General features: G+C 37.0%; 1 protein-coding gene and 1 long non-coding RNA gene across 2 annotated transcripts; both read left to right on the forward strand.

Moving 5' to 3' along the window:
- Positions 1-11,681: 11,681 nt before the first annotated feature.
- LOC140229794 (limbic system-associated membrane protein-like) lies at positions 11,682-44,556 on the forward strand. Its single transcript, XM_072310029.1, has 6 exons — positions 11,682-11,769; positions 29,584-29,784; positions 32,018-32,134; positions 32,858-33,020; positions 43,404-43,501; positions 44,492-44,556. The coding sequence occupies exons 1-6, from the start codon at positions 11,682-11,684 to the stop codon at positions 44,554-44,556; spliced, it is 732 nt and encodes a 243-aa protein (XP_072166130.1).
- A 4,069-nt stretch (positions 44,557-48,625) lies between these two features.
- Positions 48,626-60,590, forward strand: LOC140229970 (uncharacterized). Its single transcript, XR_011901346.1, has 3 exons — positions 48,626-48,668; positions 49,253-49,303; positions 60,535-60,590. It is a non-coding gene; the product is annotated as an uncharacterized lncRNA (long non-coding RNA).
- The last annotated feature ends 5,569 nt before the right edge of the window (positions 60,591-66,159 follow it).

Raw genomic sequence — 66,159 nt, forward strand, 5'->3', positions numbered from 1 at the left:
CCCTGGTCCGGGCGAGTTTTTTTTTTTTTTCCTTCTTCTTCTTCTTTTTCTTCTTCTTCGTGTTTTCTTTTTTTTTTTTTTTTTTTGGGGGGGGGGGGGTTCGTTTTTAGCGCCCCCAAGGAGTGGCGCTTGGGGCACGTGCCCCCCTTGCCCCCCCCCCCCCCCCCCTAGATACGCCACTGGCTGCATAGTTCTTGTTCTGTATACAGAGTCATATATGACTCTGTATGACGTGCACACGAGAAAACTACATACTCACTGGGCGGCTTGATCGGCGCTGACATTTTCGCGATGTCTTATTTCTATCTGTGAGCATGAACTTCAGAATTCTCGGTTTTTTTTTAATACTCTTGTCTGATTTATATTATGACACTTATACTGTACTATAGTTGACGGTCTGTCTTTTTTTCTTGCCATTTCAGTCAAATCGGCTTTAATAATTAGGACATTTCGATTAATGTGTTAAGGACTCTGAAGGGAGACAAATAAAATAAGTTGCAGGTGAATTTTAGAGGTAAAGTTTACCATTGGTAACAGTGATATCAAAAATGTTCGAGATATCACATTTGATGTATGATTATTATGTAGGTCAATTTTATCACAAAATATGATACCATCTTGAGAATTTCGCATTGAAGCTTGAAGATAAGGAGATATCACTATTTTTCTAAATAGCCCATAATGCATAGACGGTTTAGTCTAGAAACATTTTCATTTTACCTATTGTTCACATTTTGCATTTTTAACAATACTTAACACGGATTACTAGTATACTGATTCATTTTTTTTTACATTGGTTGTTTCTATCCCTGACTCAGATTTAAGAACTATTTTCAAGTACTTTAGTTCGTTTTTTTTTTGTTTCGTCTGCAAATGGTAAATAATGCCTGTAAAGACAGATGGCTGCTAAAAGCATGTTTAACTATTATATCAATTAGATGGTAGCGTTATGTCTTGCAAACTGTGTACGACTTGATTTCTTTCAAGCATGTGCTTACTATGCGCTTTATAAATGTATTATTATTATTATTTTCTCCACCCCCACCCCGAGACCTAGAATGGTTTGATGTGTCAATCACAATGACGACTCTGTGACGAAACATACAATATGTGTGACAATCTTACAGGTGTGAAATGTAATTGACGCAGATTGCCAGTAACAAGACAAGGTCGAAGGACGTATTACCAAAATAACGTCTTTAGTCCTGAAGGTATACGATGCTCCAAGCAGCATGCCCATCTGATCCGTTCCGTTGTGTAGGATCTAGGTTTAACAAAGTACTCCGAGTACACAATACACGTATCTCCAACGTGCCATGAAAATTCTCCTGAATCAAATAATAGATATGACATCAGATGAAGTGGTATACTGTGTGTATATAATGGAGCATATAATATAATACGGTATAATATAATATGATATAATATAATATAATATAATATAATATGATATGATATGATATGATATAATATAATATATCATAATATAATATAATATAATATAATGTAATATAATATAATATAATATAATATAATATAATTTGATATTATATAATATAATGTAATATATTATATTTTGATACAATTATGGTATGATAAGATAAGATAAGATATGATATGATATAATATGAAATAACAATGGTGATCGCTTGTACTATTCTGTCCACTTCTTTTAATGTTACAGGCACTAATTCCATTTGCAGGTGAAAAAAAAAGACAGCTCTTGCCCTTAAAAATAGTTCTAAAATGTGAGTCAGGGATAGAAACAACCAATAGTAACATGTTGATCAGTATATTAATGAATCTTAAGTATTTCTAAACATGCAAAATGTATACGACAGTTTTATAAAAATCGTTTCTAGAATAAACCGTGTGCAGTTATGGTTTATTGAGAACATCAGTGATATCTTCTTATATTTGTTGCTTTATTGTGATTTTTTTTTTTAATATAGTCGAATGAATTGTGATACAATTGAACTATACATATGCATCGAATATGAACATTTTTAACCACTACTTCCAGTGGTAAACAGTGGCTTTAATATTGATATCAATATCAACATCAATATCAATATCAATAATAATAATAGTAGTAGTAGTAATGATAATAACAATACGTCGTGAGATTAATAAGGCGCCATTAACCACTATTAGGTGAAAATGCTGAAGGCGTTTCTTGATATAATAAAAAGAAAAAAAAAAGAGAAACAAAAATACCAAGAGAATTAAAATTGGTATTTTAAGATACACACAAGTCATACGAAGTAAAGTAGGTAAGTCATTTGCTAGTCCTTGTATGAAGTTGAAGTGTTTTGGTTCTTCAGACACGGAGATGGTAGTGCATGACTGAAAAAAAAAACAAAAAAAAAAAACACCGTTCCACCTATGTATTATACAGTAACAGTCGTGAAACACTCGGGAAACCGGCAAATTTCATTAAAGGGATAGTATAGTTTCAGTTGAGATGGGGCTTCAGGTTTTCAACGTGTTTTTTATGATAATTTTGTGAGATGATGAGAAACCTCTTATGAAATATGTAAGAGCATAATCATATATAATTCTAAGAGGAACTCAAAGTTTATTTGAGAAAAAAATTGGCTTTGAAATGGCTGACACATCCAAAACAAAGCCATCCTAATAAAAGGTGGGACCAACCTTTTATTAGGGTCGCTTTGATTTACTGAGTACTTTGTTCATAGATATTCCACCATTTCAAAGCCGCTTTTCATCAAATAAACTTTAAATTCCACCTACTCTTAGAATTGTATGCTCTTTAACATTTCATCTAGTGGTTTCTAAATATCTTGCAAAAAGTTAAAAGCTGAATCCTCATCTCAACCAATACTATTCATCCTTTTAAGGACACGTGCAATTCGGAGAATAACAGTTTTCTTGATAATCACATCTTTGCATATACGCAGCGACTTTATCGTTGGTCTTCTGGGGTTTTTTTTCTTCGCAGTTCACAGAATACAAAATATTCACTGTACTGAACGCACTCTGGTATTATTCTATTGTTCGATCCTGTTGATCAGTCTGCCATTTATTCATATTCTCAAAAGGGAATACGTGACAATATGGTCAATCGTCACGTGAAGTCGTCCAATAGTTACGTATTACGTCAGAACAGCATGGTAATATGCTTCAAAAAACACGTCTTGATTCTAAAAACAGTTTCAAAGTTCGAAATAGGGAGAGAAGGCAATCCAGATATCAAGCTTTCATTCTCAGCAAACACAAAATAAATTTCTGATATTTGCTGCCGCATCACCTAATTCTGCAACTTTCGCGGTTTAGCGCGCGACTTTCTCCGGTTCACAAGACGAACAGGCACAAAGACTGACTAGTCTAGAAAGGCGTGGGTGAAATAAGTGTCTACAAATCGTTGACCCATACTGTATCTTAGTAGCGTCTTTCGTCAAGTGAGCTGAAATCTATCGAAAGCGATCCATGATGAACAATGCCAGCCACATGCATTTTTTAACATCATCCACTGAATTAGGCATGTAGCTTGTTCAATGTCTTCCCCCAGTGGATGCCTGCTGTAATAATTGATGGAACGAGGTGAGAGACGGTAGAAGAGGAAGATGGCCTTTATATTCTCATATATTTAAAGACTTTTATAAACCTATGATTACAAAGACTTTATGTCTAGGCTCTCGTAACAGCGATGAGTAAACGCGTATTTCTTGTGACCTAACGGAATAAGCCAAGGTTCTTGACCTAGGTTTCACTACGTCACAATCGCTATATGGCATTTGAAATTGACATGCATTTTCCAAATAGATGAAAAGTTAACACAAACGAGGCGATTTTGATGAACTGGAGAAAGGAGGAAAATTGAAAAGGGGGGAGGGGTAGAAGATAGCACAGCAGACATGCAACACATAACAATCATGAAGCTATGAGTTAAAAGTGGAAACGCTTTGACCTTAGAAACCCGTAAAAGCAGCACAAATAGTATTACGACAGGAATTGCACACACGCTCATATTGACGTAGGTTTCCGTTTTTTGTTAACTTTCAATAATAACGTTATTTAGATTATAAGATCAAAGCAGGGTTTACGGTGTGTTGTGCTTGAAAGTCGATTGTCAAATTCGATGAGGTCACCAACGCGAGGTGAGTGATGAGTTATGCAACATGAAGTGTTACGTAACATTAATTTTGGCGTCTGAGACACCGTTGAAGGGAACATAAATTAGCAACTAAGGAAGGACAAAGTGCATGAACCTTGTACATTACAAATCCTCAATTCCCAGGTCTCAATAAAAGGAATTCACTCCTTATATTATGTATGTGAACTTAGTAAATGCAGAAAAATTGGTTAAACATATCAGTTAAGTCTTAGGAAAATCGAACAATCCTTTCAAGTGTGAATTCTGTTGAATTTCATGTATCATCATCGATGGATAAGAAAGTTGCAACAGTTCAAGGCGTTATTTCACTGGAAAAATTATAGAAAATGTTAAGAGAATTCCATATAATTATTTTCACTTATCTATAGGTGTTACTTTACTGGAACAATTATAGTAAATTTCGAGAGAATTTCATATAATCATTTTCACTTATCTATAGGTGTTACTTTACTGGAACAATTATAGAAAATTTCAAGAGAATTCCATATATTTTTTTTTCACTTATCTACAGATGAGTGAAAATAATTATGTGGAATTCTCTCGACATTTTCTATAATTGTCAGCTCGATGAAAGCGCACTTGACTCTCCTCTTTTTAATGATTACACAAGGAATGATATCACGTTATATAACATATGTCATGTCAGTAACAAGTCGGGTTAATGTGTACATTAATTCCATGCAAAAGTAAGTGAGCTCCCTCGTGGAGACTTAATGAGCTCCTTTGTGAAGATAATATTATGAGCTCCCTCGTGGAGACAATATGAGCTCCCTCGTGGAGACTTGGTATATATTTAATATTCTTGTTTATATCTCTATAAGATTTATAATGTTTGTTTTATGTTAAGTGCTGTCTGGGGCAAATTATTTGTATAGGGCCCCATTTTCTCTCTCTCTCCTTTCGTTCTTTAAAACAACAACAACAAAAGTAAGTCTTGTGAATTTCTTTTAGTGTAAAATGAGAAACGGGTTTACGTATTATACGCACATCAGGATGGCGTCTCTTTTACTTCGCATTGTAATCGTTAGCACAATTCATCTATTCAATTCCCAAAGTGGATTAGATTGAAATGATACATTTGCATGGAGCTTACAATAATCATCATTTTGTCGGCCCTTTGTCTGATGTGGCAGGCTTCTCTACAGTGTTTTGTGTATGTGTTTTTTTTTTTATATCTTATCACTTAAAGGCATTATTTACCATTTGTAGATGGAACACAAGCCCATCTTTAGTGCTTCACAATAGTTCTAAAGTGATTTAGGGATAGAAACATCCAATGTAAACATGATAATCAGTGTAATCAATGTTAAGTATTGTTAAATATAGAATATGTGAACAATAGTTGAAACAAAATTGTTTAAAGAATAAACAGTCTACAGTTATAATTTATTGAGAAAAATAGTGATATCTCTTTATATTCTAGGATTCTATTGTGACATTTTTATATGGTAGGATGTTTTGTGATACAAATGACCTACATTATATGCATCAAATGTGATAACTCGAACATTTTTAAAATCACTGCTCCCAATGGTAAACAATAGGCCTACCTTTAACAGTGACTACAGTATTTGCTGAGTGCATCTCTGATATAAAATTTTACTTCTTTTGTTAAATTCCAGTGTAATAAAGCGTATTGTTCATGTAATTTCTCCATTGCTGGCTACAGGAGTCTATGGTACCCCCACAATAAATAAATAAAATAAATAAACAATACAATTGCACAAACGTTTTGACGGAAACTTGTAAAATTCTTTCTAGAATCTGGGTTACCTTCAGAAATCCCCTTGAAAGTAGAGCGGCAAACGATAAGGTTCACTGTCATCAAATACAAATTGATGAATTTCTAAATATTATCATTGAAAATGACTCGTCCTATGAGGCGTAGAAGCATTTCATGTCATACCAATTAGTACATTTCTGCACAAGTATTTTATTTTAGTAATATAATTGTGTGTTACCCGATGCTATACTTACATATTAAGTTATATGAGTTGAAATTAACATTGGATTAACATTCATTTCATCTTTACAGGGAAACAAAAAAAATACTTTATTGATTATACGCCCATGTTTCTAGACATTGAAGGACATTTCATATACAATTCATCTCTTGTTTCTCAGAGACCTTGGTATTATACTATTGTGCATTAAAAAAATACATTTATGCACCCTTTTGATTATTTCATTTTCAAAAGTTATATCATATGGCAATTAAGCAAGAGTATACTGGATAAAATCACATTTGAGGTGTGAATTTTCTTCAATTTGTCTCCCTCTAACAAATGAAATTTGTAAGATCGCAATTGGTGATCTGCAAATTAACAAACATGTCGGAAAAAGGAACCAGTGGGACTCGAAACTGCCATCTACTGCTTTCCGGGCAGCGACACTATAACCAGGCTATCCCTAGTTGCCGGTTGTTCCAAGTTCATCATATCACTACCAGGAATCTCTATAACACTTAACGTTAACTGTTGGCGACTTTCGTGCCGTGTTTGATAATCAACTTAATAGACAGTCTGTGAAACTTTGTTTGCAACATTGTTTTCTGTTGGCCATCGTATTAATAAAATATATAAAGACTAAAATATTGTTCTTACAAATGCCTTTTCTATGTTTAAGCGCCCCAAAGTTATTGTATCTTGTTTAAAGACAGTTTAATGTCAGTTTCTCTGACTGAGAAGGATAACCCTTGTAGATAAGACATGCGAGGTCAGATTGTCCATGTCCCAACGATAGTCGAATAACGACCCCTCGGGCAAGACAATAGCCACTGTAGTTGACCTACTTTGGGTTACGTTCGTGACGTCGGTCATAGATTATGGATGGGGTAGCCCCAATATCAAAGCGCAGTACTTTGTAGTGTGCATCGCGTTTTATCAGCTGCCGTCTCGGAGTGGGGTATGTTAAACACACCTACCGACATCATCTGTTATACCCTCCTTACTCCAAAGCTGATGAACTTTGAGTCATTCCCCGTGCCTTGGCCTCTCCCCTAGGTCTGTGAACACAGGTATCGTTCTTCTTCTTCTTCTTCTTCTTCTTCTTTCTTTCTTTCTTTCTTTTTCTTCTTCTTCTTCTTCTTCTTCTGGTTAAGTCTGCCTCCTTCAATAGGCTGAAGATTCTTGCAGACTGTGTTATTCACATTATAATACAGTTTATTTACAGATATTTACAAGCACATAACAAATTTGAAGAAAATGACTAGCCACTGTGATCAACCGTTGGTCGGTTACGGAATGTTCCCAGAGATGGCGCTGAAACAAACAGCTCCTTACAGTTCTTCGAAAGAACGAATGGCGATGCGATTCAGTTCTCGAGTATGATACCTGATAAGAATGTGGTTGCGTGGCTCTCGCCAACTGAGTAACCTGTTTGATACTATAGTCCTGTGCTGAAAGAGGAGAAAGATTATTGTGTATTTTGTACATCATGATTAGCCTGTCATTTTCTCTGCGCTGTTCCAGAGTGGTCCAATCAAGTTCTTGCAGCATTTTGGATACACTTGAGGTGTTATGGTAGCGATTCAAAGTGAACCTCGCAGCTCTTCTCTGGACCATTTCCACTTTGTGGATGAGGTTTTTGGAAGATCACAGAGGGTCGACTTTATCTAGTGAGATTTATCAGGCAGGACACTTAGAGTGAGGTGGTAAAGACGAAGAAACAGAAAAGGGGAGTGGAGGCAGATTGGTAGGAGGGAAGATCAAAGAAACAACGAGATGAGAAGAATAACGAAAAAAGGAGGCGAGGAAGTGAAGGATGAATAGAAAGATAAAAAGAAGAAGGGAAAGTGAAGACAGAGAGGAGAGGAGAAAGAGGAGCGAAGGAGAAAAAGAAAAAGGGAGGAAGAAAGAGGAGGAAAGGGGAGACAAAAAGAAGGACGAAATTGGAGGTGGTGGAGGAGGAGGAGGAGGAGGAGGAGGAGGCTGCCGGAGACTACTGAGGCTTAAAAAAAGAAAGAGGAACGGACATGTGCAAGAGGATGGGAGGACTATAAAAGGTTTAAAAATACAAGGCCGGGTAAACAAAATCAAAACAATTTAAAAGGGATTTTACCTGATTAGGGATCGACGCACCTGTACAAGCGTTCTCTTGCATTAATTATGGATGTTTTGCGGACATTTCAGGATTGTATCTTTGAAGTTATTTAACCAGTGAAGACATGTTATATACACACACATTGACACAAAGACACACACAGACGCACACACACCCATATCATTCAAATACACAGTGATCCTTTCAAAAACTTAATCTAAATATACACTGAATACCACTTGTTTCAGAGAGTATTCAGAGAAATTGTAACTACTTTTTACGAAGTATTGAGAAACCAATGACAAAAAAAAAAATATTACCCATGAATGACCGTTTTAATATCTTCCATGCGAATATACAAAGGGCAGGCAATCTTTCGTAGATATGAAGTAAGTATTTGTGATGTACATACATTCTTAAACTCCTTTCTATAACTGCAGTATCATTAGTTCCTCTCCGATTTGATGAAGTGAAATAGATGCCTGTGAGTATCCACGAACTTTTATCGATGGTCATTTGTAAATAATGCATACAAAATATGACAAATACGCGAGAAGTCTATAACGTTAGTTACTGTTTGTAAAGTGAAAACGATAGACAGGATAAACGTGAACAGCCTTGATCTTCTTAAGTCTGTGTTTTATCTCTATTTGTATGAGTTTTTACCTTTGCCTTTATGTCTGAAAACCTCTCTCTGTTCGTCTGTGTTTCTCTGTTTTTCGAAATTTAACTGTGGTTTCTCTGTCTATTTGTCTCTCTCGGTGCCTTTGTCTACAAAATTGTCTTTCTTTCTGTTTGTCTGTCTGTCCGTGTCTTTGTTTGTCGCAACTTCCTTCTGTTTGAAGTGTTAACACTACGGTCCCTGGCCTTTTTTACATTTCCCGACAGGTTTAAGGTTACGCTTCGCATTGATGTCATTCGGTGTTGCTCTTATCAATTCGCAATGAGCGAACACAATCCTTGTGAAGGATGAAAGAACTGACGAGGGACAGTGTTCTTCTCGTAAACAGCTACACCTTATTGCTTTGTAGATGAAGGATCAATCCTTTTGACATGCAAGAAAGGGAAGTAACAATACAAAGTGAAAATTGATACTTTGTAGCTCTCGCAGTTTCAAGGAAAGTTATGTCCTATGAGCGAAGTGATAGAATTAAATATTGATGTAGATTTTACTTATCCTATCATGTCTGCATCTTTCGTCTTCAAGTAATCCTTCCCTTTAGAATATCAAGTTAGTTTGTGTTTCTTGGTAATTTATCCCTCCCGGTCCCCGGATTGTCAAACTAAGATGGCGTTCGAATGATCTGATTAATTGCTTCCTTACAATTCAGAAGTAATGATTAAGATGAATGCAGTATTTCAACCTGTTGTAAAACAATTGTCCCACATTATACATTGTCAAGACGTAATATTGTAGATGTAATGGGAGAATCATGGATTATGGAGGAGGCATACCAGTGGCCATAGCGATATTTCTGATTCTGTATTTTGTTTTTCAACTAATCTTACATCAATAGTCACTCTTTCCAATCAGAATCGAGTTGTTTTTATTACCAATTGATTGCTATTCATCGACGTAAATAGGCACTGATTATTCAGTATTTTTAGAAATAGCAAGGATACACACACGGACTGATTTCGAAGCCAGAATTCATTAATATGAATAAATACGCTATACCCGCTGCTATAAGGGTTTAGAACCAACACCGCCTGTCGGGCGGCGAAGCTCGGTACTCGGTAGTCTTGTGGATACGGTCAGCAGATTGCTGCTTTGCGTCCAATATGAGCATGCATGTCCATAATTCTTATTCTTATGTCATTTTACTATGTATACACAATTATCGCAATTCAGATACTATACTCAACTGCGAAGAATGGATGACTGAATAAACAATGAATTGAATTGAATTGAATAATGACTATTATACAAAAAACGCTGATTAATCGCTGCTTCTTAAGGTAAAAGGGCAATTTGTCAATTACTTGCAATCACTCACTTTAGTTTCTTTTGAGTCATGTGGCAATATGATGTATTTTCCACTTTCACCTGACTGACATAGATAAAATAAAAATGCATAAGAGCACTGTCACGACGTAACTAGGCCATGCATCTCTTTTGTAGAATGATATCTTGGTAGAGAAGAGTCAAGATTCAAATAAACAAAGAAATTATATACAATGCATAATGTACAGGATATTTGTAATACACATGTAATTGCAGAATGTGATTTAACAAAGTACATATGAAAATGAGTAGCAGATGAAAAAAACCCGCAATTATATCTTTGTTAATATATAAATAAAGCGTATAATACAAGTCAACTAAGGATGGAGATGGAAATGGAGGGTCCCACTAAGAGGCAAAGCTTGTACGATATGGGACCCTCAGAAAATACACAAGACAGCAATACAAAACAAAATAAAACGAACCGATATCAACTTACATGAAATCAAAATAATTGGGAAGGGAAAAAAGAAAAAAAAATCGATAGAGAACGTCACCATACCAGGATGTGTATTTTGAATTTCGCAGCAAAATAAAAATGTAAGAGGGTTCAAACGAGGTATAGACTGCATGACCGTATATGGTCCGCCCAGGTGCATTTATATACTTCAATCTTTTTTTAACGCATCAGTGAAATATGATTGTATAAGAGTTGACAACGCGCATGTAGTGCATAGTCAACCAGTTCTTGAGAAGAAATCTGTTGTTGCAGTAAAAAAAAGAAAAAAAGAAAAGAAACTGACAGTTTTTAACACCTAGTATTTGCAAACGTCACCAAGTCGATACAACTGGAAGATCGGGAGCGGCGGATAAATCGAGCAGTCAACCTCATTTGCATACGGGCCTGCGGACTGACTGTTATAATCCACTTTGTCTTAATTCACGATTGTGCAAGCAACGAAAGCTTTACTAACTGTCACGTGGTCCCACTGAGAAATCATGTTACACTGTTGTCTACTATGAACTTGTTTGTAGAGAAATACACAGTAGGGCCTAACTCCCAATACACGTATACCGTCAAAATACATCATTAAAAATCCAAACTTAAAAAGTTTGTGTTCCTCTCACACTGAGGACTGTAATTGCTGTCATTAATGTTCGGAACAATATTGTATTCTCCATTTGGTGTATGTTTGTTTTTGATTGCCATTTTCTTCTTTGTTGGCATGTTTGATCATGTATATAGATGTATATATCTATCTTCAGTTTTGAAATGTCATGAGCAGTGAAAGGTAGACCTGTGCGCTTTACAAGTAGCCACTATTATTATTATTGTTATTGTTATTATCATTATTATTATTGTTATTATCATTATTGTTATCATTGTTATTATCTTGATTTTTTTCTGGTATTAAATAATGGGGTTTTCCTTCACGTATAATACGTTTCCTGGTCACACTTCAAACGATGCACTAGATTTAGTCGTTCAGAATTATACCTCACATTTTAATATGTGATATCTGGCATAACCTGTCATTAAATTGAATATTCACAGAAATGGCGCCACCAATCGTCCAGTGTTCTCTCGCCTGGTGTCTCCTTCTAGTGTGTTTGCTCTACCAGTGGTCCACGGCGGATGGAAATTGTAAGTACTGGTGTCACACTGCATAGTTTATTATATACTAGGCAATCTACTGGGAAAGGAAACAGAACGACTGGGTGTAAGCAAAACGGCCCACGGCGGGCTTTCCGACGATGCGTCTATAAAGTTTTCATGTTTCATTTCATTTCATTTCATTTCATTTCATTTCATTTCATTTCATTTCATTTCATTTCATTTCATTTCATTTCATTTCATTTCATTTCATTTCATGTCATTTCATTTATTTTCACTTAAAAAACATGCATACATAAAAGTGTAACATAAGTATATTGAAAGTATAACATGATAATGTGACAAAACAAACGAGCAAAACAACCAAAGATATCGCTAGTGAAAGGGTTAATGAGAAGGCAATGGGCCTTATTTAAAACTACCTCAGGGAAAGTAAATAAAATACTGTTGACTGATGTAAATTCTTCTCATTCGCCCAATCGAAGTACAGGATCATCAGTTGAATAAAAAATGGAAAACAAGCTCACTGTTGCGACGTTTCGAAATACAGTGTCTTTTCTCACCTTTCTATAAAGTATAACTGACAAAAAAAGGCCGGCACACGCACGTACACTCACACTCATAACAAAACCATATACAAACACATTAACAATACAAACAAACACACCCTTATCATGCTAATCTGTTAGTCAGAATGATATTGATTACTTCCAGTATACCTTTCAAGTAAAATCTGCTTGAAAGCTTTCTTAAAACTTTTACTGTCTCCTTACATTTCATATCAGAGTGTATAGAATTCGAGACTTGAATTCCATGTGAATTGTATTTGAAGAAACATTGGAATACATTTGGAAAACTACCAACTATGACAAAAATAGTAATAGTATACACTGAAGTAGTTATATTGATTACTTTCGTAATGGTGAAAAGCGCTTAGTCATCACTTCCAAGAAACCAAATTTATGTGACTTGGTTTTTCTATCTTTTTGTGGTAATATTTGTCGTTTATCATGATTATTTCATGATGTAAAATAGGATTTTTTTTTCTCTCTCCAACTCTTTATATCTGTCGTATGCGATAGGTAAAGCCACAATGCCACAATTCAGAAGCGTATCTGAAAACAAGACAGCCACTGAAGGGCGTTCGGTAACTTTTCCTTGCATTCTCGCCGGCAACACAGACAACTGTAACGTATTTTGGCACCATAAGAAATCAAGTGATCCAGGTGAGAGCACGCGTGCTTCTTAACGCCACCTTCCTAATTATTTAGTAGTCTTCATTCAGACTCATTCTGGGCCCTTTAACCGTCTTACTTGGGAGGTAGAGAAGAATATCATGGCATAAAAACATATTGATTTAGAATGTTATAGTTTATACATGATAAGACGTTTATCGTTGGCACTAACCAGAAAACGATGTGGGATTTTCTTTAACTCTTCATGTGCCATGGTGGAAACCCCCTGTGTGTCACATTATTTTGAGACGCTAACGTAGTAATGCTTTGAGATGTCGCTCTGTTTTTCAAGTCTATGTTATTTCTATAGATTTCTGTTGAGCTGGACAAATAGTGAGTAAAGTTTTGGAGAAAATGTCAAGCTTTGCTTTGATGTATTGTTGTATGACAAATCTATGACTGTTTTTCTTTCACATGACCAGTAATTACATTAGTGTAAAGGCATGGCGTTTTCACACAAAACATTGACAGAAACTTACAATTTACGTGCATATCCAGAAGAGAACACCGCTGTTAGACAATCACTGATGTAAAATGCAAGTTATTAAAGTGAGAGGAGCGGGAGAGCGATAAACGCTTTCATTGTATCGCGGCATTTGGCGATTTATCGATCGGATTGGGCGGGTTTGTGTGTTTGAGCAGCATATGCGAAGTTGGCACACCGTCGACCGAGTCGGGCGTGCGAACGTAGCACATAAAGAGTTAAGGTACCAGTAAAAATTAGGACGAAAACATCAAGTTCAAGTTTGCGTATAGCTGCCGTACAAGGTTTTTTTTTTCAGGAAGGTATTGTGCTAATGAGATTTTTTAAGAACATAATTTATGATAAATGTAAATACTTTTTTGTGACGTACATAAATCATCAGTAAATAAATTATTTGATGAATTGTTCATTTAATACTATTTTTACCATTAGTATGTCTTATTGATAACTATCTAACAGTTACATCTTACTAAACCGACGAGTCATGGTAGTACTATCTCTTACATGTTCTTGCTTCGTTCGTTCTTTATAGGAGCCAACACTTTAATACTCCTGGGGAATGAAGTCAGGGGTGGCGACGCCCGCTATACGGCGGAAGTCAACCTAGCCATGAATCCTCCGAGTTCGAACATTACGATTGAATCTCTCAGACGGGGAGACACAGGCACGTTTGTATGCGAAGTGAAAAGAACAGAGGATGCGTGCACTGTTTCTATGCAGTTTCAACTCGTCGTAGAGTGTGAGTACTAGTATTCTCAACCCATTCATGACGTAACAATCACCCATCCTGCCTGTAGCGTCACCTGCCTTATTGTGAAGCGGGCATACATATAGATGAATCCGACTTCAGAGCACTGTACAGTAGGTCTAACTTCTGGCGGTCATGACTTGGTGGCTTCCAAAGAAGAACAAAAGTACTTTTAATGGGTTATGCAATGAGCAGGACCCTTGTGTTGCTATGTCAGTGCATAAATTATCTTTTGTTAGGCATTCCTTAACCCCCACAGTTAGAAATTACCATAAAAAAGCAGTACCCAGTACCCAAACCCAATTGGTCTATACCTGACTGCGAGCGACCTGTCGCATACCAATCTCATACTATCACGTCTGTAGGTCTAGATGGGACAGTGACATTTTATTGCCCAAACAAAAAAAAAATGAATGCGAATGTGGCGGAAATTTTTTACAATAACATTGTCGTTTTAGCCCAGTGAAATGACTTATTACTTTTATCAACCTTTTGCACCGATGTGTTCAATGCAAAAGAAATGAGATATTTAAAATTCTGTTCAGTTTTAGCTCACCTGAGCCAAACATACAATGTAAGGTATCGATAAAGAAAAATAAGGAAGTTATGACATATCTCTTTAACATGTCCATGGACTAGTTTTAACACTATACAATGTTTGTCACAGCTCTGTGACTTTTCATCTTGTTTTGCCTCCCCTCTCTCTCTCTCTCTCTCTCTCTCTCATGTCTATTTTCCTAATTTCTGTTAGTTTCTTCCTTCAATGTGCAAAGAGACATTAATCTATTTTTGTGATATGCGCTATACATATACGGTTTATTATTATTATCATTTTGAAGTTTTGCTAATTTCTGCAAAACATTTCTTGTACAGTGGATATGAATATGCAAATGAGTGAGCTAACCCTTTCATACTCTCACAATTTTCGTGTACCCAAAAAAAAATGACGAAAATTCAATATTTCTGTCATTGAAGTTTGAAATATGATGTTATTCCTGGTTGAATAACTTCAGAATAGTGAGCAGTCGGATATATGAGGATTTGAGCATCAGGCATAATTGCTTTTGAATGAAAAACTGGAAATTTCAAAATTTTATGTACAAACTATAATGGTAAGTTGCGAGGGGATGACATGCTCACTTTGCCATTTTCATATTCATATTGACTGTTCAAGAAATGTTTCCCCAAAATAGCGAAACTTCCAAATGTCATAATTCCTTATTTGTCGTCTGATTTAGAACAAAATTATACCGTTGAACTCGTAACATTTTACTCTTTCTTATCAGACTAACTTATGTTTGGACTGGATTTCCCCTTTAAGGCATACTCTGCAAGCGTGACATCGCGTGGAATGTGCACTTGCTAGGATAAAGTGAGCGCAAGACCCTTGGTCTTTTTTTTTTTCATGATATATGATAGCGACTATTTTTTGCACTCTGTTTTGTCAGAATAATGCATGCCCTTGTGATCGGCATAATTATCAGTCTATACAGCAGCAGCACAACCACCACGAGCACAGCATGATGGAAAGAACGTGCTCCAATTTTGAATGGGGAGGGGTGGGAGGGGGTAATTATTAACTTCATTATATTACCAACTTTCTATTTCAATTGAGCATCAAATATAGATGAAGACACACAAGGAGATTATCCATTTGTCTGAGCGGCATGCTTTCCACGCCATAGATTCGAGGAAGGAGGCAAGTCTTCTCGCTCGGGCCGCTACCGATGACATGAATTAATTTTGCCACAGTTTGAATAATAGATTTTCCATCTTCCAGTCTGTACGCTCCAGCAAACAGTTTGTACATTAATTTGCCGATTAGTCCCGCAGACGATAACAGGGTGCGCGAGAAAAAGAGAAAGGAGAGGTTTACAAAATTTGTGGCCTTTTGCAAAGGCAGCTCGCTCTAATTTCAGCACACGCACATAGAGAGCAATGGACTCTCTCACACAGCGCGCAACCGGCGAGCTCTGTGTGCGCGCGAGTCCACCGCCCGCCGTATGCGAGTCCATTGCGAGCCGCCTTCGCAAAAGGCTACTTTGGGCTAACTTGACTGTATACGAGATGCGTGTTACGGTCTTACAGTGTAACTCGGTCTTAAAGGGATTGTACAGTACTGGTTGAGGTGGTGATTCATGTTTTGAACATTCCTAAGTGAGATAATGAAAAGCCTCTTATGAAATATGAAAGAGCATGTAATTTTAAGAAGGATTCAACGTTTATTTGATGAAAATTGGTTTTCAAATGACTGAGATATCCAAAAAAGTGCTAATGATAAAAGGCGACATGCCACAACTTTATTAGGATCTCTTAGTTTTACCTTGTTTTTTGATATCTCAGCCATTTCAAAACCGATTTTCATCGAATAAACTTTTGATACCCCTTAGAACTGCATGCTCTTTGACATCTCATAGATTGGTTTCTGAATATCTCGCAAAATGTTAAAAGCTAAATCCTCACCTCGACAAGAACTGTACACACCCTTTAAAGTATAACTCGATGCCTAGGCTCCTGAAAATGTGTCAGAGCGATGCGGATGCGGTCGCGTGCATCGCGTCGCGCACACATTTCATAGTCCAATGTGTTGGCATACGTACCGCGACGGTAAATAATCTCACCGAAAAAAAAAAATAATAAAAAAGAAGTAAAGGGGAAAATCGATATGTCAATAATGATTACAAACACACACACACACACACACACACACACACACACACACACACCACACACAGGAAGATACAGTTAGAAAGAAAGGAAATGAATAAGGCAAGAAAAAGAGAGAAAAATTATGCAGGGCGTGGGCCTATCTGAAAACGTTTAAAAAGAGTAGTTTTCATTATCAGGTGCATTCAATTGTTTCAATTCAATTTAGTTTGAAAAGGTGAAACATATAAACATGTGTATTTCAATGTGACTTTTTGTTTCATTCACGGCGGTGAGTTGGCTCAGTCGGTAGCGCGTCTGCCTCACGATCACGCGGCCCGGGTTCGAACCCGAGTCTGGACTGAGCAATGTTGTGTGTAAGGTCCCGTGTATGAGAGAGTAACAAGTCATGCACGTAAAAGAACCCGCTTCATTCATTCATCGCAAAGAGCAGGGTGTTTAACCCGGTGAAGTGGTCCCACCTCACATTCAACTGGACCCCATGGAAGACCAGCTTAACATAGCTGAATATGGGCTATCCAGCCATCTTCACAGATGGAAAATGAACAAACAAACAAACAAACAAACAAACATTGTAAAAGTATCATATTTTTTACCCTATACAACTCGAGTTTGTTGTTCTTTAACACCCCTTTTCTGTCATGGTGATCATTAGAGGCCTACATGTACCAGTACCTGCAGACTCACTTCACCTTCCTGGATACAGTCATGACAGCACAAATTAGATATAGACGTATATCTCAAGAAGACAGAGGAAAAAAATATAAAATCATCTGAGGATCATAACCTTGACTACCAATAGAATTTGCCAACACACTAAGAATAAGGCGTCAACGGTCAGATAAGTTGTGGCCAAATTCTCTATCTTCGGACTGGGAGACTCAATTTAGCACATTGAAAAAAAAAAATTGTTGTCTAAATCTCTAACATAAATACGAAAATATCAAATGTTATGATGCTTACAAAACAATAACTGTGATGAAAGAAAATAAAGAAAGAACTAAAGCATAAACATGTCTGTTAAAGTGATTCCAGAACATGTTAAATTGGATGCCCAAAATGAATTGGAATGAACAGGCGAAGCATAACGAGATTGTATCATTGTAAATTGAGTGAAAGAATAGCGAAAAGGTGCTTGAGTTGAAAAAAAAAAGTGTTGATTAAAATGAGGGCGGTAATTCGAATGCTCCAAAATGAATTTGAATAAAGATCACAAAATTGAAATACCGAATATGTCATCTAGGCTTAATTTTGCTAAATTGAATGCAGCAATAAGGAATTAAACTGAAAGAGGCACGAAATTGACTGGGAAAACCTAGATATAAAGCGTTTGAGGAGTTTTTGTGGGATAAAAGACTGAGATGTGGTGAAATGAAAACTAGTTCAGAACATGATGTCACTTTATGAAGGGGCCTGAAATAAATAAGAAATCAAGTACAGAAGAAAGTCAAATGTTTAAGTTTCCAACATTGGGTCTGGTCTTATTCATTCTTAAAATTATCAAAAACTGTTGATAACAGGTAGGCGTGCTGAGAATGTTATGATGATTTTTTTTTTCTCTTAAGTCGAAACTTTAAGTGTTCAGCAAGAACGTGTATAGTTCTGCGTATATAGAAACAGGGAGGTGAGAGAAAATAAAGTATAAACTTAGAAATACAAATTTCTAATCGCTTATGGACACTTTTTTATATCAAGCGATTGATTAAACTTAGAAATACAAATTTCTAATCGCTTATGGGCACTTTTTTTATATCAAGCGATTGATATAATTTTGCGGGGTCTTATTGTGAGAAGGACCCCGTGTGGAGCCGGGAAATTTATAAACATTCAATTTTTGACGGGAAATGTACAAACGCTGCCAGGGAATGTTGTTTTGTTCAAATCATCGGTATTACCGATGGTACAATAACGATGAACTGGATGTCTATGAAAACTGCCCATGAATCTTTACCATTTTCATTTTCTTCAAAACCCCCAAACAGATTTTCACCAAACTTGGCAGATAACATCTTTAATTTGATGAGATCTTACACTTATATTCATTTGAATGAGCTACCCCTCCCCCAACCTTCTTGGGCGGAGGGGGGAGGGGTTGTTGAAGCCTCAGAGTTCTTAAGCTCTGGATTTTCTCTTTATCTTCTTGATTAGAACTGAAAAATATGATAGAGCTAAGTGCTATGAAGACATTAATGACTGAAGTTTCATGTTTGATTATGGCGGTATCTAGGCGTGCCCTGATAGGGGGAGGGGGACGGGGAGGGGGAGGAATTTTCGCATTTTCAGCCGCTTTTTGAAAATCATCATCTCTCTCTGCATGCCTGGACGTGGTTGATATTGATACTCAAATAGCGATGAAAACAGGAACAAACACCACAATAACAATACTCTGCAATTCATTCTCGAATCTTTCAAAGTGCAATTTTTATAGCGAGCGAGTAAACGACAAAAGAACTGGCTGATAACGTACTCAAAACCACGGGTGGTGAGTGAGCAGACGACAGAAACAACGGGCTCATAATGTATCCACAACCACAGGTGGAGCTCGATATGCGACTGACACATTTTCAGAAGCCTAGGCATCGAGTTACACTTTAAGACCAAGTTACACTTTCAGACCGTAACAGACGCGTCTTCCATTACGACTTACCTTTATTTTCCACATCGAAGAGATCACAAAGTAATCACAACTACATTTTGATTCATATTCCCTGCTGTAACATGTTGTTGACGGTCATGTTTTCTTGTGTCTATTTATACAAGGGGTGAATAGATTCCACATATTACTGACATAATTATGTCGAGGTTAATATCATTTTGATACCCGTCCCCGTCTTCTGACATAAAATAGTCAGTGCTCTTTCGTTATAATACTTATGCTACTAATGCTCGAAAATGAAAATGGAAATGAGTCGAAATGTTATTTCAAATTTCTTTATGTCGCTGCAGTACTCACTTGAATTGCTGTAATATTCTTTATAATATAGAGTAATGACATCACATTGATTTAGCAAAATTTTACACATTCATAACCATTGAACGGATTGTTTGGTTTACGAGAAACTTCACTGATAATAGCCATGTGAAGTCGGAAGGAACGGTAGGCGTAGCTATAGATTTCAACAGGTTTTAATGGCCGCCAAGCTTTCGGTCCTTCATTTGGACCTTCATCGGGGCTACGTTAACTGACAAGAAAAATCAAGTGACTCCTTGCAGCATTACTCTGATTAAAACATCACGTGTGAGATCTACAGCTACAATGTGTGTGGAATACACTTGAAATCATGCACTTGAGGTGACTTTGGAAAAAACAACAACAAATTGGTTATATCTAAATATCACACAGTAACAACGTATCAACATAACATATCACTTACGTCGCCTGTTATAGAAAACACATAGACATACAGCACTTGTATTATCATTCAGAACAGCCTAGCTATGCAATATCTTGATACAACTTGGTCTGTCATCGGCAAACAAAGAAAAAAAAATACACGATATATACATATTTCATTATTTGCCTTCAGTTGATGTAGATGCTTGGCTTGGGTGTTCGGGGTGCTGGGTGGTGGGTTGTGTATAATTATGCAGACGTACAGAAGGATACAGATAGGTAGATAGAGAGATAAAGAGAGAGACATATGGAATATATACGTATTTATATAGCATAACTAGAGAGAGAGAGAGAGAGAGAGAGAGAGCGAAGGCAGAAGAAAGAGAGAGAGAGAGAGGGTGAAAGATATTGACAGCAGGCTGACAATCATTATTTCTGTCACACCGATTAACGATCTTAACAAACTAGGGAGGAATGTAATTTACAGCGGAGACAGATCTACGTAATTAGACAATGGGGAGATCAAAATGAACGGATAATCGCAGTGATTACTGAGAAAAGACTATTATTCTGAGAAGTTAAAACTGATGCACCTTACCAAATTTTGCTCGGCGTCAGCCGTCATCACGTGGCCATTTTTCCGCGCTTTACCAATGATGCAGATGAGACTGTGATGATGTGTATTCTACTGTCGCTATTACACCAAGCTCCTGGAATCAAACGTCCCATGAACATTAACCGCTAAAAAGGACACTGCTATTTCCAGTGAAGTTTCTCTGCTTAGAATGCAGATCATTTTTTTTTTCGTCGAGCAAAGGATAGGTCGTGTCCCCTCACGACACTTGTCTGTTCATGACTTGTTTTTGCCGGCTTGGTGTCACGATACCTGTCAATATCTCTAAAAGGTCCTCTTTACCTTTGGGAGCAGTGATTAAAATAATGTTCAGGACATCACTTTTGATGCATATGTGTAGGTCAGCTGTATAACAAAACATCCTACCATATACATTTTTTTTTGGGAATAAAGCCTAAAATATAAGGAGATATCACTATTTTTCTTATTAAACCATAACTGTAGACTGTTAAGTCTGGAAACATTTTTATCATAACTATTGTTCACATTTTGTATATTTAACAATACTTCTGAAATAATACTTATTAAAAATACAATATGAAACACTAATGCTGGGGTTTTGTTTCATCTACAAATGGTAAATTATGCCTTTAATTGAAACATGTTATGCTAAATCCATCTGAGCAATGATGTCAACTAGAAGCTTCTTCGTCTATTTCCACACCTTATACATCCCAATAAACCCCCCCCCCCCCCTCAAGATAGCATCGTAGAATCAGGAAAAAAAAAAAGCATTGACTCTGTAAGATGTGATCTACACATTTAAGCACATTCATTGTGCTCAGTACGAAAATTTACGGAATGTACGGTTGCACTGACAGAGAGGGAATTAAGTTTTAATTGACTGGCAGCAAAAATTAGGCCACCACTGCTCTGAAACTATAGAAACCATTCTGCGAAATCCATCAATCTGACTTGAAGATGTTCGTCGCCCTGGGATGAGTTGGTGTTTGATCTTCAAGCCATACACCATCTGTGAATGCATTATCAAGTAGTGTAAGATTGAATATGAATATGAATATATATATATATATATATATATATATATATATATATATATATATATATATATATTTATATATATATATATATATATTTATATATATATTAAATATCAAGGACTGTCACATCTGTCTTCCTTGTTTTTAACAACCGTTTCCTACACACTATTTTCAACGTCAGTGAGCAACAAGTAGTTTTTAGAGTTTTATCGCCCCTTAACGTGAGCTTTGCTACATTGGCTTTGTTTTATCAGGATATGTTTATGAGGTGTATTTTGGTTTTCTAGGTACGAATACTGCTGAGAAGCAAATAGTACAGCTATCGTGTTTTGTCTTTGATGAGAATTCATTTTCTGCATGTTAATGCGGTTCAGCTGCTATAAAAATGAATTCACGTGTATGTAAAATGAATCTAAGAAGAAGGAGAAGAATATATTGCCAACTGTGCATAGAGAATATATTTATAAACTGTTGACATAAATGAGAACAACAATTGGAGTGATGCAACTCAAGACGTACTGCATGTACTGTGCTTATTGATTGTTTCATACATTGTGCTATTTATTGTATAAACCTAATGTGATGTACGTTTATGCCTATATCAATCTATTACAATTCGGCGTGTACGCACAAGTGTACGCACGCAGCGCAAAGGTGGTGCGCGCACGAAATGCGACATGATTTTTGTATGATTATCTCTCTCTCCCTCTCTCTTTCTCTCTCCTCATAATTAAGCGCGTGACGTGATCATTATGGCGTTTGACAAATATTAACATGGGTGACGTGGCGCCTCGACGTCGGTATTTCAGTATTCACGCATGTATGCACACACTGCCATCTACACACACGCACACCAACCCTTTCCCCCCCCCCCCAAAAAAAAGGCCAAACAAACAAACAAAACAAAACACATGCACTTTAATACCGAAAATAAGAGTGTCGTTTCTATCGCAGGTTTACGCTAGAATACTTCTGTTGACAAAGAATGTCACGTGTTGAATGTACTCGGATCACACTGAGCTTTCTCGTATATTATGTGTATGTGTGGTAATATTCAGCTTACATTAAAAGGTGGCTGTCTCCTCTTTTGCAGTTCTAGCCACGTACATAAATGTATTTTCAAACCATGCGGGCCAAGCGAAGTGTGAACTAATGTAGTTGGGTATTCAGGGGCCGCCACAAGCGTCGAAGTGACGCAATGCGCTGCTGTCCGTGTTGAATTTGAAGTATAATATATTCCAGTGCATTCAACTGCATTCTTTTTCTCAGAGGGAGTATTCTCGCTGAGGTAAACCTTGATAAACGGGTCATAAGATATGGATAAGGGAACACTCTACCCTTAAATAAGAAATATTGATGAAAAAATATAAATTTCACAGTTTGTTAAAAATCAGATTGCAATCAGAAAGTTGTGGTATTTCGCGGTTTTTCCGCCAAAGATTTTTTATTTCTTTGTACAGCTTGCTTCGTTGTTATGTATGTTAGCAATTGATGAGGTGACTAAAAAAAAAAAAAAAAGAGAGAGAGAGAGAGAGAGAGAGAGAGAGAGTTTTGAAATTATTTCAGTGACCGGTAGTTGCAAGAGCAACATATGATGAATCATTTGTAGCGATAGACATGATAATGTGCGGAAACAGCCTTTCATTAAAACATGCGTTCACAGTGTTCTATGACAGTAATGATCATAAAGTCTTGCCGAAGACTAACCCTCTCTGAGTAGCTACTATTTGTCGAACTTGTTTTGTCGACTTGGCTATGATGGTCACAATCGCTTAGGCCAATTTGACCCTGCATCTCAAAACCAACCAAAAGTCACCAGACTGGAATTCTTACTTAAGGGGATATTTTGAAAGAGCAGACCTTAAAGGACAAGTTCACCTTCATTAACATAAGGATTGAGAGAATGTAGCAATATTAGTAGAACACATCATTGAAAGTTTGAGGAAAATCGGACAATCCGTTCAAAAGTTATGAATTTATGAAGTTTTTGTGCAGTAACCGCTGGATGAGAAGACTACTGCAGTGTGTGAATAACTTAGATGTCACATGCGTACAACAATATAAGGAAAATATAAAGAGAATTTCACAAAATTTCATCTTTTGAAAAAAAGTACACATTCCCCCGACTCGTTACCGACAAATGTTATGGGTAATATTATTCCCCACTTGCCTGTAGAAAGAGGCAAGTCAAGTGCTCTTTTATTATGCGAAAAAAGTGAAAATATGTTGAATTTTCTTTTCATTTTCTTTATACGGTTGTACGCATATGGCTCATAAGCTGTAGTAGTCTCCTCATCCAGCGGTTCCAACACAAAAATTTTAAAAATTCATAACTTTTGCATCAATTGTCCAATTTTCCTCAAATTTTCACTGATGTGTTCTACTAACATTGTTGCATTCTCTCAATCCTTATGTTTATGAAGGTGAACTTGTCCTTTAATCTTTAAAATTATGTATTACTCAACACAAATTGACTTTCTTAAAAGAAAGGACTTACTCACTTAAAAGCAAAGGACTTCCTTGAAAGAAGGAACACACTTTGGAAAGTGTTTAAGGAGATATAAAGAGGCTTTGAAGTTAAGGGCTTATTCAAGCGCTTAACCGTGCCAAGCCGTTCTCTGTGCAATGAATAGGACAAAAGCAGGATGTAAAACGTCACAATAACATCAATGAACGGATCATCAGATGAAGCTGATATTGAATATGCTCTATTAATTCCGTAAATACACTCATTTCTATCCATGAATATTACCAAAGCTATAGTAGCATTCTCACAAAAGTTGAGTTGAAAGTAAAGAATGTGTATTCTTTTTAAAGAAATGACAAGGGGACTCTTACTTAATGACACTATCTACAAACAGGTGTTCTAGAAAAATTGCTAAAAACAACATTTCCCTTTCGTTTTTATATCCCAAACTTAAGAATAATGTAGAAGAAGAATTGCCCTTTTCTAGAATATGGAAATCTTAAGATTGACTAGGTTAACTGGTCCCACCTATTTTGAGTCAACACAATATAAAGTCAGGGTGTGCGACTTTGGCTTTGTGATGCAAGGTGACAAATTTAACCACGTGCTGGATTACACATCATGCACCCGAATGCTATCAACGTCTTTTTCGGAATTAAGAAATTATATGCCCCCTCCTCTTAATAGCAAAGTTATCATCGGTAATTCATCGAGACATTAGAACAGTTTTTCGTAGATTATTCATTCTGCGTTACGTTTTATTGTAAGAAAAATGAGAATGGAAACAAAGGATTTGAATTGAATTGAATTGAATATTCCTCATTTCCTAAATTCGTGTTAGAAAAGATAACTGTTAGCAAGCAAATAGAGGCTTGTGACGCCTTCCCATCATAACCACATCTACTTTGCTTTTGCTTTTTGCTGTACACAAGATATGAATGTTTACAACTCCTTCTGCCCGTAACAATCTTGATATTTTCAGACATAAAGAAAAGTTATCATTACTAACGTTATGAAATTTGGCGTAACAGTAATTCAACGTGATTCAATTTAATTCATTTTCCATAAATTTGATTGAATACAATAACATAATTATATCTATCAAATCTTTACTTGAGAAATATAAGTTACAATAATAATACCAGTAGAAGTATTAGTACTAGTAGGAGTGGTAGTAGTAGTAGTAGTAGTAGTAGTAGTAGTAGTAATAGTAATAATAATACGGTGTTTTTGTAGCGCATGGTCGTGCTGGTCTTCCAAGGGGTCCAACTTCACGTGAATAATCACAATTATTGAAACTTCATACAATAGAATTAATTTACATACCTGCACACATGCACAAATATCACACACAAACCTGTGAGCAGAGAATTAACGTGGCACGCATAGGATAGGGGAAAGGAATGAACAAAAACATTCTGCTTACAGTTCTGATGATTGTTAAGAATCCATCATAAAGTTATCCCTCTGATACCGTAGTGCCCTAATTTGTCTAAAAGAATGCAGTGACTAATGCAGTCAGCGTAGTATTATCATGCTATACATCAAAAGCTGCTAACAAACAACTTTGTCAAACAGTCTAGAGGGGAAAAAAGAGGTCTAGACATAGACTTATAGTTAGATGGGATTGAAGTTTCACCATTTTTAAAGAACAAAAATCTGACAATCTTTAATGAGCATGTGAAAACATCTTGTTCAAATAAATTGTTAAAAACATTACACAGAGGAATAACATGATAATAACATTTTTTTTTTATTTCAGTCAGCGTGACGAAGACTTTTGTTTCTTTGAAACTCGATAAAAATCGTTGGAGTTTCATTTTAAACAAAACAAAAAAAACAAAAAAAAAAACAAAAAAAAAACCCCATCTGAACAGGTTCTCTTGTATAGAAAATCACGGCAAAAAATTTGAGGTGGCAGGAAAATTATCTATCGCATGTTATTACTGATTTTATTCAGAATGTCATCTATAACACACCATGAGCCTTTTCTATTGTTACGCATTAAAAAAGAAACGATTACGATGATGATGTTGCCTCTTACGACGTATGTGTTTGCGCTAAATACTGTATTTCAATACTGCGTATGAATAAACTTTTTATATATTCACTGAGATTCTTCTATGTCCTTTCGATACAAATTACTCTTGATCCGAATAATTCCTTTTTTATATATCTTTCAGGTTATCTTAATAGAAGTTTTGAAGAAGGGAAGATTAATCCGATATTCTTTAATGATAAGGATCATCTGCATTTAGGGAAAAGATATTTTTGTGTGAAGATTGTTTGATGTATTTAAAAAATACGAATATTTAATGGAGCTAATGGCGAAGGAACATATTTACTTAAGACAAGGCAAATATTTTAGGCAAGTGTTTTAGGCAAATGCCCGCACATGCCTACGAAATGTTTCCTATACACACAACTACACACCTCTGCCTCAAAGTTAATACGTACTTATGAAAGTACATACTTTCTAATATGCATGCAGATCTCTCTCACACTCAAACACAAACATACTCACATTTTCTTTCACTGGATACATACAAATATGAAGGCTTTGATCCCTCTAACAAAATGAGCATCTCTCTCTCTCTCCCTTTCTCTCTCTTTCTCTCTTTCGTTTTTCTCCTTTCTCTGTCTATTCCTCATTCAAAATCCATTCGTTCTTCCCTCCCCGTTTCTTTCTCTGCTGTGTGTTCATGGAACCATTCAAACGGCTACCATTGTGACGTCGCCGCCATGACACATACAAGCAAATTATATGTGACCTAGAACATGGTCCGCTGAGAATTCTCGATTGCACTTTCCTGATACAAAATGCCCCGTGTCATGTACGTGATAACCTATATTGGAAGGCGACGACTAGTTTACAGTCAAGTCAACTTCTTTTTAATGTATAGATAATTTATATGTACAAGTAGAAGTGTAGATCCATAAAACTCGTTGGTAATTATATAAAAGCAAACAGGCGGAATTCGCTTCATTAGAAATGAAGTACGTTTGAATGTTATGGAATTATAACCAACATTACTTTCAGGGAGAAGGAATTGTAGTCAATGAATATTGACCAATAACATGATTTCTATGATAACGTTAATCCCCAAACCCGTGGAATAGTGAGAAGATTACAGATAAATGAGATCAACGTTTTGGTTCTGTGATTGTACACCGCACATGTAGGTAGACCTATACTTGTGAAAACATGCGAAACATTCTAAAGCATCTAATCTTATTTAGATGCTGATTTGCTTAATGACTTTGCCTCATTAACAAGAGACAACTTTAACGAGGAGAAGACATCCACTTACGTATATATATTTGTCTAATTAGCTGAAAGTATATAATTGCCTTGATGCAGAGACAGGAATGCTCGAGAGAGCAATAAGGAACATTAAGGTGACGATTACAAAGTGAGTGCGTATTGATCAACGGCTAGCAGCGGTCCTTTGTCGTGGTGGTCGCACGTTCCCGCCAAGTTTTGATATCTTGCCTGACTTAAGCACCACACATGCACTGAATACAAATGTGAGTGACGAGCAACTGTCCCAAATACATCTTGAAGTCTGCAGAATTGACGTGTACTTCCGCTCTCGTGACAACGGCTAAAACGTCGGTTAAAGTTAATACTGTTATAATGCACGAGTATGGTCTTCTACGACAGTTTTCACTTCCGGGATGTGTTGCATGATTATGATATAGTTGGGTGGTATTCTTTACTTTATCTATCTAAACCTCATTCTCTGTAAAGAGATTACTGTGATTGGAACGCATCATGCAGGTCAGACAAAAGAAAACTTTTGGCTGTTGGCAGCAGGGTGGTTACAGAGGAGTTAACTCCTAAAACATGCCTTTCCCAATGTATTGGAGAAGGGGAAACACAATAGAATATAATCATATATATATATATATATATATATATATATATATATATATATATATATGTATATATATATATAAATATATATATATATATATATATATATATATATATATATATATATATATATATATATATATATTGTATACATAGAAAGGGGGAGGGTACCGTCACTAACAGAACGTAAATATCATTATTACCAAATTTCAGATTAGGGAATTTAAAGAGAACAATGCAGGTCACTGAGGCTTATAGGATATACGTTAATCCTTTCCTTGTAGAACGTACCTTACCTATTACGTATATAGCCTTGTGTTTAGCTTCAAATAAAATCAGTATGTGAATGCGTATTCAGCTTTGCCATCAGTTATAAATGGTGAGTTTTATCGCAAAATGAGCTAGCTCCATTCTTGTTAAGTTGGGATATTTGTGATTGAAGCTACTAAAAAAAAGAGAAAATGACAAGAATATATAGGATATTTTTAATCAAAACTTCTAGAACATTCCTTGTTATGTTACAAATGAGGTATTACTGGAAAGGTTTAATTTTTGCTCTATCTGATGTTGACTTTAAAATGTAAAAAAATGGTACTTAGCTCATTTTGTGGGTGCTGTTTGTTATTCCGAAGGTTCGATATTCCGAAGGTTCGTTATTCCGAAGGTTCGTTAATCCGAAACACACAAATTCCCTATACCTATAGGTTCGTTAATCCGAAAATGAAAAAGGGTTCGTTAATCCGAACATTTGTGGCGTTATTCCGAAGGTTCGTTATTCCGAAAATTTGTTCATCCGAAAATGAAATTCGGAAATACGAACCTTCGGAATAACGAATCTTCGGACTGAAGAGCCTTCGGAATAACGAACCTTCGGAATAACGAGCTGTAACCCATTTTGTAATGAAACTCTTCAAATGATGAACTGAGAAAGATGTTATACATTTCAATGTACAAACATTTGTGTTACTAACTCGCTGTGTGCCACGTTTATCTGTCTATGTGCAGATTGTGTGGGAAATTTTTACACATTTAACTCATTGGCATAGAAATGGTTAAACAATTATTATGTGATTTTCATTTTTAAATTAGTGTCCTGTACAATCATCTGTGGCTAGTAGCTAAGGATGGAGCATTGAGAATCTGATCATGAAACTGCTTTCTGCCCAGCCCCGTAGTATTCTTGAATCTATCATAATCCGTCATTCATAAAGCGATGGATTGTTCAAATACATTCAAATAGTTGTATGGTTATGAACAGGAATTTTGAACTTTGGCCAGTTAGCACGTGAATGAATACTTCGTAGTATCTGAAGTTTGTCATTTCAGATTGATTCTACCAAGAGTCCATTGTATCTAAGTGGTTTTTTTTTATTTTTTTTCTTTGTTTCGATTTTCAGACAGGGCGACCATAAATTACATCGGTCCCAGGAATGCCCCCTACTGGAGCGTCAATTCTCCCGGCAAGCTGTCTTACAATGAGAGTGACACGGCCTACTTAACCTGCAACGCCACTGGGGAGCCTAAACCCACCATTGCCTGGTTTCGAGAAACATCAACTGGGGACATGGAGAAAATTATTATCAGAGAAAATTCTGATGGTATAGATTTCAGTCAATATTTTGTTTTTCAGTCATGACAATCCTCTTACTAGGAATCCTCAAAGCCTCAAATGCCTCAAAGTTTTGGCATATTATAAAGTTTTGGTTATCTTTGCTTCCGGTATTTCTGATGATATATGAAAGGAAAAATATTTGATTAATGAAATTAAAAACAACAGCTGAATGCTTCTAAGAGGTGAATATTTGCTCGCATCTCCATTTTGATTTCCAGTTTTCTCACAGATATATACATAAAGACTGTTAGAATGGTGATATTTGTTTATTGGTGTTTTGGGGGTGATGCCGTAGTATTCAGAACTTTGTAGGACTCCGGGTTTTTTCACCCACTGCTTTGAAAAGCAATGTACAGATGATTTTGGCGAATTTCGATAATTTCATGCAGACATTTGCTATGTTATATATTAAGCCCACGATCTGTGTTTAGGGATGAACAACGGATTCATGAAAAATACTAATATGTATCAATTCCTATCTTGGCGGCTGCTTTTTAACTCGATTTACCTTTACTTGATCTTTCACAAACGTTCATGGAAATATGACAGAAGAGATCAAACTTCGAAATCTATGTAGGCCTATTATACAAGACTACCCTTCTTTCTACAAATTTAATCGTTATTGCAAAAATCGCAACGGTTTCGAATAATCTTATAGAAAGAAAGGAAAAGCACAAGCACATTTTACGTCATAATTTAGAGCTTATTCTAAATTTGTTTGTGTAATCTTAAAGGGGATGGCTAGTAACTGATCAGCGGGAATCAGTGGGAATGCTTGGGGACGATTGTTCCAACTTTTGTGGGATTCATTTAAGAGTTTGTTATATTATCTATTGTTGTGTGAAAATTATTTGCTTCAGAATGTTCTCATATTCAAGTAATGTGCCGTTTAATGCCCCGTCACTGTACAGGCATGCTAACCTGGAAACATTAAACTGCATAAAAAATACTTGAATATGAGACCATTCTGAAGCAAACAATTTTCACACAACAATACATATATAACATACTCTTAAATGAATCCCACAAGGATTGGAACAATCATCCCCCAGCATTCCCACTGAGTCCCACTGATCACTTACTTGGCAACCCCTTTTAATATTTTTATTTATTTATTTCCGTTTTATTTCAACAGGGTAGCCCTTTCAGTTAACAAACTGCTCTACCAAGGGGCCCTGCACAATAAAAAGATACAAAAACATATATTCAAATGCACAACGTTATGATCAAAACAAACGTAAACATATCAACCAGATAGCAAAGAGAGAAAAAAAAATATGTGTAACAAAAAGTATACTATGATAAGAATACAGCATGAATAAGAAAGAAAGAAACCGAGAGAATATAAAACGCGAGTTAAAAAACAACTATAACAACAACAACAACAACAACAACAGAACAAATGATATGTCAGTTCCCGGTGTCACAGAAATAATCATATCATGTATTGCACTCTGTTTTTCGTGTAAAAAATCACAATAGGGTTAAAACTTGAGAGATAAAATTCTACTCTGTTTTTTAAATACAGGAAAAGATGACAAAACTTGCATAAAACGAGGTAATTCGTTCCAAAGATTTGACCCTTGATAATGCAGAGATCTCTTATAATATTCCGTGCGGGATGTATTGATTTTAGTGGGCAAGAGAGTGCATGTCGAGTTCGCAAATTGACATTACGAAAAACAACTATTTCTTTTAAATACACTGGCACCATATCGTTGATCAATTTATACATAAAACGATACGTTTGGTATTGCCTCCTTTGTATAATCGTTTGCCAGTTTAATTGTCTTAAAAGAGTAGTACTGGATATTGAAAAATCAGCATATAAAACCAAACGAGCATATCTATTTTGCAATTTTTGTATTTTCTTGATATTGCACTTTGTACTTCTGCCCCAGATTACAAGACCATCGATATGCGGCAAGATTAATGCATTATATAACATAATTAGAATATTTCGTGGAATGTTCTTTCTTAACTGTCGGATACACCCAATAATTTTAGAAACCTTCACATATACCTTTTCATATCGATGTTATACCAAGGAAAAACTGACAGAAGTAGAGAGAGAGAAAAAAAAAAAGAGGGAGGAAGAGTAGAGAGACAATGATGTTAAGACAATTTGTATTTCCACCTCTCTGGGTTCGTTTTTCTTTTGATGTCGCGAAATTCAGCTAGTGTGCGTTATATCTATCTTCTTTCGTTACTGCCAAAAGGTGTATTGACGGCCAACTTGACCAACATCACGAGGGAACAGAGCGGCAAGTACAGATGCGAAGCACTGAATCCAAGCGGAGCATTGGTATTCGAAGTTGTAGAGCTGGAAGTACAGTGTAAGTACATAAGGACAAAGTATATCATGTTAAGATAATCTTATAGTTTTGGTTAAGACCTAACTTCACTTTTCTAACATTTTTGCGTGAGAAAATGAGAAACCTCTTATGAATAAACATGAAAGAGCATGTGATTTCAAGAGGAATTTACCATTTATTTGATGAAAATTGGCTTTGAAATGGCTGAGATATCCAAAACAGAGTAATCATGATAAAAGTTGGGACCAAACTTTCATTATGATCACTTTGTTTTACTTTGTTCTACTTTACTTTTATATGTCTTAGCCATTCCAAAAGAGATTTTCAAAGTCGTAATACCTCAGAGATGTCAAAAAAGTGTGTTTACAGACACATCATTACAAAGAGCATAAGTCAAAATTTATGTTGAACATTTTTTTTTTCTTCAAATCATACACCCCATTCCTGGCAATAAACCTTGATTTGGGGATTCTTTTTTATTAACACTCTTGAACGCGCTATCCATGTATTTTCATTTTTTTTCTTGGTATGTATGTGTTTATATGTGTGTATTTACCTGCTTCCCTTTGGCAGCATGGAAAATTCTAAAATGAAATTAAAAGAATTTGATTGTAATGTGAATAAATCTATTGTAAATCGTTATACTTCATGATATCGAACTTATTAGACATCTGAACATGTACGTGTATAGGCCAACATTGACGTATATTTATATAGAGCTGATATGCGTCCATAATTCCACAGACGCTCCATCCGTGGTGCTGAATGGGTCGAACGAAGTCAGGAGGGCTCCAGGACAGGACGCCTATCTGAAGTGTGATGTCACAGCCTTCCCGCCACCCACCATGTACTGGATGAAAAATTTCACCAGATTGCCCCCCGCATCGAATGACCCTGACACCAGGAAGTAAGCACTAATAGTCCGGTCGGCTTAATGCGTAGTTTGTGGTCCGGTTGGCCGGTCATAATTTCAGTCTATTCAGAGAAGGCATGAGGCTTTATCTTGAGTTACCCTTCGTCCTTTTTTTAATGTTATATTCTACTCTAAGGGATACAACAAAACTTCCCCACCAGCAGTAAAAAAAAAAAAAAAAAAAAAAAAAAAAAAAATCCCACATGCCAAATGCCACATAATTATTTTAATTTCCTCGTATCAGATTCTCTCTATTTCTTTTCTTTTTTTTTTTTTGGGGGGGGGGATCTCGCAAATTTGGCAAATTATATAGCCATTTAAAGTTCCGAGGTATTAAGTCCCTATAGTTACGCCGTCTTGTTCTCTAAAGATAGCGCGCTAGAAGTACATTTTGTATTCATCTAGGGGCATCATCAAAGTCGTTATCATGATAATCGTGTAACACTTGAGTGCGTGTGAAAGCATGCAGTGCTTGTCACAATTCTTTGTGTTTTCACCTTGTTTTCCTCTTGTCCTATTGCAGCTTTGCACGTTCTTCTATTCACTCTTGTTTTAATTCCTGTATGAAAATTGAATAGTTTAATATATTCATGAAATTCAGTCGACGTAAGGATATGAACAGCACCAATATCGATATCCTTCTAATAACAATAATAATAATAATACATTACATTTGTAATGCGCTTAATACAATGTTTCTAAGCGCAAAAGATCTCTCAGACCATTTTTCCTCAAAGCCCACATTCATATAACTTAGATGAATAAAATCTTCACAAGGTAGAAAAGGCTGCATTATTTTGATCATGAAAGTCATTTGTTTATTTAAGTCTAGCATAAAATCGTTAAATTGATTAATAATTCATCTTGCTATGTACAGAGCAAGATTATATCTCAACGGGAAAGGTCGTATATCCCGTATCAGTGTATTGTTTAGATTATGAAAAATTAAATACGAAAATGAAACAGTGTATGATTTCATTATCTAACAGGCACAACAATCTTTGGATTTTGGTCTCATTTCCTCTTTTTCTCAATTCTGTACATATTTTGCCTTTCCATGCATTAAAGCCCACCAAAAAAAATTTGATTTCCTTTTCAAAAATATATACCTTCAATTTCATTCCTGTATCCCTAGTAATCCGAAAATAGGCACGTTGCATGGAATCAACGACTTTTCACAAAATTGAAAATTATATTTTTTGATCGAAAATCTGAAGATTGAAGTCGTTTTTCCGTCACTTCTGCATGGATCCGTTATAATTTTTATTTCAATTGAAATCACGTAAATAATACATTTATTGTATTGGTGTTTCTATTGAAAATTACTATTAGAGCAATTTCCGCTACTCCTACGCTTTGGATGCTTATCACTATTTTCTACGCTGCAATTTCCCATTCGTCTAGCCAGCAAGACTTTACCTGCTTTTCAGTGCATGAACACATCAAAATCCTATCAACGTGATGTACTTAGTATGCAACATAGCATCAATTTCTTAGCCTGTGTGTTGTGTACTCTTGTCGATGGGTGTGAATCGATACCCTTTAAACCGTAATTCATCTTGTCATCACCCTAACACATTTTGTTACTGTTCTTGTTTTTGCTACCTACTAATATCAACAGGATTCCGCTAACGTGTTTCCATAACTTTGCAGGGCAAGTTCATCTCAAATCTCCGCCTTGTACCATTTAGCCTTGCTCGAAAAAAAATCCATTTAACCACTTAATATGTGTCTTTCCTCTATCCTCGTTTTTTACCTTATGTCATTGTCAGTATTTTTCATAAATACGTATATTATATCATTTTACAAATACTGTATGCATCTTATCACGAGAATACATGAACAAGTGTTTAGAATTATTTTTTAAGGTGCCAATTTCTTGTTTTGTTTTTATTCTAATCTACACTGTACTATTGATTTTGCAAGTTATTGTCAGTATGATGTATTCAATTTCAATTATTTTTTCTTTTTATCTGACCAGGATTTGTATTCTAGTTTAGTCAGTATAGGTGCAAATCTCTTATTCTTTTCTGAACACATCAATTTCTTGGACAACAACCGTTTTTGTCGTTTTATTAAAATCTACACAATAATACGTATCGCAAATTCAATACAATTTGAATTTCATTGTATTATCCTTTTTCAGATTTATGATATTAACACTTTTCTATCATATTTCTTCTGCTAAAGATTGCAAGATAATTCATTATGCCTATTCTATTATATTGAATGCTTTAAACATCTAGAAAACTTTTTTTCCCCTCTCTCTCTCTCTCTCTCTCTCTCTCTCTCAATCTGCCTTTCTGGTGTTCCGGGAATGTTTTATTATTATTATTATTATTATTATTATTTTTATTATTGTTACTTTTGTTGAACTTTCTTCTGGTAGTAATATAACTGGATAAATTATTAATATATGTTAGTATTTATCTTACGTTGCATGATTAGGTTTAAGTTTAACGATACCACTCGAAGAAAAACGTGGTGAAAATCAATAGGTAGCTCTCCGAGAATGGCGTCGAATGTTATCTATTCCACGTGTCGTTTTCACCTTAACTATTAGTATTCATCGTGCTAATTCTAATTACCGTAGCAGTATTGTTACACTCTCGCATGGTTGTCGGCATGTATTAGTGCCATGGCAGACGTGTTGAGGTGATAATCAGGCGTTTGATGAGGGCCCCGTCTGTCTTCCAAGTGATTAGTTTTTCTTCTTGTTTTTCTCTTTTTAGAATGTAATCACCAACAGCAAAATTTATTATTTATGGTCTGATACACACTGGGACTCCGTAAACCATCATTTTCCTCTTTGACTAGTCTTCTCTTCGCAGCGCGGCAGGATAGATTAATAATTAAGATTACTGCAAAGGTCAGTGATCATTATTGAGGTCAAACACAGATACAGTCAAATAAGTGAAGAGCGGTTCATGTGAACTGTAAGGGCCTACCGTTATTTATCATATGTGAAATCAAGGAACTGTTTTGAATTTCGCAACGTTACAAACCCAGTTTGTAGCACAAGGTGTATTCCTTATAATTTCTATGATTACTTTGTCATTAAAAAAACCCAATAATTATAGATAATGTGATTTCGTCAGGCAGCTGGGTACAGAACTAAACGATGTTGATTCTTCCAACACAGCTCTTGTTCTCCAGTTCGTCTTAATTGAAGACTCGTGGTATGCTTCGAGCAAACCTCCACTTTGTCAATCTAAATGATAACAATAATAATCTTCCAATGAATATCTTTATTTAGTCTTGAGGTTTATTCCCAATTCCCTCCCCCCCCAAAAAAAAATAAAGGGAGAGAAAAAGGAAAAATCAATCATCGGTAATGTTTCGAATTGGGGTCCAGGGCAATTTTACCCCTGGGCAATACCCCCAGACCCTTCCCCTGACCCTAACCTAATTCTTATCCTGAACATAATCCTAACCCTAACACAAACTCTAAAAGTAAACCTAACCCTAAGCCTAACCTTTACTCTAACCTTACCACTAACCAGTATTTAGCCCTTGGGGGTTAGTTGCCCTGATACGTTCCAATTGTATTGAAACATGATAGGTAAATTGAAGATGGCGGGTATTGCAATTTTTGTACAATCGCGTAGCGGCTAACGAACAGACATTTTGCTTTCCTTACACAAAGCTTAAATCCTTAACCTTAGAGGCAGACTCTTCATAAAATCTATATACAGTCTTAACCCAATAATGTCAGATGCTTTATTGTGGAGATGTTGTTTGTGCATTGTTCTTTGCGCTTGAACATCTAGGGTTTGGGTCATGTCTCGACAATTAAAGGCCCGAATTCACGAAGGTGGTACAAATAAGACCATGGTTTAAACCATGGACAAAAACCATGGAGCGTCAATGTGTCGCATGAAATATTTCGTTGCAATTATTTTGTAACGAAATGACAATATTTTGTGACTAATGATCATTCCTTGTCCACGAAATAATAATTTCATTAACAAAACGGTCATTTTGTCGACCGTAACGAAAAGAAATGTTTCGTGCGACACTTGGCGCTCCATGGCTTTTGTCCATGGTTTAAACGATGGTTTCATTAAATTTGTACCACCTTCGTGAATTTGGGCCTTTATGTCTCTCTCCAAATCATCATATCGACAATGCTCGACTCTATACTCGTATGTAGGCCCTATAACAGAATACCTGGTAGAAAGCAAAATGTTTGTGTGCTTTTGTATAGTGGCTGCTTGGCTGGAATATTCCCTACTATAGACCGATTCAAGTGACTGTTCATGGAAGTGCGCCCTCTTAAGGCGACGCCATTACTGGGGGCCAACCAGGCCGGGTCGGCAAGCGCCGTGTGCGTGCGTGGCAAGGGTGCCAGCGGCAGCCAGTGCTTTTACCACCCGGCGCCAGCCGGCCAGCTAGCTATCTCTGGCGCTGGCAGCGATCGACGCATCTGGATTTGTGACAACTCTAACGTCTACCTTTTTTTTTTTCGTTAGCTAATTAATAAAATTAAACAACTTATACCGGCTATGAGCGAATGGGTAGATGGCATATACGGCTGTAGCCAAAACTTGAACTTCAAGGTAAATATCGGTACGATCCGTGAGTGGAATCGTTATTGTAACACGTTAGACTCTATTTCTTTTGCGATGACCTGGGTACTCGCGTGTAAGCCCCTTAACATTAGATCTATTCACATTTGTGTAAGAGGATAAAAAACACCTGGGGAGAACTATGGCTAGGCGCAGACAGACGTCTAGATAGTAAGCCTAGACTGTTGAGCAGTTAACTGATATAATTGAATACAAATAATGAATCAGTTTTGAGCTAGATAGTAGATATGGCGCTATCAAAGCAACTAATAAGATCAGTTAACTTAAACCTTTTTAGGCTTTTGCCTTTTCTCGGACCAGTGGGGTAAAGTCTGTCTAACGTTTTTTTAGATCTTGTCTAGAATTCTAGGCAACAGTCCAGACTAGATCTAGACCCGTCTAGACCTATTGACTTCTACCTAGAACCCTCTAACGTTAGCTACATTCTAGCTATATCATTTTCGGTTGTCACTAACTTCCGGCAAGTCTAAGTAAACCAAACTGAAGGCAAATCTAGGCGTTTCTAAGCCGTACAAACTTAAGAAGTTAATTTACGTCGCCTGAAGTCAACAACCAAACATTCTACTGTTTAAGGTCTAAGTACCGGTAACCTTGCATTTAACATCGCGCTATTAAACGCCTAAAATTATAATCTACAAAAGTGATTTTCAAATCAAACTTTCTTAATATGAATCATGCTTATGAAACGGATGTTTGCCACCATTCATGGCAGTTTAATATCTATAAGTATCACTTTATCAAAAATTAGTTCAAATTCAGAGTTCCAGGCCCAAATTGAATATGGTCAATTTAATGCTGAACGCTTAGTGAAGAAGTAAAAATTTACAATATAAGATTTTTTTTTTTACACATCTTGAAACATACATTTGGCTGTAGTGATAGGCTTTAAAATGTTTGTCATATAGAATGTAGTATAGGGGAAGTGTGGGAGAGTTGAGCCACTGGGAGAGTTGATCCAGGCCACCTCACATCTTCATAGTGACTGACAGCAGTCAGCTGCTGCCATTTCTTGTTTATGCCTATGATTAACTATATACCAGTGTATGAGACAGCGACGCTGGACGAAGCATGACAAAATAGTCAAAGAAAAACCATTTTTGGTCACCAAAAGTGAATGTCCACTTGTCAGATAAGTGGTTTTCTCTCACACCTATGGTAGAGGATAAGTGCGAATCAGTTGGAGTAGCAGATAGCCTGTATATCATTTGTTTCTTTCAGCAAATTTCAACATGTTTGGTGTGGTCACTTTCATAGGTTTTGAGGGTTAGTTTAAATGGCGACTGTGGGGAGAGTTGTGCCAACGTGTTGAGGGAGAGTTGTGCCATGGCTAAACCTATACTCCAATGGCTCAGCCCTCAAGTGGCTCAACCCTCCCTTCAAGTGGCTCAATGAGTGTCATTTTTTGGTCAAAGAAACAGGTCTGCAATTCGATGAGGTGAGGAATATTGGAAAGGTATGTGGCGTTCTCGCCAGGGGTGACGCCCTACAGGCTGTTTCTTCTTCCCAACACCAACAGTTGACTTATTATGCAAATCCAATCAGGGTGCATCTAGAAATCCTGATCATGTGATCGTAGGTGGACCCCAACAACATCCACATTATCCATCCGATGACCCGTAAGTCAAACAGATGCCCCGCCCCCTCTGTTACCATTACACCATCTTTCCTTAGATAGGTTTCCATAGTCATTTTCTTTTATAAGCCTGGACTTCTTAATATGATATGTAGGGCCTATAGCATAGTGGCTCAACTCTCCCAACCCCGTGGCTCAACTCTCACCACACCGAGGGAGACTTGAGCCATTTTGCAAAATATTTTTGTTGAAGTGTCACTCCCAAGTTGTTTGTGCTAGGTGTCTTATTGGGCTATCATGTTATGCCTGAATAGTTGTAGTATATACCAGCGAACGAATAATCCATAAATTGTGTATAGTTATTGAACAATATCACTAAATGTAAAAAGTGGCTCAACTCTCCCACACTTCCCCTACTAGTAGCCAGGAAGTGTATTCTAACTTTTGTAAGTATTGCACCAAGCATTTAACAATGATTCTCAAAATCTTTGATCTGAACCTGTCTTCTAAAATGAACAACTTTATTTCACGAATATGAATATGCAGTGATTTAGCCTAATCAAATAGAGAATCTATTAGGCATAGCCAAAGTTTGTTTCAAAAATCTGTGCATTTTTATACCGCTGTGTTTCACTTAAGTGTATATTATATTCATCATGCGTCAGTATATTATTAGTGTCTGAATTTCACACACTGACGTGCAGCTTCCATTTCCGTTTTTTCGCCTGTTATTTTATTTTGTGCACCCAAACAACTGCACAATATGTGTTGTTTTTTTCTGATCCTTTGAAGCTTTCATTAATTTTAGATCGATATGTCTGAATTACTCAATTTGTCCAAAAGAAAGGCATTAAATGCCGCTGAATGATTTTTCCACAGTGAGTAAAACAATCACAATTTTAGCGCGGCGGTCGCCGACCCAGCGGCCGCCGGCGGCGCATGCGGCCGCGCCCGGCTAATATGCGCGATGGGTACGCTGGGCTGCTAGCTGCAAGTGCAACTCGCTGGGTAGCTAGCTCGCTGGGAGCCCCCGTTGGCCCCCAGTTATGGCGGCCGTTATAGCGCCGCTAGCGGCGGTAGGTGAATAGGCCATCGAAATTGAAACGGTCTATAGGGAGGGGAGTGTATAAGAGTGTTATTTCAGTACAGTTTCATATTGTGAAACAGATTGTATTCCTCGAGGTGGTAGAAAGTACGCTTCAATAAGACACCTGTTGCTATTTCATGCAGCACTTTTGTCTGACAGCATCGAACTTTTTTTCAAAGGGAATTACAAAATCTTCTTTCCCAGTGATACACTAGTTGATGGATATTAATTAGAATTATGGGCACATGCATTTAAAAAAAATCCAATAGTATCACGAACACATAACGAAACACCTCGTATAGCAGGCATTAAAATTGTAATGTTACACACTGCTATACTCTGTCCTCACACCAAAGAAACGCGAAAAGGGGGCTTAATAATAAAAAAACGTTCTCTAGTTTGAAAAAAAAAATACAGTATATACGTGTAGTGGACGCAAAATGACCATAGTTCGTTCCTCATTTCTCGCCTCAAATCGAAAGCGATGGAATTGTGCAGGATTTGATGGGCATGCCTAAAATATGCCCGTCTTCCAGAATAACAAGACAAAAATTACACCCTGCCTAAGACAATTATCATCACAAATAGATACAGAAAGCCAGGATATAATCGAAGCATCATGAGCAAGACATATGTCAGAGTGATTACCTGAAGGAGTGATATTGTCTCCTCATACAATTTTGATGCAGCGGAGGGGGATACTTGCCTTATTTTACCTACCATGTCATTAGGGGCATTTCGCGATGATGAAATATTTATTGCACGGCGTCATGGAATTGTATGACTTCACTCTTAATAACACAATCATACTAGCGATGCAAGATGAGTTTTTTTTTTGTTTTTTTTAAGGTATCCGTCCGCCCCACCCCCTCCCCAAAATCAAGAATTTTGGCTGGAATGAAGTCCATGCTATTAAGACTTTTCAACCAATCGAATTATATTATATATATATATATATATATATATATATATATATATATATATATATATGGATAGATATAGATATATGCGGATGTAGAATAAAGATTTTGCCAAAATAATGACGATTATTCCTCACGTTGAATAAGGGATCCGAGAGAAATGGAAATAAATCACTCCGACGCCGGCCCTTTCCTTGTAAAGGAAAGGGGGAACAATTTCCAAAGAAATAAGGCTATTAAACTGGAGGATGCTTTTTATGCTGACCACTGTCGTGAAGGAATGGGTAGCATTAGATACACGAGCGTTTTGAAGGGAGAGGGATCAAGACCCATGCTAAGACGGGAAGAATTTCAGGTTATGTCTAATCTAAACTTATGAGTGTTGTTTTCTGTTTTTCCTAATTTTGTTCCCACTTCGATTCTTTTAACATCCTAAAAGGGGATGGTGGGGAGGGGGGAAGGGGTAGTAGCCCCCAGCCACCCCCATCAGGCTTTCCGGCCCCTGCGAATACAGTGTAATTGGAATGGCTTTCGCGAGTGTCTCCCTATCTGTGTCTTGACCATTACAGGCGCTTAATCGTAGTAGATGATTTGATGGGATTTCAAAGGTAATACCGATTTGATTGTGTCCACACACTCTACACTTTTATTGCTTTATCACTTCTTTCTTATATCCTTCTTTACCTCTCCTTGTCCATAGCCTGCTTTGTTATCTTTCCATGATTATCATTATTCATACTCGGAAAAAAAAATGTCTTGCAGCTTTCATTATTTTGTTGCAGTCTGGATGGCAACCCTTTCATTGCACGGAATTCTGTATCACTGGACTGTAGACTGCAATAGTTAAAGTGATATCACCTTTCATATTGGAATAAAGCACAAATGTATCTCATTTCATTTATGCATGACAAGAGTATTCCCGAACATTCATCATGAAACTCGTACTGTTTTGTGAATTTGTCGTGATCATTTTATGCATGTTCCATTAATGATTGGGCATACCAATTGTCTGTGATTTTAATGACTGTAATGTTAAAAATAACAGTGATCAGGCTCATCTTTTATTCACGAAATGCTGACTAATGTCTGCGAAGAACAGGTACAACTTAAAAATTATTTAAGGGAAGTATATGACTCAGTATCCGAGGTGACTTTAAACGTTAGCAAACAGTAACAAAACAGCAACAATCAAGATGCGAATTTTTAAAGTAATAATTGTTACATTATTATTATCATTATTGTTATTACTATAATTATTATTATTATGATTCTTCTTCTTATTATTATCATTATTATTATTAATGCAACTATTATCTATTGGAATAACAATCATGTTCCAATTGCACATTTGCAATATGATGCTGCTGTTATTCCCTTAAATCGTGTGAGAATATCCCTCCCCCGTTCCCACCACCCCCCTTAAAAAGAAAAAGAAAATCCGCAGCTCCCCTCAAATAGAAATCGTCACTTCTATCATGGCACCGAAGACTACCGTTTTTTGTTTTAAAAAATGGTATTCCTATTGAATGAATTTAATCGAGATTCGTCTTCAGGCCAGTAGAACACAATTACGTTGATGACACATTTACAAAATTTAATATCAGAGGTACTGTAATATTTAAGATGCATTTCTAAACCGAGAGTCATTATATAAAGCTGTTTCACTTGAGTGACAACCTGCAGTATCATATTGTCTGGCGTGAAAATATGCAGCAATCGACCAGGCATGGGTAGTTAAGGTGTTCTAGGGTTCAATGTAAAGAAAAAAAGGTCGGCGGAAAAAAAAAGGGAAAAAAAGAAAACATGTCTGGTGGAAAATGTCAACTGTAAAAATGTCCGAGGTGAAAATGTCATGGGTACAAATATCACGGGTAAATGTAATGCCACATGCTATCCCTGCTAATGGGGCCTAAATGGATGCAAGAGTGACACCTCTACGTCTCTGTGCTGGCAATGCAAGCCGCCCAGGACGACAATACAGTCGAGAACCAATCAAAGGCACCAGACCTTTAGGATTTAGGTACTCTAGATCTCGGGCTGACTCTTATTTTGAATCGTCTTCCACAAAGTTATTGTCGATCTTCTTGAAAACAACAACAACAACAACAAAATCCAACTGTCTTTTAGAATGAGAATTGATTGTGTACGACACAATGTAGAAGAGTGACGTCATGTTATATTTGCTAAATGTGTCTGATCGTATTCCAGACTCATCTTTAAGACGGTGACGCCCGAGGATTACGGGAACTACACCTGTGTAGCGACCAACGTCGTAGGCAAAGCAGAGGCAACAGTTGAGCTACATGGTAAGGGTAAAAGTGTGTATTCCTTTACTCTCATGTCAGCCAACACATCTACTTCCAGGTCTCGATGCTTCCTTATTCCATCAAGTCTATAATTATGTATTAAATATATTCATTTTCCCTCATTCAAACCCTCTTTTGATCATGATTATACAATCGTTCTGGTTGGTTGCAGAATTATCATCTTCTTTAAACCGACCTATGATTACTCACCCTAAAAATGGCACCACAGTCATAACAGTTTAGAATATCGAACTTGGTATTTCTCTCCCAAATTTATAATTTTTGTATTGTTTTCAGTGCGTTTGTGCAGACTTGATATATTTAACGGCATCCATTAATCAGTCTCCAATATTAAAGGACAAGGAGTGAAATTCAAATTTGCATAGCTAATGAAGAGAATATGATAATTTCCTCAACATAGCCACCCCAGTAGGCCCTGCTTGATTGGATCGGAAAGCACAAGAAATTGGTGTGTGTCTAACAAAAGTTCCGATGATGAAAGAATCTTAAAGAGAGTGAGTGATAACCTATCAAAGATGACGAGTAGCCAATCCACTAGCCTTTTATCAAGGCCTTCTCGCTGTATATAATAGGGAGCTATAGATCTGCGATTGGGTTGGACGTTCTCCTTTCTCTCCCTGCGTCGTGCGGAAACGTAGCTTTAGATTACGTTGGTACGCAACGTATAAAATATTAAATGGCGCCGCCAGTCCTGGGTGCATGAAGTAGCTTTCTACGTCGTGAATTGAGCGGACGTAAAAATAGCACAGAACGCGCAGCGAAAACTCAGGCGCGCAAGCTATAAATAGATCGACTTTGATACGCGATTCTGCACATGCTCAAATTTTTTTTCCCCCTCTGAACGTCCCAGTCGCGAAAATCTAAAGCTATAATGGCTATTACGTGCGAGCAAAGCGAGCCCAGCCGAGCGCGACAGCGCAACTCGGCTGAGCTCACTTCATTCTCCCCCATTCACTCACCACCATACAGCGAGAAGGCCTTGGCAAAAGGCTACCCATCCACTAGCGTGCAGGCAATATAACTCCGATCCATGATACTTCTGCAGGAGCGGATCCAGGAATTCCGCAAAGAGGGGGCGCCTTTGCAAAATTAAAGTGGAACACACGCACCCCTTTCCTACTTTTTTCTTTTTATTTATTTTGTTTTAAGAAAAATAAAGGGGCCGCGCGCCCGGTGCGCTTCCCCTGGATCCGCCACTGCTTTTGCCACACTCGGGATATTATAACCCTATCAGGGACAACATGTCTTGCCACTGCGAGCCATCTACTCCTTGTATAAATAGATTACTTATGTGCAGTCATCTGAGATCATGTATAAGCAAAGGAGTCAACCTTTCGGTGATCTTTGCACTCTGAGACAGTAATGTTGCTTCCGGTACATGTCAAAGTTAGTCTCCACAAAGTTTAAAATTCAGACAGAGTTTAAACTACTATTTACCATTTGCAGATGGAAAAAAGAGAAGCTTAAATGTTTCAAAATAGTTCTAAATGTGACTTACGAATAGAAACAACCAAATTGAATGTAAAAATGTTAATTAGTATAATGAATGTTAAGTATTGTTAGATATACAAAATGTGAACAATAGTCTGTATTAAAATCGTTTCTAGAATAAATCGTCTCCAGCTATATATATATATATATGAATATATTTGTATGTGTGAGTCTTTCTTTCTCTTTGAGTCGTCATTAAATAATGATACGTTTCTATTAAACTGGCTCACCTCCCCCCCCCCCCCACACACACAAAATACAACATCAACAACGAACGAATAAAGGAAGGCCGCGACAACCGACGATAATGAATGAAGATTCGCAGGGCACTCGTCGGCACACCTTTCTGGTCAAGTGGTCTCCAGCTAGTCACCCCTACCCGATACCAGTCACCTACTACAACATCCAGCGACAGCGAATAGAAATTACAGAGGTAAACAAAAGAACCCTTTTTTGTTTATTTGTGTGTGTGAGGGTTTTGAATTGCAGTGTCCTCAGTTCATTTATCTTCATTTGTACATCATCAGATAACAATGCCTCTACTCTATAGACTTATCACCTTGTATTGTGCATGAGACAAATTACTAATATCAATAGATTCAATTCTGCTCAGAAAACGCACTTTTCACAGTACAGCCAAAAATGTGAAACTCAGTACCATTGTTATTGCATTTTTTTATTTTATTATTATGTTACTTTTCTTGAGCGCATATATAGGACATGTAGGAATATTATATGATATGTGATTAACGTCATTAATTATTACGTTTATTAAGTTTGTTCATGGCAGATTCGAGGAGAGGGGGGGGGGGTCAGGTTGGGGCCCAATTTCAACATTTTCATCTATACTTCTTGAAAGTGCATGGTCAGATTTTCACCAAACTCGGCAGATATTATCACTATTGTAGCAAATATATTTGTACAAATTGTAACAATTCCTAACTTGGAGCCCTCCAGGCCCTGGGCACAACGCCCCATGGGGGAGGGGAGACAAAGCTCCCTAGCTGAGGAATATTGTCAAATCTTCTGCTTTAGAACCATGAGTGATAAGCTAAGTTAGTCCTTCGAGTAAATAGATTGATGACTGCCGTTTTTAAGTCTATCTATGGAAATTCCGAGGTTAGGCTCTGCGTGTGTGTGTGTGTGTGCATGTGTTTCCGGTGGTGTAACCAAATTGGGGCCTAATGTTCCTCTTCTTCCTGACAATTAACACATGTCAAGTTTGTCACCAAACATGGCAGGCATTGTGACGAAGGGTAAGAATGTAGGTACATTAAAATTAATACAAGGACCCAAGAACCCTTGAATTGTGCAGTAGCATTACGACACTACAATCTGCTATGCTATTCTCAACTGTACAATTGAAGAATTTTATTGCAAAACGAGCTAACTCCGTTCTTGTTAATTTGAGATATTTGTGATTGAAGCTGCAAAAAACAAAGAAAATAATATGAACATTTTAAATCATAACTTCTTGAGTATTGTTATGTCACAAGTGAGGTATTTTGGAAAGATTTTATTTTGCTCTATCTGATGATGGACGTACTTTAAAATGTTTGAAAATGGCGTTTAACCCATTTTGCAATAAAACTCTTCAATTGTAGATTGTTACCATACTTTTCTATGCCATGTTCATTTGTACCGTGGTTGAGAGTGGGGAGGTACTACTTCTCCCTTCGCCTCCACTGACCAAAACGGCCCCTGGCGCTACAACGTGTTATAGGATGACAGACTTACAGCCCGACAGCCAGTACAGAGTTAGAGTTTGTCCTGTCAACGACTACGGAATTGGAGATTGTACCCCCTTCTTCCGATTTAATACTTCAGAATGTGAGTTCAACAACAGTTTGTTCGATTTTTTTTTAATACAATGTGTGTTGAAAATGTAGTTTTTTTTTACTTGGCATGTACCCGGGATCAGTTGTTTTATTGAATGTCAACGATCTACGACTTTCAACCAACCAATACTAGCACTGAATGGCATTAGCTGTCTTCATGTCGTATTGTGTCTTGTGAATGCCAGAGTATATCGTAAGTATTGATGTTGCCATTGTTCCTTTTCTTATTCTGTCAGAATGAAGTTGAAAAGAAATGAATATGATTCTATTGATCAGTACATCGAATGATAGATTTATTCATGAATTGTGACCGTGCATCATGCACAAAAGCAACAAAAAGTCGCACGCACCGGTTTTGTGCGAGCACTCAAAACAGGTGTAATGGGTAATCCTAAATCAATCTTCAGCTTTTTTTTTTTTTTATTTGCTGAAAGAGCAGTTATTCTTCTGCATTCATACACTCTAAAATTTGGGATCATAAAATGAACAGAAAATTGTTTTTTATTGCTGTTTTTTAGAACACTTTTTGTAGAATACATTGTAATGTGATTAGTTGTGTTTTAGAGGACCCATTTCATTTTTTAAAAACGCTGTACACACGTGACTCCCCACTTTCAACTCTAAAACTTTCAAAAAGATGATGGTACTGCTTTCAAGTTGGTAAGTCACGGACAGAATTGGACCATGATCAATTTCAATTTACTTTGATAATCCCTTTATTGTTATTGCTGTGAAGTTGTACATTCTGTTTTTGTTTTTGTTGTTTTGTTTTTGTTCTTTGGTGCCATTCATCCCACAGAGCTCGGCTTGGTAAGATTAAGCGCTTGAATAGACTTTTTACTTCAGAATCTCTTTTCAAGCACACACTTTCCAGAGTGTTTGCTTTCTTTCCAATATTTAGATAGGTTTGGAGAGTTCATTTGAATTGAGTTATGCGTCATTTTAAAGCTTAGAGTCTCCTTCTGTTTTTTTTCAGAATTTGCCCTTAACTAAAAATCAATATTTGGCGACTTTTTGTTGGTTTTGTGATGCAGGGTCACAATGAATAATGATCGACCAACGGATCGAAAAGTCCCTGATTATTAATGAGAAGTGTATATGCGTTAACACATTTGTAGCAAGCAATATAGGCCTACATGTTTTCTTTTATAACAATCGTCATTCTTCCATTTATCTAATGGTATGTTAACTGATTTATTAATCTATTTTGATGATCGTTAAGGAAAATCAAAGTTTTCTCTATTCCAAACGAGATCCAGTTATTAATTTTGTGTTCATTTGCTATTGGCGAATTAGGCAGACAATTGCTATTTTCTTTTTGCTGTTGTTCCATATTAAGTGCCTATTTTATTGATTAGTCACCTTGAACTCAATCAGAATTATATAGGCTTAAAACTGGACTGTTGAAAGTTGAGATATCCGAAAGGATTAGTTATTCTTTCCACGATAGGAAGTGTAATTTGTGTGATTGTGTAATGTCATTTCACACACGTTCCTGCAAGATAAACTATTTCTCTGTAATCATAAAGAAGACCTATAATCATGATTTTAAAATTACATGCCTTAGCAATTATTTAGAATATAATATCTTAACAGTTTTGGTTAATTACAAACACAACGCATATCCAATAATATTACGTTGACGCAAATATATGTAGTGTATATTATGTGTTTTTCTTGTGTTAGTGTCGAAGGACGTATCGTATACAAAACAAAATGTAAATAAGAATTGATCAAATTTCCATGGATTTTTCTATACCGTTCAGATGACGATCAACAGGAACCACTGCAACAGTTGTTTGATGGCCAGTGCATTGGTGGGTTATTTACTTTTATACATTTTATAATTACATTCATATAGAAGGGCGGTAGTGTCCCTCAGTCGCTAGCGCGTCTATCGAAAAATTAAAAGGACTCGCGTTTGATTCCATTGAGTCTATAGTTAAGCAATGTCTGAATGTTGTGTGTATACTTATACCGTCCCCTTTAAGAGCCATAACACTCTGTCCGTCGTATAGGACATTGCATGGAGGTCCCGTGTGTGAGAGAGTCACAACTTTTAACAACAAGTAGTAGAAGGTCTTAAATTAATTTTTTTTCTTTACTCTATGAATTATGGAAAGTACTAAAAATAAACAGACAAATATGATAACTGTAAACTTCACTTTACCAAATGACATGTGGTTTCAAGATTTTGATTGGTTATCACTTTCTATAACTTTTCTTTCACGCATATATGCGGACTCTAGAAGTCTCAATAGAAAGGGTAAATTGTAAAAGCTCCTAAGTAAATTAAAAGCTGACCCTAAAAGGGTTGAGAAGAAGTAATTATCTTCTTTTCATCTGTACTATTCTGCATACTGAATGCTTGGCACGCTTCGTCTCGTTTTAATCGGTACAGATGGTACTACGTCCACACTCATTCCTACATCGCGTGATCCAAAATGTCCACGTAAGTATTGTATCAACGAAGATCTCATGTACCAGGTATGTAAGTAAAGAATGATCAAACAACCAAATGAACCTATAATAATAGATTTTAGAGTCATAAATATTATCATTGATAATGTATGTTGCTTAAGTGAATACCACGTACTGCATGTAAAGGTAATGTTGATGATTAAGTAAAGATCATATTTATGAATAAACCCAAAATGTATCTGTTGTTGTGTACGCGTAAATATAAATGGCTATTTATGTCAGATCAGATTTGGATAATGTCATCTCTCTCTCTTTCAAATAGAATCATGTCTTACAATTGATATATGTGTATAAAGTGAGTGAATTGCAGAGATAGGGCTAAGTAGAGTATGTTTCCAGTGAGCTATTGCGATCATTCATCGTCCGGCGTCCGTCGTGCGTAAACCCAGTTTCGTGAACTTGATGATGTGCAATACTTATCCGTTTGTGACAGTTTCAAGTTTTAAGTGAAGTGCCCCCCCCCCCCCCCACCCGCAGGAGGGCGGGCCATAGGGTCAATTGAAGTTGGGCCAATTTCCACATTATTATTTTCTTCTATAATGCGCATGGTCAAATTATCGCTAGTTTATTCAAGTACATACCTTTTACAAATGGACACTGTGTCGTACTTGTTGGCACCGAGGGGTCCAGAACATTTAATTCACAAATGCTTTCAACACATACAATGACTTTCAAGCTTGTTTGTGGCAGATTTTTGAGACTTTCGGGCAGCTACCAATTGGGGCCAATTTTCACATTTTTGTCGTATTCTTTGAAAACGCATTGCCAAATTTTCTACAGTCTTGGCAGGTATAATTGCCATTGTGACTGACTCTACTAAAGCCCACCGCACACTACACGTAACTATCCGTGCCAGTTTCCAGTCGTGCGAATGGGTCTTATTGCCAGTCTTTAAAGCCCCGTCTTAACAGGCCACAAAATGCAGGGTAGCCTCGAGGTAGCCTCCAGCGAAGATTGTGTCTGTTAAGACGCAATGCAGTGGACAGCCTCGGGGTAGCCTCCGGCGAAATCTTATCCTCCGATCGACCAGTAGACGCGGAGTAGCCTCCGACGAACCGCCGGAGGCTACCCCGCGAAGGTGTCTGTTAAGACGCTCCCGGGGTGAATCTTCCCCGGAGGCGTCATGTGACCAGTGCTACAGTCAAGTGATCAGCAATGCCTGTTAAAACGGGGCACTCGGCGTTCAACTCGTGTTTTATGGATTCTGTGGAATGTAAACACGGGCGAATCTTCGCCGGCGAACACCCGGGCGCGCCCGGGGAAGGTCTGAGCCAATCTTTGAGCCAAGCATTATTATACATTTTGTGTGGATCGTCATAAGCTATAAAAAGCTTGACTGGGACGTCCAGTATGGATAACGTACACATATTATGTACATAAACATCATACAAAAAAAAAGTATTATGCGCGTTCAATTTGTTCATAGATATTGAAATGAGAGAAGGAGAGAGGAAGAAAGAAAACTAGAAATGTCGCTAAGGCAACTGGTATGCCTCCGCCATAATGCATGATTCTCCTAATAGGTCTATAGTACATGTGGACAATGTGTGATTACATTTTCACAACATTGGCAAAATATTAAAATGACAAGTTTGTCACAAATTGTTCACCTTCCTTGACCTAGGTCTAATTGGATGAATAAGAGAGCATGTATTTGGGGATTTAAGGACTTTAACCATTTAACTTTGACCTATTCATAAGTTTATGCATTGAGTAATTTTCAAGGTATGGAGAAAAAGTGCAATTTTTGTATTGAAAAGTACATTGTTACCATTTTCATCTGGCCTTTGATCCTGAAATCCATAGGATAATCACTGCTATGCATAAATATGTAGTAAGTTTCAAGATAACTTGAGCCACTTCCGAGATATGGAGGAAAAAATTAGTTCAGCACTTTCCCTTGATCTTTGACCTTTTGACCTTTGAGGAAAAACAAAAATAGAAAAAAAAAGAGAAAGTTTCCAGAGAATCTCTATTAGGTTATACATGCATACACCAAGTGTAAAAAAAAAATAATAATGATAATCCTGCTGGAATTGCATAAATATGAGGGAAATAGTAAAATTTTGAAGTGTTGCCCTTGACCTTTGACCCCATGAACCGTAAATTCTCTAGATAATCACTGCCAGTCAGTACATGTATTTATACTATGTTCCATGAAGATACCTTGAACAATTTCCAAGGTACGGAGAAAAAAGTGAAGTTTTAATATTTTTACTTGACCTTCTGACCTTTGATCTTTGACCTCATGACCCCAAACTTTTACCAGAGAATTCTAATTGGGTAATACATGTATACACTAAGCTTCAAGAAAATATCTTCAGGCATTGCATAGATATGGTGGAAATAGTGACATTTTACGTATTTGACCTTGACCTTTTGACCTTTGACCTTGAGCATGTGCACCTAAAAGTTGATAGGCCCAACTTCACCCCCTAATACACATACATGCCAAGTTTCATTAGGATACCTCAAAAGGTTTTTTAGTTACGCTGTCCACAAAATTCATTACGGACGGACGGACGGACGGACAACTCGAAAACATAATGCCTCCGGCACCACTTCGTGGCGGAGGCATAAAAAAAGAGAGAGGAAGAAATAAGGAGAAGGATACTCTACATATGGTGGTTAAAGTTATACAAGATTGACAATTCTGGTAACAACTAACATAGAAAGACTCGCTACTATTATGTACGTGATGTACGTATAACGAAATAAACCTGTGAACCTGGGGCGGTAGAGCAGGCAAGAACCATGCAAATGGTATTGCTTAAACATATTTGCAAAGAAGGGTATTCTTCACTAGTCTTCTAAAAGTATGCTTTGATTGGCACCGTCGTACTTCATGAGAAAGAGAATTCCAGATGGGACCGGCATGTCGTATGGATCGATGGGCAAGGGCAGTTTTGGATTTTCTAGGTGTACGTTTGTCGAGGTTCTGGTTGAATTACTATGAATAGCCGAATTAAAACGAAACATGTTTAACAGGTTGGTGGTGAGTACTTGGGAGTGGAATCTATACATAAAGACAGCACTTCGGAGGTAATAAATGTCGTAAATGGAGAGTGTACGCAATTGAAAAAACAATGGGTTTGCATGAGACCTGTAATCTGAGTTCGTGCAAATACGAGCAGCTTTTTTCTGAGGGAGAAGCAGTGAGTTTAGTTTAGTCTTCTGACAAGCCCAAACGATATTGCAGTAAGAAATATAAGGCAGGAGAAGGGAATTATAAATGGTGAACAACGTAGAGCTTGATATGTATGGTATGAGTTTGTACAATATTCCAACTCCGCGTGCTAAAGAAGTCACAACATTGGCAATATGCAGATTCCAGTTCAACTTGTCATCTATAGTAACGCCTAAAAACTTCGTACGTTCTTTCCGTTCAATTTTCATGTCATCTATAATAATATCAAAATGAATGCCACTGTTTATTGATCGTTGACTTTTGAACTGTATAAAATTTGTCTTTTCTACATTTAATGATAACTTATTGTTTCTGAACCATTCGGAGACTTTGGGTAATTCTGTATTCATAGTGTCAATGAGACGCTCAAGATTATGATCAGAAAGAAATACATTGGTATCGTCTACAAATAAAATGAAATGAAGTAAAGAGGATGAATTACAGATATCATTGATGTATATATTTGTAAGAAATAACAAAGGCCCCAAGATTGAACTTTGGGGAACCCCACATTTGATTGGTAATACATCAGAGTGAAGGTTATTATAGATAGTATATTGTTATCAGTCACAATAATGCAAAGAGTAAAGAAGCACACGCAGTACGCACTGCGTGCACTTGTAAAGGCCCTGTCTCACCTTTCCGGGCAAGCCTTGCAATTTTTGCTACCCGGAGATCCCCGCAGATGGCCCGCACATGACAGTACCTAGAACATGATTATCTCGCCCGTATTTACCCGGAGGTGCTCACGCAAATCCTATTTACCCGCAGTCATGTTTAGGCCCTGTCACACCTTTTCGGTCAAGCTACGCGGGCTTGTTGCGCTGGAGATTTTCCAGCATACAGGACAACTTCTGAGGGTGCACAAGGATTTGGGCGGGTTTTGCATGCGTCTTACCTGCTGGACGCGTGCTACTTAAGTTCTTCTTGCGGGTGTTCTGTGTGACCTGCGTGTCAGGCGCGTGGGGGCTCACAATCAGTGAAGGAATTCCTCTGAAGGACTATTTATTTGGCAGAGACCCCATAGAATGCCATTATCCTTGCCGCAGCCGACTCTCAACAGAGAGAGCAGAAAGGCAGTAATTGACCCTCAGCATGCACGCAATTTTGCTCGTATATCTCGCTCCATGCCAGCAAAACTGACCAGGTACACGGATGTTGGCAGTATCGACACCGTTCTTGCCAGGAAAATACCTTTAAGCATGCACGCAATTTGCTCGTATATTTCGCTCTATGCCAGCAAAACTAACCAGGTGCACGGATGTTGGCAGTATCGACACCATTCCTTGCCAGTAAAACACTCGTGTCATGCTCGTAGAATACCCGCAGATTAGACGCGTGTCCGGTTCATAGGCACAGATCCTTGGACAACCTGTGACCTGCGGCAGCTACGTGCCTCCTACATGTACTAGTGTTTTGCGTGGACCTCTGCTGGCAAACTCCGCGACTCACCCGGAACAGGTGCTTATCATGCTCAAAACTTGGCTGCGGGTAAATCGGACTTGCGTGCGCAACTACGGGCGACTACGTGCTAGGTACTGTCACTGTGCAGGCCATCTGCGGGGACCTGCGAGAAGCAAAAATTTTTCCTCGCACGTCACAAGCAAGGATTGCCCGGAAAGGTGTGGCGGTCCCTCGAGCATGCTCAAACTCGTTCCGGGTGAGTCGCGGGGATTGCCCGCAGAGGTCTACGCAGAACACCAGTAGAAGAGATGTAGCGGTAGCACCTCGCAGGCAACTCCCACAGAACTTGCCCGTAACTAGAGCGTGCGTAGAACGTACTAGTAAGTAGCACACGTCCAGCAGGTAAGACGCACACAAAACTCGCCCAAATCTTTGTCCGCCTGCAGAAAACTATCCTTCGTGCTGAAAAATCCATACACGCAACAAACCCGCGTAACTTGCCCGGAAAGGACCTTGTGACAGGGCCTTTATTGTTCAAAGCCTGAACGGTCGGAAGTCTAGATGGTATAGTGTGCGGTGTCGAGTCGTGCGACTGGTAGTATGCCTCTTTACACCAGTCAGTCGTATAAAGTGTGCGGCGGGCTTAATGAACACTAATCCCCCCCCCCCCCCCCTTCCAGCCACACAAGTTCGCCAAGCTTGTTATCTTCTTCGCTGTAGGTAATATTCTGCAAGAAGATGTGAAAAGTGAAAATTGTGACCGTTAGACCCGCCGAGTCCTTATTATTTTATCTATAAATTCTGCATACAAATTTGTGATATGTTATAACTTCTGAAGCCCACCGCACACTACACGATCAGTCCGGTCGCACGACTAGAGAGGAGAGCCGACCAATCATCGCACGACTCGACACCGCACACTCTGCGATCAGACTATCATTGTACAAAGCTAGGCTTACGACCGTTCTGGTTCAGTTCATAACTCTGTGACATGCCAAATTTCTACGACTGGCATTAGAAACCAAGTCGAACGACTGGAAACTGGCAAGACTGGTGACGTCACACTTCCGGTCCTAAGGTCGTAAATCGTGGCAAAGTCGTGTACTGTGCGGTAGGCTTAAGGCCAACACGTGGGATTGAAATGTGTGGTTAGCAGCTCAATCAACTTGTCTTCGAAGTTTTATGCACAAATAGTATACACTTTCTTCATTTAATAGTGAATCTTTATCTTTGCATTGCATGCCTTTTGTTTCTTTAGTCTGTTTTGTTTGTCCTTTGTTTCCTCTACCTGGTCAATTGCTCTTGATACTTCACAGCGGAGGGACCGTGTGTTTGGCCTGTATATGGAGGGGAATCATCTCTCTTGGTTTCCATAGTAACGCTTCTGATGAGCGTCATCTTGTCATCAATGATATCGTGATCATCTTTCGTCGTTTATTTCCAGTCGATGCCAGATTATGAAAGCAATATGGACGCAATTGTCAACACGTCGTGTCGCAACTGTAGTTCGGGAGACACACCCTCCAACACGGTGTGGATAAAATATGTCGCCTGCATAATTTATCCACGCCACGTGCTAGATACTGTTACTGTACAGACATGGCACATTTTTGACTTGTCTAGTAGGTACATGATGGGACACCAGCTCACAGATTTCTCGCTGCCAGAAATGGGTTGACTGAATTGTTTGGAGACAGAGTTACCGCCGTAAATGCAGCAGTGGAGTGCATGGTCTCCCATGTCTCCAGACCTCACCACTAGCGATTATTTTTGTCGTGGTGCCATATGAGAAACAAAGTGTTCGCGAGCTCTCCAGGAGATCTGCAGGACTTTAGACAGCGCATTCAACATAAAGTAAACAGTTTGCGTAATAACCCTGTCATGGTGGGGCGTGTTGTCCCGGCCACATCAAGCAGAGGTGATTTGGACTGTGCAATGGCAGCTGGGGCAGGTGGTTATGTTGAAGGTGAAACTCACGCATTATGTAACAGGTCTTTTTTTTTTCTTCAAAATGCTTTGAATAATAGATCAGACATAAATGTCTATCTGTTTTCTTTTCTGATGTGCTCAGAGTCTAATCCAAAAGCCAAAAAGCCCCCTTTCAGGCATATGTTGTTGTTGTTGTTGTTGTTATTTATTTATGGGACTAAGAAGTGCCCATCTCTTAATTTTCCTGGTGTGCGGACTGTCTAAGCCTGAAGATGTATAGTAGGTACCTCCATGGTCTACGGCAAAAGATGTACGAAATAGTTTTTGACATTAACTTTTCAAAGTCGTGGTACACAGAGGTGAATGAAAAGATAAGTTGATTAATGCATTATTTCAAAGAACATGATAAGTGAAAGTGTATTTTGAACATGTGTTTTCACTCATGCTCCAAAAAGCCAAAAAGTGTATCAGTTTTTCTTTTATATCGGTATTATCTTTTCAAAGACATGGTACTCAGTCATGTATTGATGAATATGTTTGCTTCATGTATTATTTGAACAAAGAAAACTAAAAGTGTATTTTGAACATGTGTTTTCCAATTATACGCTCCATCGCTTCCTTCCATTAAGCCTTGCTTTTGTAGTTTTGTTCTTTTTTTTTGGGGGGGGGACATAGAGGTGTCGCTCTCTTTGTTTTGCTGGTGTGCTAAGGGTCTAAGCCAAAAAGTGTAGCAATTATTTTCTTTTTTTTCAAATTCGACTTCAAAGTTATAGTACTCAGAGATACATGAATAAATATGGAGGGCGGAATCTTTTCTCAATTTGGGCAGATGTATTCATAGATTCTGTAGCATGACATAGAACACTGTGAAACATGGACATTGTACTTGAATGAAATGAAAAGGCTTGCTGCATTCGAGATGTGGATATTCAGATGGCTGGGCCGCATATCATGGTCAGACAGGAAAACAAATCAGTATGTTCTAGATCATCCAAATGTCACAAAAACCTTGATGAAAGACATTAAAGGGTGTGTACAGTTCTGGTTGAGGTGAAGATTTAGCTTTTAATGTTTTGCGAGATATTCAGAAACCACTCTATGAGATGTCAAAGAGCATGCAGTTCTAAGGGGTATCAAAAGTTTATTCGATGAAAATCGGTTTTGAAATGGCCGAGATATCCGAAAACAAGGTGAAACAAAGAGATCCTAATAAAGTTGTGGCATGTCGCCTTTTATTATTAGCACTTCTTTGGATATCTCAGCCATTTGAAAACCAATTTTCATCAAATAAACGTTGAATCCTTCTTAAAATTACATGCTCTATCATATTTCATGAGAGGCTTTTCATTATCTCACTTACGAATGTTCAAAATATGAATCCCCACCTCAACCAGTACTGTACAGTCCCTTTAAATCAAGAAAACTCAAATATTTTGGCCATGTCAAAAGACATCAGAACATCCAAAAAAGTGTACTGGAAGGGATCATAGAAGGCAGGAGATGAGAGGACGCCAGCGCAGTGTGTTGTGTGACAACATAAAGGAGTGGACAGGAAAGAGTGTGACCGCATGTAGTAAGGCGGCCATGAGCAGAGCGGAATGGAGGTCCATAGTCGCCAACCTTCACGCTGAAGACGGCACTTAAGAAGAAGATTGCATGACAACTGAATGCTTATTATCTCACTGGACTCTATGCTCCAAGCCACTCTTTGATATGGAGACCAAATAAGATAAATCTTGATTTTAGGAATTTCAAGCTGTATTTCAGAGGAAATGTTGATATTGTGGATAAAATTATATTTTGTATTTATGTTACGGAACATATCCTTCATTTTCTTCAAATTTTCTTGTTATCGATATACCAGGATTGAATTGTCTTACGCACATTTGTAAATAATTCTATTCGCCACGTTTAGTACCCTAGTGTGAAATCTTTCGAATTAAGTAATTGACCAATGCGTGTTTCTGCATATTTAATAGCATTTTATACTTGAAGAAGTACATTTTTTACTGAATTTTGTTCTCGTATCCTGTTCTCTACACACTTAGTACTTGGTGTCGAAAGCACTGAAAGGGACATCGAACTGCTACTCGCTCGGTTGTTAAGATTGAGGAATGATGCGTACTAAAAGGGAAACGCTGTCTTTTGTTAAAGCAATTGAATAGCACTACGCAGCGGGGAACATTGGTACATGCTCATATGTATCACATGGTCATATATTACTGACAAGCGAACACATATGGAAACAGTAACTGACGTTATAATAATCGGGAGTCTTTGACGTCTTTAATGTGTCAGGGTTGCAGAAACGCATAACTTACAACATACGATATAGCAGGAAGTTTATCGGGCGCATAGATAATGAGAAGCAAGAAAGATACAGGGTATAGGCTATAATCCACTTATTTCAGTGGTTGAAGAACATCCAGTTTTTAAAAGGTGTATGCAAAATAATCTCCCTTTTTTGGCATCGGATCTTGTAAAGAAACTACTTCAATTTTGAAATTACTTTACGGGAGAATGACATCCCAAAGTCCTCGTGTTGGCATTGTCTGGACAATGGTTTACATACATGTTTTATCAAAATGCCCAAACTGATCTTTTTTCTTTTTTTTTTTTTTTGGGGGGGGGTTGTTTTTTTTATGCAGGAGTTTGATTCAATTCAATTTAGATTTCATTAAAATTATGTCTTGCAGCTAAAGGCTAAATTGCATTTGTTTACAAAAATACATTATCATTTATAAAATTACATATTTCATTAGTCTTATATAATACTAATTTCCATCTGTGCCAAAAAAAATCTAACCTTCGTGAAGATAGAATGATAACAAGCAGTAGCTAGAGTATTAATGTAAGAATATGATAATGATCTAAAATTCAAGGAGCAACATGAATGTAATTGAGTTTTTGTTAATTTTCCAAGTAAGTAGAGATGAAAAAAAATGGATGCAAAATTATCACAAAAAAATTAATTTTTACCATTCAAACTTAATTTCGCCATGTGATGAAAATGCTGAATAAATGCGTTGGCATAGAAGAAAATGACAGAGTATCTTAGAATATGCGTATCATTTATTCATAAAGTTTGTAACCGAAACCTCATTTTCATGTGTAAACATTTTAAGTATGATATAACCCATATGATAGTTCCATTATAAAACTAGAAAGGCACTCGGAGAGCCCTGACCTCCGCCAAGCAGCTCATTTCCACCCATACACGCGTGCTGAAAATCGCCCAATTTCCCTATAGCCGCATTCCCACATACAGAGCGGTGAGATAACGATATAATCCAAATCTTGAGGTTTGTATAGGACGTGAATCCCACTATTAAATAAATAAAGAAGCCTAGTGTTTACGTCATCAGCTTCCTGCATGCTGCTTAGCGCCTCGAGGAGAGCACGCGCTTTATTGCGCGTATGAAAACTTCAAATACGAGCAGATTGAAGTCCCCAGTTCATTGGCCCTATTTTGTCAAATGATAAAAATACTTCAAAAATTCTTAGGAATTCCCAGATCATAACCAAAGTTAAGTCATCTGTTCCTTGTGTCATAATCAATTTTTTCTGCAAGGTTCATCCAAATCTGTTTCCAACTTTCTGGGTTATTTTGCAAACAGACATACAAACCAACCAACCCAACCCCAACAACAACACAACCTCCTTGGCCGAGGTAATAAATGCGAGAAAAGAATGGCTGGGTTGGAATGATTGGAATTACGTCAGTGTAAAATATCATGGATACATATTTATCTGTAAGGGCATTCACGAACGGAATATGGAATAATTCTAATCCTTACTGTTTGTTGAATTGAGAACGATTCTAAAAAATAGCAGTCACATAATGAATTTTAAATATCTCTAGTCTTTAATATTTAATAGGTGAATGAAATACGGTATTTCACTGCTCTTAAATATTTTTTGGTGTACATTTAAATTGCTGTTACCTTGCGTTTGAGCGCAATATGTATTGATGCCCTTGATGTTTAAGAGGGAAACAGTCAGATAGAAGTGGATATTAAACCGTAAGAGTAAATTGTAGACTCATTTTTTTTCCAAATGTCTGCTAATGTGCGTAAATTGCAACTTCAACAGTTCAGAAACGAAACATTGCAGACAATAAAGTAAAAACCTTGGTCAAATTTCAATATTACCTGTAGACATGCTTCAGAAATGCAAATACATTTCTAAATTTATTTTCCAATTTCCTTGTGGCGGATTCTAGGATGATGCGGGCCCCTACCAATTTGGAATAGTTTTCAAAATGTTCTACTTTTTGGGGGAAACGCATGGCAAAATATTGTGATACCATCTACAAATGGACACCTATCCTTTTAAAGGCTCCCCCATGTTCCCCAAGTTTTGCTATCTTCGTTGTACGCAAGAATCTATGTGTGAACGCGTGGAAGTTGAGCTTGCGATAATCAGGTGCATGAACACTAGACCAACTGGGTCTTTTCGTTCAGATTTTAAATCTTTCAAATCAATCCATAGTAAATTACAAATTCTAAGACTTTTCAGTCCGACCCGGGATTGAAATGTGCGGTTAGCCTCAGGTAATTGTCTTCAAAGTTTGCTATGGTATATAAGTATCTTGCGCTCCTTTAATGAGTGAATCTTTATCTTAGCAAGCCTTAGTTGTTATAACTATCTGTACCCGGTAAATTCCTCTTGACACTTTACAGTGTATGGAATCTGCACGTGGACCGCGGCAAAGTCAGTATCTGGAGGGATATTGTCTCAGGTGGTTTCCATGGTAACGCTTCTCCTGGGCATCATCCTGTCATCAGTGGTATCGTGATCGTCCTTCGTCGTTTGCGTCCAGTCGACGCAAGATTATGAAAGCAATATGGACGCAATTCCAAACATGTCGCGTCGCCACCTATCGTTCAGGGACGGAGAACCTTTAGGCTCAGTGAAAGGGTCCAGTGAAAATTGTCGTTATTAATGAGAATCTTAAAGCATTTTGAAATGCACGTCATATACACATAGAAGTGAAGTAAAAACGTAATAAATCTGTGTCTTTCTGTCTCTCCATCCAAATGTCAGTTTTATATGATTAGGTTTGAATACATTTAAAAGGGATAGACAACATGTTTCATTAAATAAACCGAACAAATGCCGAATGTTTATAATCGTGCGAAACGTTCAGTTGATGTATGTATGAACTTTTAAGTACTATAACCGCAATGTGGCGCGAAACCAGAAGAGGTACTAGTATATCATGAGCGTGGTATGGTTAGTGGGTTCGAGCCCATGCCAAGCCCGACACGTTTGCCCTTCAGCAAGGCACTTTATCCACATTGCTGCTCTCCACCCAGGAGTATAAATGGGTACCCGGTAGGATGAGAAAGATTATGTTGGTTGATCAGCATGTGCGCGCCTGTAAAATGGCTGCGACTGGCTGGAATGCTCCCCAGGGAGTGGAGAATGAGCACTGTTAGTGCTGGTTGGAAATAATGTATCCAGTGACCGGGGTAATAATAGTCTGTAAAGCGCATTGAAACCCTGAAGTGTGTGTGAAATGCGCTATATAAAAACCAGCTATTATTATTATTATTATATCATAGGACTTAACATCTAAGTGTGGATTTGTCATGTTAAAAAAACAGATCAAGATCTGACTCTTCACCTATCGCGATGACCAGTCAAGTATCGTGATCTGTGTGGTGAACAGAATCAAGTTCTTTTATACACTTTTCTACCTGCCTGAACATGCGCTCTCTCAGTGTTCTCTATGCGATCGATGTATAATTTCAATATAAGGAAGAGTCCGTTCGATATGTGTCCTGACAGCTCTACAAAACTTTCATTTCCACCATTGTTGGAGTGTTTTTTTGTTTTCTTTCAAATAAAGTCGTTGATGACCTGAGCTACAACACATAGCTCCACGATCCAATTTCGATGAGTTTTGTACAAGTTTATCTCTGGGAATCTCCTCTTTTGGCATCTGATCTCGTAACGGGGAAAAATATTTATTGGTGACTGTCTTGTTTGTGAGTTTTATGATGCAGGCTCACATAAAGTTCAAGGTTCAAAGTTCAAAGTTCTAATTTATTTTCATTTCCAGCAAAGAAACAGAGAAAATTCTTTATAATGTATAAGTAGAACATATAACCGTAACATAACCGTAATTGCATTTTTTTTTAATTTATGCGTAGTACAAATAAAAAAAAAAAAAAACTGGGAATGGAAATGGAGGGTCCCACTAGCAAGCAAAGCTTGTACGATATGGGACCCTCAGAAAATACCTAAGGAGAACGAATAATGAATGAATGAAACTACAAACAGATATAAAACAAAATCAAGGGAACAAAATTGATAATGTACCATATATACCGGTAAATCAATATTAGAATGGCATTGCCGTAGAATGACATAACACCATTTTGACAGCAGCCTCCATCCATGTTCTATGAAGATGTACAACTTGATTACATGAGTATACGTAATTTTATTGATAGTGATGAATCATAATAGGTATATTATTACATACTATGCTATATGATTTCTATCACACTTTCTGGTCGGTGGTAAAATCCAAGCATTATTATTACAGGTTAAATACACGAGATATTAAAGAATACAAAAAGGCTGTTGATGCCACTTAATAACGGCGACATTTTTTAAATGTTTTTAGTTTTTTAGTTTATATGACACTGGGTTGTGTTATGGACATGGCTGGAAAATTATTCTATAAAGTTTAAGAATCTCGTTTTGATACAGATTTGAATTAGATTTGTTATATTGTCTCTTGATCTGAACTATTTTTCTGTTGTCAGTATAGATAATGTTTCATTTTTATATAACTATACATGTTTACATCATCATCCTAGTGTTTGTATATAGTTTAAAACAGTATGGACAAGCACTTTGGTATCCTAGGAAGATTTTCTTAAAGGGATGGCATAGTATTGGTTGAGGTGTGGATCAAGCTTTTAACGTTTTGCAGGATACTTAGAAACTGCTTTTGAAATGTTAAAGAGATAACAATTCTAAGAGGAATTCAAGTATATTTGATGAAAATGGAGTTTGAAATGGCTGAGACATCTAAAACCAAAATAAAACAAAGCGATCCTAATAAAAGGTGGGCCCCATCACATTTTATTAGGATCGCTTTGTTTGGATATCTCAGCCATTTCAAAACCAATTTTCATCAAATAAACTTTGAATTCCTCTTAGAATATGGTCTTTCATATTTCTTAAGGAGTTTCTCATTATTTCAAAATTATTAAAAAAGTTGGAAACCTGAAGCCCCATCTCAACAGAAACTTTACCGTCCCTTTATGCAAGTTGTCAACGTCAAATATCGTTTTGTCGATATAGGAACTGCATCAGTTTATCGTTTCTAATATGGTGAATGAGCATATTTTGTTACTATTTTGTGAATCAAGTTTTGAAGCGTATTTCGTTAAACCCTTTATAAGCAATATGGCATTATAAATATGAGTTGAAATAATGGTAAAGCGAGAAAATGAGGAAAAAAGTAACAGTTTGAAAACACTTGCATCGGAGCCCTTCTTGAAGAGACATGATATTGCTGAATGTGGTAGAAGTGAGAAGTAAAAAGCATAATCCAGAATTCGATAGGATTATAAGCTGCTCTGAGAATTATGCTTTATTTTATCGAGAAAAATGGCAAAATTAATCACTTGGGCATAAAAAGGACCGCCCTACTTCAAATTGTAGTAAGCAATTCTTCGCCATTCTTCCTATGTATTGCCATATAGTTCAAAAGATAAGATCGTTTTTTTTGTAAAATATTTCTGTCGTCATATCATTGGTAAGTTTGTATGCACTCTGTAACTATTCTTGAAAATCTTTCAGCCTTATGATGAGGGTATTTGTAAATTATACTAACTATGTTCTGACATCATTCTTTCATGCATATCTTTACTCTCTACTTGTTGATAACGCCCATAAATCTTTTTATTGTTGTTGCACAGTAATCCCCATTGTTTGTCTGTGTTTTCATCGGTCTGCTTTATATATTTGCTTGTCTGCGTTGTAAATTATCTATATCATATAGACTATATATAAAGATATATATATAAATATAAATATAAATATATATATATATATATATATATATATATATATATATATATATATGTATTATATAAATTATATGAAATACATCTATCTATAATATATACACACAGGCCTATTACATATATACATTTGAAGAGTTTCTTTCCAAAAGATGGTAAATCCCGTATCCGGGCAATTACCCCCAGAGGGCAATTACCCCCCCCCCCCCACCCCACCCCCAAGCTAAATACTGGTAAGTGGTAAGGTTAGAGTAAAGATTAGGGTTAGGATTAGGTTCAGGATTAGGATTAGGATTAGGGCCAGGGGAAGGGTCCGGGGTAACTGCCCAGGGGGTACTTGCCCTAGACCCGGTAAATCCATTTTTAAATCCTAGGAGAAAAACGTGGATTTTTTTTTTTATTGCACAAGCTTCTGAGTGTTTTCATTTAATTCATTTATGTCCCATAGGAGTACCCCAGCAATATATAGGACAAAGAAAATGTGCCAAAATCTTTGTGTCTATACACTGATTCTTGAAGAATTGATATTTGGGATATTTTTGTATAGTCTTTGCACATTTGAAACCAAATTTTTGCTGGGTGATGGACAACATGTAAATGTTGTAGCGACTATAGTTTCTGTGACATCGTATGTTTATCTGGGATGATTTGTTATCACTTCACATTAACGTGTTTTCTTCATCTCTCCAAAGGACTTATATAGTTACAATACATAAAAATGAAATAATTCACATTTAATAATCAAAATCATACGCAAGATAAAGAAGATCTAAAACTACATCTATATGTTCATGATATTACGATATACTTCACCTTGTCATATTCTATATGCCATATCATGTTGTATAGTTGAATCATTTTCAATATAGTTTTAACATTTATCTTTAAAATAATTTCATTATTTACCATAAAATCTGTCATATCTTGGTTAATTAAAACACAGATGATAATTGAAATAACTAAAGTCTTCCCTTCCTCGTTTGTCACACTCGCTGAGTCTAGCATAATATACATTATAAACGAAAATCTCTGGATACGTACTTATACTTACTATAATTATGTACACTGTATACGAACGCTTTACCATATTGACTCATATAGTCCAAATATACTGCCCGAGTCATTTTGACATAATCATACACGTTTAACACATGAATAATGTAAAATCCTCGCCAAAACATTGCAAAAACTCATAATATTAATGATTTATTTCTGGCTATGTCTATTATGTTGTCAGCTGTTTGTCTGTTATTATTCTTCTATACTAAATGTGAACGTTAATACCGTGTGGTTCGGTTGTCTTAAGTTTTAGGGAAGATTTTTAAGCAGACGCATGGACATTGTTCCGATGCCAGTATTGGAAAGGTGATTGATAGTGTGGTTTGAGTGGGGAGTTAAAACTTTAATAAGGGAACTGTGAAGTCAAGGTTGAAGTTACAATACTGAACAGATTTGTATTATTATTGTTGTTTTTATCAATGTTTATTATATTATTATTATTACTATTATTAATTTACATATTTATTTATTCATTTATTTATTTACTAATTCATTTGGCTTTTGCAAGACAATACAAGTGATAACAGACAAACAAACAAAACAAGCAAAATACAAGAATACAAAATGTCAGGCTTTTCCTGGTGAGCTTCCCAAAGCTGCCGGGTTGGAAAAAAGCAATCAAAATCACTATGACCCTTGGGCCTCTCCAACCTCCAAAATGTCATCCTTGCAAATTGTTGTCGTCGTTTTTGCCCTCGTTTTGTTGTTGTTTTCTTCGTGGTATATAAGTCTCATGACGTTATTGTCGCTGTTTTGCGGTACAGGACTTCCTAACTAGAGGCCAAGCATAGACCATTAAAGGCATATTTTACCATTTGCAGATGAAGCAAAAACCCAGTATTAGTGCTTCAAAATAGTTCTAAAATGTGAGTTAGGGAAAGAAACAACCAATGTAAAAATTTGACCAGTATAATCAATTTGTTAAATATACAAAATGTGACCAATAATTATAACAAACATTTTTTTTTTCAGACTAAACCGTATACAGTTATGGTTTAGTGAGGAAAATAGTGATATCTCCTTACATTTTAGGCTTTATTGAAAAAAATGTATATGGAGGGATGTTTTGTGATACAACTGACATACACATATGCATCAAAAGTGATACCTTGAACATTTCGAAATCACTGCTCCCAAAGGTTAACAGGACCTCTAAGGTTGTATATCGTTTGTCCTAATTCTCGCTAACCAGGTCGGGAA

The sequence above is a fragment of the Diadema setosum genome, chromosome 6, assembly GCF_964275005.1.
Source record: "Diadema setosum chromosome 6, eeDiaSeto1, whole genome shotgun sequence".
Taxonomy (NCBI): domain Eukaryota; kingdom Metazoa; phylum Echinodermata; class Echinoidea; order Diadematoida; family Diadematidae; genus Diadema; species Diadema setosum.

Bases quoted from the DNA above. Each gene is read 5' to 3' on its own strand.
- LOC140229794 (XM_072310029.1), top strand. From the start codon at position 11,682: ATGGCGCCACCAATCGTCCAGTGTTCTCTCGCCTGGTGTCTCCTTCTA. The intron at 32,135-32,857 runs GTAAGTACATAA...ATAATTCCACAG, and splicing joins TGTAGAGCTGGAAGTACAGT to ACGCTCCATCCGTGGTGCTG. The intron at 33,021-43,403 runs GTAAGCACTAAT...ATCGTATTCCAG, and splicing joins AATGACCCTGACACCAGGAA to ACTCATCTTTAAGACGGTGA.